We start from the raw sequence: 69,313 nt of genomic DNA, 5'->3' as shown, positions 1-69,313 counted from the left end.
CTATGCTACTTACCATGGCTTTAAGCTTTATCAAATGGACGTGAAAAGTGCCTTCCTCAATGGACCAATCAAGGAAGAGGTCTATGTTGAGCAACCTCCCGGCTTTGAAGACAGTAAGTATCCTAACCATGTCTATAAGCTCTCTAAGGCGCTTTATGGGCTCAAGCAAGCCCCAAGAGCATGGTATGAATGCCTTAGAGATTTCCTTATTGCTAATGGCTTCAAAGTCGGTAAAGCCGATCCTACTCTATTCACAAAAACTCTTGAAAATGATTTGTTTGTATGCCAAATTTATGTTAATGATATCATATTTGGGTCTACTAACGAATCTACTTGTGAGGAATTTAGTAGGATCATGACACAGAAGCTCGAGATGTCAATGATGGGGGAGTTGAAGTATTTCCTAGGATTTCAAGTAAAGCAACTCCAAGAGGGCACCTTCATTAGCCAAACGAAGTACACTCAAGACATTTTAAACAAGTTTGGAATGAAGGATGCCAAGCCCATCAAGACACCCATGGGAACCAATGGGCATCTCGACCTCGACACGGGAGGTAAGTCCGTGGATCAAAAGGTATACCGGTCGATGATAGGTTCTTTGCTATATTTATGTGCATCTCGACCGGATATTATGCTTTCCGTATGCATGTGTGCAAGATTCCAGGCCGACCCTAAGGAAGCTCACCTTACGGCCGTAAAACGAATCTTGAGATATTTGGCTTATACTCCTAAGTTTGGGCTTTGGTATCCTAGGGGATCCACTTTTGATTTAATTGGTTATTCGGATGCCGATTGGGCGGGGTGTAAAATCAATAGGAAGAGCACATCGGGGACTTGCCAGTTCTTGGGAAGATCCTTGGTGTCTTGGGCTTCAAAGAAGCAAAATTCGGTCGCTCTTTCCACCGCCGAAGCCGAGTATATTGCCGCAGGCCATTGTTGCGCGCAATTGCTTTGGATGAGGCAAACCCTGCGGGACTACGGTTACAAATTAACCAAAGTCCCTCTGCTGTGTGATAATGAGAGTGCAATCAAAATGGCCGACAATCCCGTCGAGCATAGCCGCACTAAGCACATAGCCATTCGGTATCACTTTTTGAGGGATCACCAACAAAAGGGAGATATCGAGATTTCTTACATTAATACTAAAGATCAATTAGCCGATATCTTTACCAAGCCTCTTGATGAACAATCTTTTAACAAACTTAGGCATGAGCTCAATATTCTTGATTCTAGGAACTTCTTTTGCTAGATTGCACGCATAGCTCATTTGTATACCTTTGATCATACCTCTTTCATATGCTATGACTAATGTGTTTTCAAGTCTATTTCAAACCAAGTCATAGATATATTGAAAGGAAATTGGAGTCTTCGGCGAAGACAAAGGCTTCCACTACGTAACTCATCCTTCGCTGTCGCTCCAAGAGACTCTCCATTCTTGGGGGAGAAAAGCTGAGCATCAAACAAAAGGACCGGACTTCGTCTTTGGTATAATCTTAACTCATTTATTTATGACCAAAGGAGAAGATAGCACTTCGAGGGCTCTAATGATTCCGTTTTTGGCGATTCATGCCAAAAAGGGGGAGAAATGAGCCCAAAGCAAAAGGACCGCACCACCACCAATTTCAAAAATTAAGTGTTGAATATTTTCAAATTGGTACCCTATTGTGTTCAAAAGGGGGAGAAAGTAGTATTTCAAAATGATACATCAAAACCCTCTTGAACACTAAGAGGAGAATCTCTTTTAGGGGGAGTTTTGTTTAGTCAAAGGAAAAGCATTTGAAACAGGGGGAGAAAATTTCAAATCTTGAAAATGCTTTGCAAAATTCTTATTCACTACCTTTGACTATTTGCAAAAGAACTTTGAAAAGGATTTACAAAAGAATTTGCAAAAACAAAACATGTGGTGCAAGCGTGGTCCAAAATGTTATATAAGAATGAAACAATCCATGCATATCCTGTAAGTATTCATATTGGCTCAATTCCAAGCAACCTTTACACTTACATTATGCAAACTAGTTCAAATATGCACTTCTCTATTTGCTTTGGTTTGTGTTGGCATCAATCACCAAAAAGGGGGAGATTGAAAGGGAATTAGGCTTACACCTAGTCCCTAATTAATTTTGGTGGTTGAATTGCCCAACACAAACAATTGGACTAACTAGTTTGCCCAAGTGTATAGATTATACAGGTGTAAAAGGTTCACACTCAGCCAATAAAGAGACCAAGTTTTGGATTCAACAAAGGAGCAAAGTGGGAACCGAAGGCCCTCTGGTCTGGGAGCACCGGACTGTCTGGTGCACCAGAGAACTCCAACGCAAACTCGCCACCTTCGGGAATTTCCGGAGGCGACTCCGCTATAATTCACCGGACTGTCCGGTGTACACCGGACAGTGTCCGGTGCGCCACGGAGGAGCGGCCTCAGGAACTCGCCAGCTTCGGGAAACTCCAACGGCTAGTCCGCTAAAATTCACCGGACTGTCCGGTGTGCACCGGACTGTCCGGTGCAACTCCGGAGCAACGGCTAGTCGGCGCCAACGGCTACCTGCGGCGCATTAAATGCGCGCGCAGCGCGCGCAGAAGTCAGGCGCGCCCATACTGGCACACCGGACAGCAAACAGTACCTGTCCGGTGTGCACCGGACACCCAGGCGGGCCCACAAGACAGAAGCTCAAACGGTCAGAATCCAACGGCAGTGATGACGTGGTAGGGGGCACCGGACTGTCCGGTGTGCACCGGACTGTCCGGTGCGCCATCGAGCAGACAGCCTCCCAACGACCACATTTGGTGGTTGGGGCTATAAATACCCAACCACCCCACCATTCATTGCATCCAAGTTTTCTACTTCCCAACTACTACAAGAGCTCTAGCATTCAATTCTAGACACATCAAAGAGATCAAATCCTCTCCAAATTCCACACAACGCCATAGTGACTAGAGAGAGTGATTTGCTTGTGTTCTTTCGAGCTCTTGCGCTTGGATTGCTTTCTTCCTTCTTGATTCTTTCATTGCGATCAAACTCACTTGTAAATTGAGGCAAGAGACACCAAACTTGTGGTGGTCCTTGTGGGAACTTTGTGTTCCAAGTGATTGAGAAGAGAAAGCTCACTCGATCCGTGGATCGTTTGAGAGAGGGAAGGGTTGAAAGAGACCCGGCCTTTGTGGCCTCCTCAACGGGGAGTAGGTTTGCAAGAACCGAACCTCGGTAAAACAAATCTCCGTGTCTCACTTGCTTATTCGCTTGGGATTTGTTTTGCGCCCTCTCTCGCGGACTCGTTTCTTTATTACTAACGCTAACCCCGGTTTGTAGTTGTGTTTATATTTGTAAATTTCAGTTTCGCCCTATTCACCCCCCCTCTAGGCGACTTTCAGAGCACACTTCCATTTGTGCTAGATGTAGAGATGTTAACATTGATGCTATACATGATCACATGACTTTAATTAAACAACAAAATGATCATATAGCAAAATTAGATTCTAAAATTGCCGAGCATAACTTAGAGAATGAGAAATTTAAATTTGCTAGAAGTATGCTCTATAATGGGAGACGCCCCGGCATCAAGGATGGCATTGGCTTCCAAAGGGGAGACAATGTCAAACTTAGTGCCCCTCCTAAAAGATTGTCTAATTTTGTAAAGGGCAAGGCTCCCATGCCTCAGGATAACGAGGGTTACATTTTGTACCCTGCAGGTTATCCCGAGAGCAAGATTAGGAGAATTCACTCTAGGAAGTCTCACTCTGGCCCGAATCATGCTTTTATGTACAAGGGTGAGACATCTAGCTCTAGGCAACCAACCCGTGCTAAGTTGCCTAAGAAGAAAACTCCTAGTGCATCAAATGATCATGACATTTCATTCAAAACTTTTGATGCATCTTATGTTTTAACTAACAAATCCGGCAAAGTAGTTGCCAAATATGTTGGGGGCAAGCACAAGGGGTCAAAGACTTGTGTTTGGGTACCCAAAGTTCTTGTGTCTAATGCTAAAGGAGCCAAAACCATTTGGGTACCTAAAGTCAAGAACTAAACTTGTTTTGTAGGTTTATGCATCCGGGGGCTCAAGTTGGATACTCGACAGCGGGTGCACAAACCACATGACAGGGGAGAAGAAGATGTTCTCCTCCTATGAGAAAAACCAAGATCCCCAACGAGCTATCACATTCGGGGATGGAAATCAAGGTTTGGTCAAAGGTCTTGGTAAAATAGCTATATCTCCTGACAATTCTATTTCAAATGTTTTTCTTGTAGATTCATTAGATTACAATTTGCTTTCCGTATCTCAATTATGCAAAATGGGCTACAACTGTCTATTTACTGATATAGGTGTCACTGTCTTTAGAAGAAGTGATGATTCAATAGCATTTAAGGGAGTGTTAGAGGGTCAGCTATACTTGGTAGATTTTGATAGAGCTGAACTCGACACTTGCTTAATTGCTAAGACTAACATGGGCTGGCTCTGGCATCGCCGACTAGCACATGTTGGAATGAAGAATCTTCATAAGTTTCTAAAGGGAGAACACATTTTAGGACTAACAAATGTTCATTTTGAGAAAGACAGGGTTTGTAGCGCATGCCAAGCAGGAAAGCAAGTTGGTGCTCATCATCCACACAAGAACATCATGACGACCGACAGGCCGCTTGAGCTACTCCACATGGATCTATTCGGCCCGATTGCTTACATAAGCATCGGCGGGAGTAAGTATTGTCTTGTAATAGTGGATGATTATTCTCGCTTCACTTGGGTATTCTTTTTGCAGGAAAAATCTCAAACCCAAGAGACCTTAAAGGGATTTTTGAGACGGGCTCAAAATGAGTTCGGCTTAAGGATCAAGAAAATTAGAAGCGACAATGGGACGGAGTTCAAGAACTCTCAAATCGAAGGCTTCCTTGAGGAGGAGGGCATCAAGCATGAGTTCTCTTCTCCCTACACACCTCAACAAAATGGTGTAGTGGAGAGGAAGAATCGAACTCTATTGGATATGGCAAGGACCATGCTTGATGAGTACAAGACTTCGGATCGGTTTTGGGCCGAGGCGGTCAACACCGCCTGCTACGCCATCAACCGGTTATATCTTCACCGAATCCTCAAGAAGACATCGTATGAGCTCCTAACCGGTAAAAAGCCCAACATTTCATATTTTAGAGTCTTTGGTAGCAAATGCTTTATTCTTGTTAAAAGAGGTAGAAAATCTAAATTTGCTCCTAAGACTGTAGAAGGCTTTTTACTAGGATATGACTCAAACACAAGGGCATATAGAGTCTTTAACAAGTCCTCAGGACTTGTTGAAGTTTCTTGTGACGTTGTGTTTGATGAGACTAACGGCTCTCAAGTAGAGCAAGTTGATCTTGATGAGATAGGTATTGAAGAGGCTCCGTGCATCGCGCTAAGGAACATGTCCATTGGGGATGTGTGTCCTAAGGAATCCGAAGAGCTTCCAAATGCACAAGATCAACCATCCTCCTCCACGCAAGCATCTCCACCAACTCAAAATGAGGATGAGGCTCAAGTTGATGAAGTAGAAGATCAAGCAAATGAGCCACCTCAAGATGACGACAATGATCAAGGGGGAGATGCAAATGATCAAGACAAGGAGGATGAAGAACAAAGACCGCCACACCCAAGAGTCCACCAAGCAATCCAACGAGATCACCCCATCGACACCATCCTCGGCGACATTCATAAGGGGGTAACAACTAGATCTCGTGTTGCACATTTTTGTGAACATTACTCTTTTGTTTCCTCTATTGAGCCACACAGGGTAGAGGAAGCACTCCAAGATTCGGATTGGGTGGTGGCGATGCAAGAGGAGCTCAACAACTTCACTAGGAATGAGGTATGGCATTTAGTTCCACGTCCTAATCAAAATGTTGTAGGAACCAAATGGGTCTTCCGCAACAAGCAAGATGAGCATGGTGTGGTGACAAGGAACAAAGCTCGACTTGTGGCCAAGGGATACTCCCAAGTCGAATGTTTGGATTTCGGTGAAACCTATGCACCCGTAGCTAGGCTTGAGTCAATTCGTATATTATTGGCCTATGCTACTTACCATGGCTTTAAGCTTTATCAAATGGACGTGAAAAGTGCCTTCCTCAATGGACCAATCAAGGAAGAGGTCTATGTTGAGCAACCTCCCGACTTTGAAGATAGTGAGTATCCTAACCAAGTCTATAGGCTCTCTAAGGCGCTTTATGGGCTCAAGCAAGCCCCGAGAGCGTGGTATGAATGCCTTAGAGATTTCCTTATTGCTAATAGCTTCAAAGTCGGCAAGGCCGATCCTACACTCTTTACTAAAACTCTTGAAAATGACTTGTTTGTATGCCAAATTTATGTTGATGATATTATATTTGGGTCTACTAACGAGTCTACATGTGAAGAGTTTAGTAGGATCATGACACAAAAGTTCGAGATGTCTATGATGGGGGAGTTGAAGTATTTCTTAGGATTCCAAGTGAAGCAACTCCAAGAGGGCACCTTCATTAGCCAAACGAAGTACACTCAAGACATTCTAAACAAGTTTGGGATGAAGGATGCCAAGCCCATCAAGACACCCATGGGAACCAATGGGCATCTCGACCTCGACACGGGAGGTAAGTCCGTGGATCAAAAGGTATACCGGTCGATGATAGGTTCTTTACTCTATTTATGTGCATCTCGACCGGATATTATGCTCTCCGTATGCATGTGTGCAAGATTCCAAGCCGACCCTAAGGAAGCTCACCTTACGGCCGTAAAACGAATCTTGAGATATTTGGCTTATACTCCTAAGTTTGGGCTTTGGTATCCTAGGGGATCCACATTTGATTTAATTGGTTATTCGGATGCCGATTGGGCGGGGTGTAAAATCAATAGAAAGAGCACATCGGGAACTTGCCAGTTCTTGGGAAGATCCTTGGTGTCTTGGGCTTCAAAGAAGCAAAATTCGGTCGCTCTTTCCACCGCCGAAGCCGAGTACATTGCCGCAGGCCATTGTTGCGCACAACTACTTTGGATGAGGCAAACCCTGCGGGACTACGGTTACAAATTAACCAAAGTCCCTTTGCTATGTGATAATGAGAGTGCAATCAAGATGGCGGATAATCCCGTCGAGCATAGCCGCACTAAACACATAGCCATTCGGTATCATTTTCTTAGGGATCACCAAGAAAAGGGAGATATCGAGATTTCTTACATTAACACTAAAGATCAATTAGCCGATATCTTTACCAAGCCACTTGATGAACAAACTTTTAACAAACTTAGGCATGAGCTAAACATTCTTGATTCTAGGAATTTCTTTTGTTAACTTGCACTCATAGCTCATTTTGTATACCCTTGATCATGTCTCTTTCATATGCTATGACTAATGTATTCTCAAGTCTATTTCAAACCAAGTCATAGGTGTACTGAAAGGAATTGGAGTCTTCGGCGAAGACAAAGGCTTCCACTCCGTAACTCATCTTTCGCCATCGCTCCAAACCACTCTCAATCTTTGGGGGAGAGAGCAAAAGGACTTCGTCCTTGGTATAATCTTAACTCATTTATTTATGACCAAAGGGGAAGAAAGTATGTAAAAGGGCTCTAATGATTCCGTTTTTGGCGATTCATGCCAAAGGGGGAGAAAAGTATGAGCCCAAAGCAAAAGGACCGCACCACCACCAATTTCAAAAACTAACTTCGTGTTTCCAAGAATATTATCAATTAGTATCCTATTGTGTTCAAAAGGGGGAGAAAGTAGTATTTCAAAAATGATATATCAAAACTCTCTTGAACACTAAGAGGAGGATCTTATTTAGGGGGAGTTTTGTTTAGTCAAAGGAAAAGCATTTGAAACAGGGGGAGAAAATTTCAAATCTTGAAAATGCTTTGCAAAATCTTATTCATTTACCTTTGACTATTTGCAAAAGAACTTTGAAAAAGATTTACAAAAGAGTTTGCAAAAACAAAACATGTGGTGCAAGCGTGGTCCAAAATATTAAGAATAAAAGAAACAATCCATGCATATCTTGTAAGTATTTATATTGGCTCAATTCCAAGCAACCTTTGCACTTACATTATGCAAACTAGTTCAATTATGCACTTCTATTCTTGCTTTGGTTTGTGTTGGCATCAATCACCAAAAAGGGGGAGATTGAAAGGGAATTAGGCTTACACCTAGTCCCTAATTAATTTTGGTGGTTGAATTGCCCAACACAAATAATTGGACTAACTAGTTTGCTCAAGTGTATAGATTATACAGGTGTAAAAGGTTCACACTCTGCCAATAAAAAGATCAAGTTATGGATTCAACAAAGGAGCAAAGAGGCAACCGAAGGCACCTCTGGTCTGGGGCACCGGACAGTGTCCGGTGCACCACCGGACAGTGTCCGGTGCACCAGAGGACTCCAACTCGAACTCGCCACCTTCGGGAATTTTCAAAGGTGACTCCGCTATAAATCACCGGACTGTCCGGTGTACACCGGACAGTGTCCAGTGCTCCAACGGGACGCGGCCTCAGGAACTCGCCAGCCTCGGGAAAACGCAGCGGCTGCTCCGCTATAATTCACCGGACATGTCCGGTGTACACCGGACTGTCCGGTGTACCAGCGGAGCAACGGCTATATCGGCGCCAACGGCTACCTGCGCCGCATTAAATGCGCGCGCTGCACGCGCAGAAGGCAGTCGCGCCCATACTGGCGCACCGGACAATGAACAGGACATGTCCGGTGTGCACCGGACATCCAGGCGGGCCCAGAAGTCAGAAGCTCCAACGGTCAGAATCCAACGGCATTGGTGACGTGGCTGGGGCACCGGACATGTCCGGTGTGCACCGGACTGTCCGGTGCGCCATCGAACAGACAGCCTCCACCAACGGTCAAGTTTGGTGGTTGGGGCTATAAATACCCCAACCAACCCCACATTCAAGATATCCAAGTTTTCCACTTCTCAACCACTTACAAGAGCTAGGCATTCAATTCTAGACACACCAAAGAGATCAAATCCTCTCCAAACTCCACACAAGGCTTTAGTGATTAGCGAGAGAGATTTGTCGTGTTCTTTTGAGCTCTTGCGCTTGGATTGCTTCTTTTCTTTCTCACTTGTTCTTGTGATCAAACACTCACTTGTAATCAAGGCAAGAGGCACCAATTGTGTGGTGGCCCTTGCGGGGAAGTTTTGTTCCTGGCTTTGATTTGAGAAGAGAAGCTCACTCGGTCCGAGGGACCGTTTGAGAGAGGGAAGGGTTGAAAGAGACCCGGCCTTTGTGGCCTCCTCAACGGGGAGTAGGTTTGCAAGAACCGAACCTCGGTAAAACAAATCCGCGTGTCACACTCTTCATTTGCTTGCGATTTGTTTTGCGCCCTCTCTCGCGGACTCGTTTATATTTCTAACGCTAACCCGGCTTGTAGTTGTGTTTATATTTGTAAATTTCAGTTTCGCCCTATTCACCCCCCTCTAGGCGACTATCACCAATGAATTCATCGGCTTGTTTTTTCCTTTTTTCTCTTCTCACTACCTTATGGATATTTTCTCAATCTTTATGACATAATATAACAAATCACTGTAAATTTAAACAATAGTAAATATAACAGATAATTACTATATTACTAAGGAGTAAAAAATACTTAATTAAAATATTTAATATACAAACCTGATTACCTGAATATGTAGAACAACTGAATATGTGCAGATCTCGTGGAGTCAGAGAGCAGGCAGCAGCCGGCAGGGGTAGGCCGCAGGCGGACGATTGCCCTGCTCTCACGTTTGCAGTTTAATTCTCTAAAGCTCATCACTGTGTTCCAAACTTCCAAATATGATTAAATGAAGATAAAGAACAAGATGTACTAAGGAATAAATAATAAAATAAATCAAATGATTGATGATTCCAAACTTCAAATGATGGATCGGTCTGCTGATGCACATCCGCCTCGGCTCCACGCACTGCATGGTGGCCAGCAACCCGGAGGTGGCCAGCGAGCTCATCCGCGGCCACGAGGGCAGCATCTCGGAGCGGCCGCTCACGGCGGTGGGCGCAGATGGACGGCCAAAGAGACGAATCGCAGAGGGATTGGGACCAAATTTTTTCAGTAGTTCAGAGAGTAGCCCGTAGCCGTCAACCACAACGTACCTGCTGGTTGCTTGGCGAAGATGAGAAGACCGATCGTCGTTCTTGTTCACCGTATCACACTCATAGCAGCCGACAGAAATTAGTTTAACAATAATAAGTCAATAAATTGTAGAGAGTATAGCAGATACTGGGTTGCATGTTTGGACAATTGGGTTGGTCAGCTAATAAAGTAAATACTATTTGGGCTAGTGTTATACTTAAGTATATACGTGAGGGGGCCCTGGGCAGCCGCCCGGCTCGACAAACCCCAGGTCCGGCCTGCTCGTGGCACTAGCGCTCACCTCTGGTTCCAGCGCCAGGCAAGTCCTTCGCCGCCTTTTCGCACTTTGCGATGCGCTATCGCTGCTCGAATATGATGACGACCAGAGCACCTCTGCCTTCAAGATGCTCCTACTACGTTGCAGCAGTGGTGGCATAGGGGGAAGGTCGCTGGTTGGGGGAAGCAGCGGCGGGTGGGGATGGTGGTGGAGCGTTGGAGGGGGCAACGACAGGTACAATGTCGATGGCCTATGATGTGATTGCGGGTGGCGGATTTAGGCGTGATTGATCACTGAGGGATATCTAAATAAGCTAGACCATTGAATTTGATAAAAGTAAGAGAAAAAAGAGATTTAGATTGATCCTGTCCATTGGTTTCAAAGGCAGGGCGGTTCTAGGTGTATTTTCTTGGGTGGATGTTGCAAACTTTCAAGTGATGCTTTATATAGGGATATATAGATATATGTTTATCTTACTATTTATGTTACTTTTGTTTAATTATTTATAATTGTTGATCATTCAATGGGTGTCCAACCTCTAGTGGGTTGGGTGTCCAATGGTGTCGGGGACCATAATTAGGGGTACCCTCAAGGCTCCTAAATCTCAGCTGGTAACCCCCATCAGCACGAAGCTGTAAAGGCCTGATGGGTGCGATTAAGTCAAGGATCGGTCCATTCAAGGGACGCGATCGCGCCTCACCCGAGCCCAGCCTCGGGCAAGGGCAGCCGACCCCGAAGGGTTTACGTCTCGCCCGAGGACCCCCTACGGCGACGAACGCACCTTCGGCTCGCCCGAGGCCCAGTCTTCACCAAGAAGCAACCTTGGCCAAATCGCCACGCCAACCGACCAAATCGCAAGGGCATTTAATGCAAAGGTGGCCTGACACCTTTATCCTGACGCGCATCCTCCAGTTGACAGAGCCGAAGTGACCGTAGTCACTTCGCCGCTCCACTGACCAGTTTGACAAGAGGACAGCGCCGCCTGCGCCGCTTCGACTGTTGTGCCGCACAGAGTGAGGCTGACGACAGCCAAGCCCAGCCCCAGGCGCTATGGGAAACTCCGCTTCGCCCGACCCTAGGGCTCGGACTCGGGCTCAGCCCCAGAAGACGACGAACTCCGCTTCGCCCGACCCCAGGGCTCGGACTCGGGCTCAACCCCGGAAGACGACGAACTCCGCTTCGCCCGACCCCAGGGCTCGGACTCGGGCTCAGCCCCGGAAGATGACGAACCCCGCTTCGCCTGACCCCAGGGCTCGGACTCGGGCTCAGCCCCGGAAGACGACGAACCCCGCTTCGCCCGACCCCAGGGCTCGGACTCGGGCTCAGCCCCGGAAGACGACGAACTCTGCTTCGCCCGACCCCAGGGCTCGGACTCGGGCTCAGCCCCGGAAGACGACGAACCCTGCTTTGCCCGACCCCAGGGCTCGGACTCGGGCTCAGCCCCGGAAGACGACGAACTCCACTTCGCCCGACCCCAGGGCTCGGACTCGGGCTCAGCCCCGGAAGACGACGAACTCCGCTTCGCCCGACTCCAGGGCTCGGACTCGGGCTCAGCCCCGGAAGACGACGAACTCCGCTTCGCCCGACCCCAGGGCTCGGACTCGGGCTCAGCCCCGGAAGACGACGAACTCCGCTTCGCCCGACCCCAGGGCTCGGACTCGGGCTCAGCCCCGGAAGACGACGAACTCCGCTTCGCCCGACCCCAGGGCTCGGACTCGGGCTCAGCCCCGGAAGACGACGAACCCCGCTTCGCCCGACCCCAGGGCTCGGACTCGGGCTCAGCCCCGAAGGACGACGAACTCCGCTTCGCTCGACCCCAGGGCTCGGACTCAGCCCTGGCATCAGCCGACGGTCTCCGCCTCGCCCGACCCAGGGGCTCGGACTCGACCTCGGCCTTGGAAGACAGACTCGACCTCGACCTCGGAGGAGCCTCCACCTCGCTCAACCCAGGGCACTGACCGACCACGTCAACAGGAGGCGCCATCATTACCCTGCCCCAAGCTGACTCAGGCTACGGGGAACATGAAAGTCGCCTAGAGGGGGGGTGAATAGGGCGAAACTGAAATTCAAAAATAATCACAACTACAAGTCGGGTTAGCGTTAGAAATATAATTGAGTCCGCGAGAGAGGGCGCAAAACAAATCGCAAGCGAATAATGAAGTGAGACACGCGGATTTGTTTTACCGAGGTTCGGTTCTCTCAAACCTACTCCCCGTTGAGGAGGCCACAAAGGCCGGGTCTCTTTCAACCCTTACCCTCTCTCAAACGGTCCCTCGGACCGAGTGAGCTTTCTCTTCTCAATCACTTGGAACACAAAGTTCCCACAAGGACCACCACAAGATTGGTGTCTCTTGCCTCAATTACAAGTGAGTTTGATCGCAATGAAAGAATCAAGAAAGAAGAAAGCAATCCAAGCGCAAGAGCTCGAAAGAACACAAGCAAATCTCTCTCTCTAATCACTAGGGTGTTGTGTGGAATTTGGAGAGGATTTGATCTCTTTGGTGTGTCTAGAATTGAATGCTAGAGCTCTTGTAAGTAGTTGGGAAGTGGAAAACTTGGATCACTTGAATGTGGGGGTGGTTGGGGTATTTATAGCCCCAACCACCAAACTTGACCGTTGGTGTAGGCTGTCTGTTCGATGGCGCACCGGACATGTCCGGTGCCCCAGCCACGTCACCAATGCCGTTGGATTCCGACCGTTGGAGTCCTGACTTCTGGGCCCGCCTTGATGTCCGGTGGCGCACCGTACATGAACTGTTCACTGTCCGATGTGCCAGTATGGGCATGCCTGACTTCTGTGCGCGCTGCGCGCGCATTTAATGCGTCGCAGGTAGCCGTTGGCGCCGAAATAGCCGTTGCTCCGGAGTTGCACCGGACAGTCCGGTGTACACCGGACATGTCCGGTGAATTATAGTGGACGAGCCGCGACGATTTCCCGAGGCTGGCGAGTTCCGGAGGCCGCTCTTCCTTGGAGCACCGGACACTGTCCGGTGTACACCGGACAGTCCGGTGAGTTATAGCGCGAGTGCCTCTGGAAATTCCCGAAGGTGGCGAGTTCGAGTTGGAGTCCTCTGGTGCACCGGACACTGTCCGGTGGTGCACCGGACACTGTCCGGTGTACACCGGACAGTCCGGTGCCCCAAACCAGATTTGCCTTCGGTTATCCCTTTGCTCCTTTGTTGAATCCAATATTTGATCTTTTTATTGGCTAAGTGTGAACCTTTTACACCTATACAAGTTATACACTAAAGCAAACTAGTTAGTCCAGTTATTTGTGTTGGGCAATTCAACCACCAAAATCAATTAGGAAAATAGGTGTAAGCCTAATTCCCTTTCAATCTCCCCCTTTTTGGTGATTGATGCCAACACAAACCAAAGCAAATATAGAAGTGCATAATTGAACTAGTTTGCATAATGTAAGTGCAAAGGTTGCTTGGAATTTGAGCCAATATTAATACTTACAAGATATGCATGGATTGTTTCTTTCTTATTTAACATTTTGGACCACGCTTGCACCACATGTTTTGTTTTTGCAAAAACTATTTTGTAAATCCTTTTCAAAGTTCTTTTGCAAAAAGTCAAAGGTAAATGAATAAGATTTTGCAAGCATTTTCAAGATTTGAAATTTTCTCCCCCTATTTGAAATGCTTTTCCTTTGACTAAACAAAACTCCCCCTAAATGAGATCCTCCTCTTAGTGTTCAAGAGGGTTTTGATATATCATTTTAGAAATACTACTTTCTCCCCCTTTTGAACACAATAGTATACCAATTGATAATATTCTTGAAAACACAAAATTTTTGAAATTGGTGGTGGTGCGGTACTTTTGCTTTGGGCTTTTACTCTCTCCCCCTTTGGCATGAATCGCCAAAAACGGAATCATTAGAGCCCTTAAAGTAATTTCTTCCCCTTTGGTTATAAACAAATGAGTTAAGATTATACCAAAGACGAAGTCCTTTTGATTTCTCCCCCAAAGATGGAGAGTGGCAGGGAGCAACGGCGAAGGATGAGTTACGGAGTGGAAGCCTTTGTCTTTGCCGAAGACTCCAATTCCCTTTCAATGCACCTATGACTTGGTTTGAAATAGACTTGAAAACACATTAGTCATAGCATATGAAAGAGATATGATCAAAGGTATATAAATGAGCTATGTGTGCAATTTAGCAAAAGAAATTGCGCGAATCAAGAATATTGAGCTCATGCCTAAGTTTGTTAAAAGTTTGTTCATCAAGAGGCTTGGTGAAGATATCGGCTAATTGATCTTTAGTGTTAATATAAGAAATCTCGATATCTCCCTTATGTTGGTGATCCCTTAAAAAGTGATACCGAATGACTATGTTTTTAGTGTGGCTATGCTCGACGGGATTATCCGCCGTCTTAATTGCACTCTCATTATCACATAGCAAAGGGACCTTGGTTAATTTGTAACCGTAGTCCCGCAGGGTTTGCCTCATCCAAAGCAATTGCGCGCAACAATGGCCTGCGGCAATGTACTCGGCTTCGGCGGTAGAAAGAGCGACCGAATTTTGCTTCTTTGAAGCCCAAGACACCAAGGATCTTCCCAAGAACTGGCAAGTCCCCGATGTGCTCTTTCTATTGATTTTGCACCCCGCCCAATCGGCATCCGAATAACCAATCAAATCGAAAGTGGATCCCCTAGGGTACCAAAGCCCAAACTTAGGAGTATAAGCCAAATATCTCAAGATTCGTTTTACGGCCGTAAGGTGAGCTTCCTTAGGGTCGGCTTGGAATCTTGCACACATGCATACGGAAAGCATAATATCCGGTCGAGATGCACATAAATAGAGTAAAGAACCTATCATCGACCGGCATACCTTTTGATCCACGGACTTACCTCCCGTGTTGAGGTCGAGATGCCCATTAGTTCCCATGGGTGTCTTGATGGGCTTGGCATCCTTCATCCCAAACTTGTTTAGAATGTCTTGAGTATACTTCGTTTGGCTAATGAAGGTGCCCTCTTGGAGTTGCTTCACTTGAAAACCTAAGAAGTACTTCAACTCCCCCATCATAGACATCTCGAACTTTTGTGTCATGATCCTACTAAACTCTTCACATGTAGATTCGTTAGTAGATCCAAATATAATATCATCAACATAAATTTGGCATACAAACAAATCATTCTCAAGTGTTTTGGTAAAGAGTGTAGGATCGGCCTTTCCGACTTTGAAGCCATTAGCAATAAGGAAATCTCTAAGGCATTCATACCATGCTCTTGGGGCTTGCTTGAGCCCATAAAGCGCCTTAGAGAGCTTATAGACATGGTTAGGGTACTCACTGTCTTCAAAGCCGGGAGGTTGCTCAACATAGACCTCTTCCTTGATTGGTCCATTGAGGAAGGCACTTTTCACGTCCATTTGATAAAGCTTAAAGCCATGGTAAGTAGCATAGGCCAATAAAATGCGAATTGACTCAAGCCTAGCTACGGGTGCATAGGTTTCACCGAAATCCAAACCTTCGACTTGGGAGTATCCTTTGGCCACAAGTCGAGCTTTGTTCCTTGTCACCACACCATGCTCATCTTGCTTGTTGCGGAAGACCCATTTGGTTCCTACAACATTTTGATTAGGACGTGGAACTAAATGCCATACCTCATTCCTAGTGAAGTTGTTGAGCTCCTCTTGCATTGCCACCACCCAATCCGAATCTTGGAGTGCTTCCTCTACCCTGTGTGGCTCAATAGAGGAAACAAAAGAGTAATGCTCACAAAAATGTGCAACACGAGATCTAGTAGTTACCCCCTTATGAATGTCGTCGAGGATGGTGTCGACGGGGTGATCTCGTTGGATTGCTTGGTGGACTCTTGGGTGTGGCGGCCTCGGTTCTTCATCCTCCTTGTCTTGATTATTTGCATCTCCCCCTTGATCTATGCCGTCATCTTGAGGTGGCTCATTTGATTGATCTTCTTCTTCATCAACTTGAGCTTCATCCTCATCTTGAGTTGGTGGAGATGCTTGCGTGGAGGAGGACGGTTGATCTTGTGCATTTGGTGGCTCTTCGGATTCCTTAGGACACACATCCCCAATGGACATGTTCCTTAGCGCGATGCATGGAGCTTCTTCATTACCTATCTCATCAAGATCAACTTGCTCTACTTGAGAGCCGTTAGTCTCATCAAACACAACGTCACAAGAAACTTCAACTAGTCCAGTGGACTTGTTAAAGACTCTATATGCCCTTGTGTTTGAATCATATCCTAGTAAAAAGCCTTCTACAGTTTTAGGAGCAAATTTTGATTTTCTACTTCTTTTAACAAGAATAAAGCATTTGCTACCAAAAACTTTAAAATATGAAATATTGGGCTTTTTACCGGTTAGGAGTTCGTATGATGTCTTCTTGAGGATTCGGTGTAGATATAACCGGTTGATGGCGTAGCAAGCGGTGTTGACCGCCTCGGCCCAAAACCGATCCGAAGTCTTGTACTCATCAAACATGGTTCTTGCCATGTCCAATAGAGTTCGGTTCTTCCTCTCCACTACACCATTTTGTTGAGGGGTGTAGGGAGAAGAGAACTCATGCTTGATGCCCTCCTCCTCAAGGAAGCCTTCGATTTGAGAGTTCTTGAACTCCGTCCCGTTGTCGCTTCTTATTTTCTTGATCCTTAAGCCGAACTCATTTTGAGCCCGTCTCAAGAATCCCTTTAAGGTTTCTTGGGTTTGAGATTTTTCCTGTAAAAAGAATACCCAAGTGAAGCGAGAATAATCATCCACTATTACAAGACAATACTTACTCCTGCCGATGCTTATGTAAGCAATCGGGCCGAATAGATCCATGTGGAGTAGTTCAAGCGGCCTGTCGGTCGTCATGATGTTCTTGTGTGGATGATGGGCACCAACTTGCTTTCCTACCTGGCATGCGCTACAAATCCTGTCTTTCTCAAAATGAACATTGGTTAGTCCTAAAATGTGCTCTCCCTTTAGAAGCTTATGAAGATTCTTCATCCCAACATGGGCTAGTCGGCGGCGCCAGAGCCAACCCATGTTAGTCTTAGCAATTAAGCATGTGTCGAGTTCAGCTCTATCAAAATCTACTAAGTATAGCTGACCTTCCAACACACCCTTAAATGCTATTGAATCATCACTTCTTCTAAAGACAGTGACACCTACATCAGTAAAGAGACAGTTGTAGCCCATTTGACATAATTGGGATACGGAAAGCAAATTATAATCTAATGAATCTATAAGAAAAACATTGGAAATAGAATGGTCAGGAGATATAGCTATTTTACCAAGACCTTTGACCAAACCTTGATTTCCATCCCCGAATGTGATAGCTCGTTGGGGATCTTGATTTTTCTCATAGGAGGAGAACATTTTCTTTTCCCCTGTCATGTGGTTTGTGCACCCGCTGTCGATGATCCAACTTGAGCCCCCGGATGCATAAACCTACAAAACAATTTTAGTTCTTGACTTTAGGTACCCAAATGGTTTTGGGTCCTTTGGCATTAGACACTAGAACTTTGGGTACCCAAACACAAGTCTTTGACCCCTTGTGCTTGCCCCCAACATATTTGGCAACTACTTTGTCGGATTTGTTAGTCAACACATAAGATGCATCAAAAGTTTTAAATGAAAGGCTATGTTCATTTGATGCACTAGGAGTTTTCTTTCTAGGCAACTTGGCACGGGTTGGTTGCCTAGAGCTAGATGTCTCACCCTTATACATAAAAGCATAATTAGGGCCAGAGTGAGACTTCCTAGAATGAGTTCTCCTAATTTTGCTCTCAGGATAGCCGGCAGGGTACAAAATGTAACCCTCGTTATCCTGAGGCATGGGAGCCTTGCCCTTAACAAAGTTAGACAAGTTCTTAGGAGGGGCATTAAGTTTGACATTGTCTCCCCTTTGGAAGCCAATGCCATCCTTGATGCCAGGGCGTCTCCCATTATAGAGCATACTTCTAGCAAATTTAAACTTTTCATTTTCTAAGTTATGCTCGGCAATTTTAGCATCTAATTTTGCTATATGATCATTTTGTTGTTTAATTAAAACCATGTGATCATGAATAGCATTGATATCAACATCTCTACATCTAGTACAAATAGAAACATGCTCAACATTAGATGTAGAGGTTTTGCAAGATTTTAGTTCTACAACCTTAGCATGTAACATATCATTCTTAGTTCTAAGGTCGGAAATAGCAGCATTGCAAACATCAAAATCTTTAGCCTTAGCAAGTAATTTTTCATTTTCAATCCTAAGGCTAGCAAGAGAAATGTTCAATTCTTCAATTCTAGCAAGTAAATCATCATCATTATTTCTAGAATTGGTAGTTGAAACATTGCAAACATGAGAATCAACCTTAGCTAACAAATTAGCATTTTCATTTCTAAGGTTGTCTATTGTCTCATGGCAAGTGCTTAGCTCACTAGATAATTTTTCACATTTCTCAATTTCTAGGGCATAAGCATTTTTAACCTTAACATGTTTCTTATTTTCCTTAATTAGGAAGTCCTCTTGAGAATCCAAAAGGTCATCCTTTTCATGAATAGCACTAATTAATTCATTTAATTTTTCCTTTTGTTCCATGTTAAGGTTGGCAAAAAGGGTACGCAAATTATCTTCCTCATCACTAGCATTAACATCACTAGAGGACTCATATCTAGTGGAGGATTTAGATTTAACCTTCTTACTTTTGCCGTCCTTTGCCATGAGGCACTTGTGGCCGACGTTGGGGAAGAGGAGTACCTTGGTGACGGCGATGTTGGCGGCGTCCTCGTTGTCGGAGGAGTCGGTGGAGCTCTCGTCGGAGTCCCACTCGCGGCACACGTGGGCATCGCCGCCCCTCTTCTTGTGGTACCTCTTCTTTTCTCTCCTCTTGCCCTTCTTGTCATTATCCCTGTCACTGTCACTTGATAATGGACATTTAGCAATAAAGTGATCGGGCTTACCACACTTGTAGCAAACCTTCTTGGAACGGGATTTGTAATCCTTCCCCTTCCGTTGCTTGAGGATTTGACGAAAGCTTTTGATGATTAAAGCCATCTCCTCATTGTCGAGCTTGGAGGTGTCAATTGGTTGTCTACTCGGTGTAGACTCCTCCTCCTTCTCCTCCGTCGCCTTAAATGCCACCGGTTGTGCTTCGGACGTGGAGGGTTCGTCAAGCTTGTTGATCTTCTTTGATCCTTTAATCATACATTCAAAGCTCACAAAATTCCCGATAACTTCCTCGGGGGTCATTGATGTATATCTAGGATTACCACGAATTAATTGAACTTGAGTGGGGTTAAGGAAGATGAGTGATCTAAGAATAACCTTAACCACCTCGTGGTCATCCCATTTCTTGCTCCCGAGGTTGCGCACTTGGTTCACCAAGGTTTTGAGCCGGTTGTACATATCTTGTGGCTCCTCCCCTTGGCGAAGACGGAAGCGACCGAGCTCCCCCTCGATCGTCTCCCGCTTGGTAATCTTGGTGAGTTCATCACCCTCGTGCGTGGTCTTGAGTAAGTCCCAAATCTCCTTTGCATTCTTCAACCCTTGCACTTTGTTGTATTCCTCCTTGCTTAGAGAGGCAAGGAGTATGGTTGTAGCTTGAGAGTTGAAGTGCTCGATTTGGGCCACTTCGTCCTCATCATAGTCTTCATCCCCTACGAATGGTACCTGTGCACCAAACTCAACAACATCCCATATGCTTTTGTGGAGTGAGGTTAGATGAAATCGCATTAAATCACTCCACCTAGCGTAATCTTCACCATCAAAAGTTGGTGGTTTGCCTAATGGGATGGAAAGTAAAGGTGTGTGTTTAGAAATGCGAGGGTAGCGTAGGGGGATCTTACTATACTTCTTGCGCTCTTGGCGCTTAGAAGTGACGGATGCCGCGTCGGAGTCGGAGGTGGATGGCGATGAAGAATCGGTCTCGTAGTAGACCACTTTCCTCATCCTCTTTTTCTTGTCACCACTCCGACGCGTCTTGTGAGAAGAGGATTTCTCCTTCTTCTTCTCCTTTTGGTGTGAAGAAGACTTCTTCTCCTTCCCTTTGGAGGAGTTCTTCTTCTCCTTCCTCTTGGTGCGGGACTCTTCCGATGAAGTGCTCCCATGGCTTGTAGTGGGCTTTTCGCCGGTCTCCATTTCCTTCTTGGCGTGATCTCCCGACATCACTTCGAGCGGTTAGGCTCTAATGAAGCACCGGGCTCTGATACCAATTGAAAGTCGCCTAGAGGGGGGGGGGTGAATAGGGCGAAACTGAAATTCAAAAATAATCACAACTACAAGCCGGGTTAGCGTTAGAAATATAATTGAGTCCGCGAGAGAGGGCGCAAAACAAATCGCAAGCGAATAATGAAGTGAGACACGCGGATTTGTTTTACCGAGGTTCGGTTCTCTCAAACCTACTCCCCGTTGAGGAGGCCACAAAGGCCGGGTCTCTTTCAACCCTTACCCTCTCTCAAACGGTCCCTCGGACCGAGTGAGCTTTCTCTTCTCAATCACTTGGAACACAAAGTTCCCACAAGGACCACCACAAGATTGGTGTCTCTTGCCTCAATTACAAGTGAGTTTGATCGCAATGAAAGAATCAAGAAAGAAGAAAGCAATCCAAGCGCAAGAGCTCGAAAGAACACAAGCAAATCTCTCTCTCTAATCACTAGGGTGTTGTGTGGAATTTGGAGAGGATTTGATCTCTTTGGTGTGTCTAGAATTGAATGCTAGAGCTCTTGTAAGTAGTTGGGAAGTGGAAAACTTGGATCACTTGAATGTGGGGGTGGTTGGGGTATTTATAGCCCCAACCACCAAACTTGACCGTTGGTGGAGGCTGTCTGTTCGATGGCGCACCGGACAGTCCGGTGCACACCGGACATGTCCGGTGCCCCAGCCACGTCACCAATGCCGTTGGATTCCGACCGTTGGAGTCCTGACTTCTGGGCCCGCCTTGATGTCTGGTGGTGCACCGTACATGAACTGTTCACTGTCCGATGTGCCAGTATGGGCATGCCTGACTTCTGTGCGCGCTGCGCGCGCATTTAATGCGTCGCAGGTAGCCGTTGGCGCCGAAATAGCCGTTGCTCCGGAGTTGCACCGGACAGTCCGGTGTACACCGGACATGTCCGATGAATTATAGTGGACGAGCCGCGACGATTTCCCGAGGCTGGCGAGTTCCGGAGGCCGCTCTTCCTTGGAGCACCGGACACTGTCCGGTGTACACCGGACAGTCCGGTGAGTTATAGCGCGAGTGCCTCTGGAAATTCCCGAAGGTGGCGAGTTCGAGTTGGAGTCCTCTGGTGCACCGGACACTGTCCGGTGGTGCACCGGACACTGTCCGGTGTACACCGGACAGTCCGGTGCCCCAGACCAGAGGTGCCTTCGGTTATCCCTTTGCTCCTTTGTTGAATCCAATATTTGATCTTTTTATTGGCTAAGTGTGAACCTTTTACACCTGTACAAGTTATACACTAAAGCAAACTAGTTAGTCCAGTTATTTGTGTTGGGCAATTCAACCACCAAAATCAATTAGGAAAATAGGTGTAAGCCTAATTCCCTTTCAGAACAAGACCGGCGTCCCATCTGGCTCGCTCCACTATACGAGTAATGATGGCGCCCCGCACGCTCCATGACGACGGCGGCTCTCAGCCCCCTTACGGAAGCAAGAGGACGTCAGCAAGGACTCGACAGCCCCGACAGCTGTCCTTCCACCAGGCTCCGGCACTCCTCTGACGGCCACGACATCACACGAACCGGGTGCCAAAACCTCCCCGGCTGCCACGATGGCATGTACTTAGGGCACTAGCTCTCCTCCGCTAGACACGTTAGCACACTGCTACACCCCCATTGTACACCTGGATCCTTTCCTTACGCCTATAAAAGGAAGATCCAGGGCCCTCTTACGAGGGTTGGCCGCGCGGGGAAGGACGGCGCTCGCGTGAGGCCGCTCGCTCCCTCCCGCGTGGACGCTTGTAACCCCCTACTGCAAGCGCACCCGACCTGGGCGCGGCACAAACACGAAGGCCGCGGGATTTCACCTCTCACGCCCGTCTCCCTCCGGCTTCTTCCCCCCTTCGCGCTCCGTCTCGCGCCGACCCATCTGGGTTGGGGCACGCGGCGATAATTTACTCGTCGACCCAGGGACCCCCCGGGTTCGAAACGCCGACAGTTGGCGCGCCAGGTAGGGGCCTGCTGTGTGTTGACAAACAGCTTCCCGTCAAGCTCCAGATGGGCAGTCTCCAGCAACCTTTCTAGCCCGGGACGGTGCTCCGTTTCAGGAGTCTTGAGTTCATGTCCCTCGACGGCAGCTGCGACATGATACTCCTTCCCCCGCCGCGCGATAGCGACAATGGCGGCCGACAGCCCGCCCGCCGGCGGCAGAATCGACGACGTCTTCCCCGCGTGGTGGAAGAACAACATTCGAGCTCGCCCCGTCCCCTCCCCCGTCGACGGAGGAGGAGGCGGGGCAACCAAGGCCAAGCAGGAGGCGGCACCTCGTCGACTGTCGAGCGAGTCGACGGCGCCGGCGCCCCAACGGGGGGCACGTCGGGCATCGACCTCGCGTCTGAGACGAAGACGAGCGTCGTCTCCCCGCAACACGCCAACCCCAAGCTAACGGACGATGCCAGCACGCTCGTGAAGGACTTGCCGGGCGTCACCCTTGTACCTAAGACAACGGTGCAGTCAGTCCCTGACGTGACTTCGTCACCGCCCGTCGACCAAGAGGTACCAACCGATTTCCATCTCACACTTTTTGGATTCAGCCTCGACCCGCCAAGCGACTTCGCTTTGGTGGACGCTCCCGTAGAGGCGAGTCCAAACCCTCTGGGGTATCGTATGCGGTCACCCTGGGACTGACTGACGGTCATCTCGACCTACGGGCCCTCGGGGCCCGAGGAAGATGACGAGCCCGACTTCTGTTGGGATTTCTCCGGACTTGGTAACCCCAGTGTCATGCGGGACTTTATGACCGCGTGTGACTACTGCCTTTCCGACTGTTCCGACGGTAGCCGCAGCCTCGACGTCGAGGACTGCGGCCCAAGTCGTGAATGTTTCCACGTCGATCTAGAGGGTCCCGACGAAGGCAACCATCTTGGTATGCCGGAGAACGGTGATCTCCCTAGGCATGTGCCTCGCGTTGACATCCTTCGGGAGCTAGCTGTGGTCCCCGTCCCAGCGGGGGGTCATGACCCACAGCTCGAGCAAATCCGCGAGGTGCAGGCCAGGCTCGACGAGGGAGCAGGAACGCTTGAGCCGATCCGCCGGGGCATCGGGCAGGAATGGGCGGGCCAACCTCCGGCCGGAGAATTGTGTCAGCTCCCCCAGGGCTTCCAGCACCGCATCGCCGACGATGTCAGGGTAAGGCCGCCACCCACTTCCAGTGGGGTCGGCCAGAACCTGGCCGCAGCGGCAATGCTTCTCTGCGCGATGCCGGAGCCATCAACCACCGAGGGGCGGCGTATCCAGGGAGAGTTCAAGAATCTCCTGGAGGACACCGCGGTCCGACGGGCTGAAAGCTCTGCCTCCCGAAGGCAGGGGTAGTGGGGTACCCCCTCGGAACATCACGCTGCGACTTCCTGATTCATGCGGGAAGCCTCGGTCCACACCGGACGCACACGCAACACAGCGCCTGCGGCCCCGGGTCGCCTCGGCAACGAGCACCATCACCGCAACCGTCGGGCCCACCTCGACGAGAGGGTGCGCCGAGGCTACCACCCCAGGCGTGGGGGACGCTACGACAGCGGGGAGGATCGGAGTCCCTCGCCCGAACCACCCGGTCCGCAGGATTTCAGCCGCGCCATACGACGGTTCCGAACCCCGACTACTATCACAAAGTACTCGGGGGAGACGAGACCGGAACTGTGGCTCGCGGACTACCGGCTGGCCTACCAACTAGGTGGAACGAACGATGACAACCTCATCATCCGTAACCTCCCTCTGTTCCTCTCCGACACCGCTCGGGCTTGGTTGGAGCACCTGCCTCCGGGGCAGATCTCCAACTAGGACGACCTGGTCCAAGCCTTCGCCGGCAATTTCCAGGACACGTATGTGCGCCCTGGAAACTCCTGGGATCTTCGAAGCTGCCGACAGCAGCCGGGAGAGTCTCTCCGGGACTATATCCGACGTTTCTCGAAGCAGCGCACCGAGCTGCCCAACATCACCGATTCGGATGTCATCGGCGCGTTCCTCGCCGGCACCACCTGCCGCGACCTGGTGAGCAAGCTAGGTCGCAAGACCCCCACCAGGGCGAGCGAGCTGATGGACATCGCCACCAAGTTCGCCTCTGGCCAGGAGGCGGTTGAGGCTATCTTCCGGAAGGACAAGCAGCCCTAGGGCCGCCCACCGGAAGATGTCCCCGAGGCGTCAACTCAGCGCGGCGCCAAGAAGAAAGGCAAGAAGAAGTCGCAAGCGAAACGCGATGCCGCCGACGCGGACCTTGTCGCCGCCGCCGAGTACAAGAACCCTCGGAAACCTCCCGGAGGTGCCAACCTCTTCGACAAGATGCTCAAGGAGTCGTGCCCCTATCATCAGGGGCCCGTCAAGCACATCCTTGAGGAGTGTGCCATGCTTCGGCGCCACTTTCAGAAGGTCGGGTCGCCCGCGGAGGGTGGCAGGGCTCGCGACGACGATAAGAAGAAAGATCACCAGGCAGGAGAGTTCCCCGAGGTCCGCAACTGCTTCATGATCTACGGTGGGCAAGTGGCGAACGCCTCGGCTCGGCACCGCAAGCAAGAGCGTCGGGAGGTCTGTTCGGTAAAGGTGGCAGCGCCAGTCTACCTAGACTGGTCCGACAAGCCCATCACCTTCGACCAAGACGACCACCCCGACCGCGTGCCGAGCCCGGGAAAATATCCGCTCGTTGTCGACCCCATCATCGGCGACGTCAGGCTCACCAAGGTCCTCATGGACGGAGGCAGCAGCCTCAACATCATCTACGCCGAGACCCTCAGGCTCCTGTGTGTTGATCTGTCCTCAGTCCGGGCAGGCACTGCGCCTTTCCACGGGATCATCCCCGGGAAGCGCGTCCAGCCCCTCGGACAACTGGATCTTCCCGTCTGCTTTGGGACGCCCTCCAACTTCCGAAGGGAGACCCTCACGTTCGAGGTGGTCAGGTTCCGAGGAACCTACCACGCAGTACTGGGGAGGCCATGCTACGCAAAGTTCATGGCCGTCCCCAACTACACCTACCTCAAGCTCAAGATGTCGGGCCCTAACGGGGTCATCACCGTCGGCCCCACATACCGACACGCGTACGAATGCGACGTGGAGTGCGTGGAGTACGCCGAGGCCCTCGCCGAATCTGAGGCCCTTATCGCCGACCTGGAGAGCCTCTCTAAGGAGGCGCCAGACGTGAAGCGCCACGCCGGCAACTTCGAGCCAGCGGAGACGGTTAAATCCGTCCCTCTCGACCCCAGCAGCGACGCCTCCAAGCAGATCCGGATCGGCTCCGAGCTCGATCCCAAATAGGAAGCAGTGCTCGTCGACTTTCTCCGCGCAAACACCGACGTTTTCGCGTGGAGTCCCTCGGACATGCCTGGCATACCGAGGGATGTCGCCAAGCACTCGCTGGATATCCGAGCTGGAGCCTGACCCGTGAAGCAGCCTCTGCGGCCGATTCGACGAAGAAAAGCGCAGAGCCATAGGCGAGGAGATCCACAAGCTAATGGCGGCAGGGTTCATCAAAGAGGTATTCCATCCCGAATGGCTTGCCAACCCTGTGCTTGTGAGAAAGAAAGGAGGGAAATGGCGTATGTGTCTAAACAAAGCATGTCTGAAAGTTCCCTACCCTCTGCCTCGCATCGATCAAATCGTGGATTCCACTGCTGGGTGCGAAACCCCGTCTTTCCTCGATGCCTACTCGGGGTATCACCAAATAAGGATGAAAGAGTCCGACTAGCTCGCGACTTCTTTCATCACACCCTTCAACATGTACTGCTATGTTACCATGCCGTTCGGTTTGAGAAATGCGGGTGCAACGTACCAACGGTGCATGCACCATGTGTTCGGCGAACACATTGGCCGAATGGTCGAGGCCTACGTCGATGACATCGTAGTCAAGACGAGGAAAGCCTCCGACCTCTTTTCCGACCTTGAAGTGACATTCCGATGTCTCAAGGCGAAAGACGTGAAGCTCAATCCCGAGAAGTGTGTCTTCGGGGTTCCCCGAGGCATGCTCTTGGGGTTCATCATCTCCGAGCGGGGCATCGAGGCCAACCCGGAGAAGATCGCGGCCATCACCAGCATGGGGCTCATCAAGGACTTGAAAGGCGTACAGAGAGTCACGGGATGTCTCGCGGCTCTGAGCCGTTTCATCTCGCGCCTCGGCGAAAGAGGCCTGCCTCTGTACCGCCTCTTAAGGAAGGCCGAGTGCTTCACTTGGACCCCTGAGGCCAAGGAAGCCCTCGGGAACCTGAAGGCGCTCCTCACGAACGCGCCCATCTTGGTGCCCCCCGCTGCCGGAGAAGCCCTCTTGATCTACGTCGCCGCGACCACTCAGGTGGTTAGCGCCGCGATTGTGGTCGAGAGACGAGAAGAGGGGCATGCATTGCCCGTCCAAAGGCCAGTCTACTTTATCAGTGAGGTACTGTCCAAGATCAAGATCCGCTACCCACAAATTCAGAAGCTGCTGTACGCGGTGATCCTAACGCGGCGGAAGTTGCGACACTACTTCGAGTCTCATCCGGTAACTGTGGTGTCATCCTTCCCCCTGGGGGAGATCATCCAGTGCCGAGAGGCCTCGGGTAGAATTGCAAAGTGGGCGGTGGAAATCATGGGCGAAACGATCTCGTTCGCCCCTCGGAAGGCCATCAAGTCCCAGGTCTTGGCGGACTTCGTGGCTGAATGGGTCGACACCCAACTCCCAACAGCTCCGATCCAACCGGAACTCTGGACCATGTTCTTCGACGGGTCGCTGATGAAGACAGGAGCAGGCGCAGGCCTGCTCTTCATCTCACCCCTCGGGAAGCACCTACGCTACATGCTGCGCCTCCACTTCCCAACATCCAACAATGTGGCCGAGTACGAGGCTCTGGTCAACGGGTTACGCATCGCCATCGAGCTAGGGGTCCGACGCCTCGACGCTCGCGGTGACTCGCAGCTCGTCATCGACCAAGTCATGAAGAACTCCCACTGCCGCGACCTGAAGATGGAAGCCTACTGCGATGAGGTTCGGCGCCTGGAAGACAAGTTCTACGGGCTCGAGCTCAACCACGTCGCCCGACGCTACAACGAGACTGCGGACGAGCTGGCTAAAATAGCCTCGGGGCGAACAACGGTTCCCCCGGACGTCTTCTCCCGAGACCTGCACCAACCCTCTGTCAAGACCGACGACACGCCTGAGCCCGAGAAGGCCTCGGCCCTGCCCGAGGCACCCTGGCTCAGTCCGAGGTACCCTCGGCTCGGCCCGAGGCACCCTCGGCTCGGCCCCCGAAGGTGAGGCACTGCGCGTCGAGGAGGAGCGGAGCGGGGTCACGCCTAATCGAAACTGGCAGACCCCGTACCTGCAATATCTCCACCGAGGAGAGCTACCCCTCGACCGAGCCGAAGCTCGGCGGTTGGTGCAGCGCGCCAAGTCGTTTGTCTTGCTGGGAGACGAGAAGGAGCTCTACCAACGCAACCCCTCGGGCATCCTCCAGCGATGCATTTCCATCGCCGAAGGCTAGGAGCTCCTACAAGAGATACACTCGGGGGCTTGCGGCCATCACGCAGAACCTCGAGCCCTTGTTGGAAACGCCTTCCGACAAGGTTTCTACTGGCCGACGGTGGTGGCCGACGCCACTAGAATTGTCCGCACCTGCGAAGGGTGTCATTTCTACGCAAGGCAGACCCACCTGCCCGCTCAAGCCCTGCAGACCATACCCATCACCTGGTCGTTTGCTGTGTGGGGTCTGGACCTAGTCGGCCCCTTGCAGAAGGCACCCGGGGGCTACACGCACTTGTTGGTCGCCATCGACAAATTCTCCAAGTGGATCGAGGTCCGACCCCTAAACAGCATCAGGTCCGAACAGGCGGTGGCGTTCTTCACCAACATCATCCATCGCTTTGGGGTCCCGAACTCCATCATCACTGACAACGGCACCCAGTTCACCGGCAGAAAGTTCCTGGACTTCTGCGAGGATCACCACATCCGGGTGGACTGGGCCGCCGTGGCCCACCCCATGACGAATGGGCAGGCAGAACGTGCCAACGACATGATTCTGCAAGGACTCAAGCCGCGGATCTACAACGACCTCAACAAGTTCGGCAAGCGATGGATGAAGGAACTCCCCTCGGTGGTCTGGAGTCTGAGGACAACGCCGAGCCGGGCCACGGGCTTCACACCGTTCTTTCTAGTCTATGGGGCCGAGGCCATCTTGCCCATAGACTTAGAATACGGTTCCCCGAGGGCGAGGGCCTACGCCGACCAAAGCAATCAAGCTAATCGAGAAGACTCACTGGACCAGTTGGATGAGGCTCGGGACATGGCCTTACTACACTCGACGTGGTACCAGCAGTCCCTACCACGCTACCACGCTCGAGGGGTTCGGTCCCGAGACCTCCAGGTGGGCGACCTGGTGCTTCGGCTGCGGCAAGACGCCGGAGGGCGGCACACGCTCACGCCTCCCTGGGAAGGGTCGTTCGTCGTCGCCAAGGTTCTGAAGCCCGGAACGTACAAGCTGGCCAACAGCCAAGGCGAGGTCTACAGCAACGCTTGGAACATCCAACAGCTACGTCGCTTCTACCCTTAAGATGCTTTCAAGTTGTTCGTATGCCTCGTTCCCACGCAAAGTTTAGTCATCAAGGAAGGGCCAGCCTTGCCTCGGCAAAGCCCGACCCTCCCTCGGGGGCTAAAAGGGGGGAACCCCCTCTGCGTCAAAATTTTCCTCGAAAAAATTTCTTTTCTGCCAGAGTGTCTTTCGTGCTTTTCGACTACTTCGAAAGTGGATCCTGAAAACGACGGAGTACACGTAAGCAGCCAAGGCTGACCGAGCCGAGGGATTCCTACGCCTCCGGGATACGGATACCTCACTCATCACCTTCTGCGATAAGTAACTCGCGCTCGGATAGGTGATTCCGCGGACCGAACAAGTCTTCACGCTCGAAAGCTCCTCTGCTGAAACGATTTTTTGGGCCTTCTCGACTGCGTCGGTGACAGAACCCTATGGACGAGTAAGAGTGCGCGTAAGCGGCAAGGCCGACCGAGCCGAGGGATTTCTACGCCTCCGGGATACGGATACCTCACTCATCACCTTCCGTGAAAAGTAACTCTCGCTCGCACAAACAATTCTGTTACCAACAAATAAGTCCAGATACTCGAAACAAAGGGAAAAGAAACGCAGCTTTACAACACGACGATGGTGAGTTTGGGCCTCGGCGGCCGCAGAAAACACACACTACAAGATAATTCGATCCTGCAGGCTCGGATCTTGACAATTGAAGGGAGCAGCAGCACCCTCGGCGTCAACTACACCTTCGGCGAGGTCCGACCTAGCCTCGGACGGCGACGCGGTCGGAGGATCTCCACCACGAAGGATGGCATCAGCACCACGCCCGGGCCATCGCCGCCAGGGGCTTCTCCAGGAATCCGGCTCGAGCAGACGGCTCGGTCGGTCACCCCGAAGCCTCAGCCAGCTGTCCCCCGAGGACATCGGCTCGGTTTGTGGCCTCGGCAATTCAACTCCGGCGTCGGTTCCGCCAGTGGACGACCCAGCCAGGCTCTGGCCGAGCAAGTCTTCTTTCCGAGCCAACTCGGCCTCTGTCCGTGCTCACACCGCTACCTTCGGCTTCGGCTCATTGAAGAGCAGCCGAGGGTTCATTTGACTAAGCAAGAGAAGCCTCGGACAGCAAGGCCGACCGAGCCGAGGGACTCCTACACCTCCGGGATACGGATACCTCACTCGTCACCTTTGCACGAGGCAACTCACGCTTGGTGAAGCGGTTCAGATAGCCGACAGGCGAGTCTTAGTGCTCGAAATGAGGAAAAAACACGACTCCATGGCGAAAATACATACATGTTCAGGCCCCAACAACCACAATGAACAAGACACCGACACTCAAGGTGCCATTACAAACGGAACTCCGGTTCCACCTCCGCGGGTACGAACAACCCCACACGATTGGGGGGCCTGCAGAGCAACAGAAGGCCGACGGATGGCCCACCGTCGCCCGCTCCAGCAGCAGCGACATCGACCCCCGCTACGGGTGGCCGAACTGCAGCAGCGATGGCCTCAGGGCGGACGCCGCTGCAACCTTGCCCTCGCCCACGCCGACGCTCGAGGGGCGAGGACAAGTACAAAGAGCCGGAGGCCCGAAGCGCGGATGGTGGCGGTGATCCCGTCGGCGACAGGGACTTCTCGAGCCGCCTCCACCTCGGCACCGACGACAGGAGCCGTCAGCCCACCGGCAGATCCCCACTCGGATCCTCCCGGACGAGCGGAGCACCGACCTCCGCGCGGAGGCGTCGTACCGGTGCAAAGGCAGGACAGCCCCAGAACACGAACGCCGCCCTAGCAGCGCGCGACGTCTTGGGCGGTCGTCCCGTGCGCGCGGCGCGACAACCGCCCTTGCGGCGGGAGGGGGCACTGGGAGCCAAGCCGGCGAGCCCAAAGCGCTGAAGCTGACGACGCCCGCCGTCGACCAGCCCCGTGTTGTCAAAGTCCGCCCCTCTCGTAGGGCCAGTGAGCGCCCTCTCCCTTGAATGCTGAAGGGGAGGCTGACCCACGAACCCGCGCGGGAGGTAGGGCTCCGGCTCAGCCCGGCCTCCGCCCCAGCAAGGATGATGAACATCCTTGAACCGGAGGGCGGGACCAAGATCGCAGCCCGACTTGCTTCTCCCCACCCAGGGACTAGCGGTCACCGTCTTGGGTGACCGCCGGCGAGGGGATGCGGCCGGGCTGCATGATGAAAATCCTTGAAGTCGAACGATGGCTGAAAGGTACCAACTTCCACGAAGTTGCGTTCCTCCAACAACAAGGCGGAAGGATTGCGGGTGTTCCCCATCCGGGGGCACGGAAGGTGGAAAGACACGATCCATAAGGGAGCGCGAAGACATGGTCGCCTTTCAAGGGGGTCACCCTCCTTTTAAAGGCAACTCTCCCTACTCGCGTCCCCAGCCGTCGCGGGCTGAGTCTTCTCCAACACGCTCCAAGGTCCTCCCCCTACGGCGCGGGGGCTGGGTCCCACGCGTCATGCAGGCTGGCCCAGAGCAGAAGAAGCCAAACTGCCGTGCGCGGTGCATGCAACTGCCCAGCGGTTACGAGCATTCCTCCACTTTCGCCCAGACCGGTGGGTGAAAGGGCGGACAGCCATGCAGTCGGCATGCAACCGCGCCAAGTGGGCGCACCCCTTCGACTCCAACGCGCCCAGCATGGAGGCCCAGGCCCACACGTCACGCAACCGGCGCGCCAGTTGCTACGTGCGAACAACTGCACCGCCACTCGCACCACTATCGCGCCTCCTCGACTGCGGAACCAGTACCGCGACTCGAGGCAACCCTGTGTATGACCCAACAGCGCCAGCCAGGCGCATCGATCACGGGCCAGTCAGCCGCGGGAGAAGGCGCGACGGTCGATGCGGCCAAAAATGGGCCAGCAGTAATGGCGGTGGCAGGCGGGCAGAAGCAGCGGTCACGTCGTCAGCCAAGCTCACGTCACCTCGTGGGACAGCGAGAGAACCCTCTCTCACGGTGTGAAGACGACGCATCCGTGTTCCGTTCCTCGAACGGCCCGCGCACGCGGAACGACTGCCCCGCGAACCACTTGCCCTGTCGCATTAACTCCGCGGCGGGACAGGCGGCGCCTTTGGTAGGAGAAGCGAGCGACGCTTCACCTTCGCCATAATGACCGCGTCAAAAAAGATATGCCACGTCATTCGATTTCATATCCTTTTCTTTTTCCTCTTTCTCTCTCTTACAACAGGGACCGGGAAAGGGGGATACCCCAAAAGGGATCCTTCTCCGTGAAGGAAACAGGCCCCGAGCCTCCCTACTGATCAGAGGTTCAAAGGCTGGCCCCTCGGAGGGGTTTAACAGCCGCCTCAGAGCGCTTGGGATCCGCGCCCACTACTGGTCAGAGGTTCGAAGGCCGTCCCCTCGGAAGGGTTCAACGGCCGCCTTAGGCCACTCGGGCTCCGCGCCCACTACTGATCAGGGGTTCGTAGGCTGGCCCTCGAAGGGTTCACAACCGCCTCAGACACAGAGCGAGGGATGACCCTGGGTACGTTCGATACATAACCGAGGCTCGGGCTACGCTCTCGAGGTACCCTAGGACATTTCCGAGACCAGCGGGAACGATCTTGTAACAGAATCCCATCAGAGGGAGGCATCGAGCCCTCGGACCCCGTCGAAAGGGGACCGGGTCCGGCAGATCACCCGCAGGTACTTTTGGAGCGCGCCTCTGGGCCTCTAGCTGACCCCTAACAAATGGGGAACGGGCGTCCACTCGGATTACCCGTCAGCAGCTCACTGGAGACACCATGTTCGGCGCCCTCCAAGGGCAACATGGCGCTTTTCCCCCCTCCTCCTTGCGGAAAGGCGACGCAGGGGCGTATGTAAAAAAGTCGAGTCTGTCCTTGACCGTCCTCTCGCCCTGTGCAGAGGCTCGGGGGCTGCTCTCGCAAACCCGGCTCCGGCCAAACCGTTGACAGCGTCAACATACCGGCCCGAGAACTTGGGACCCGACCGTGCACCCGGGCTACGACCAGCTCGCATGAGGGAACAACCAGACCAGCCGAAGCATTGCGTGAGGCATTAAAACCTCGAAGGAGTCAAACCACTCCTCCGAGGCCTCGGGGGCTACACCCGGCGGGTGCGCTCGCGCGCACCCACCGGAGCAAAACGCAACCGAGAAAGGCTGGTCCCCTTGCAAAAAAGTGCGACAAAAGCCTCCAAGCGAGTATTAACACTCCCTTCGAGCCTCGAGGGCTACTGTCGGGGAACGTAATTAGGGGTACCCTCAAGGCTCCTAAATCTCAGCTGGTAACCCCCATCAGCACGAAGCTGCAAAGGCCTGATGAGTGCGACTAAGTCAAGGATCGGTCCATTCAAGGGACGCGATCGCGCCTCGCCCGAGCCCAGCCTCGGGCAAGGGCAGCCGACCCCGAAGGGTTTACGTCTCGCCCGAGGACCCCCTACGGCGACGAACGCACCTTCGGCTCGCCCGAGGCCCAGTCTTCACCAAGAAGCAACCTTGGCCAAATCGTCACGCCAACCGACCAAATCGCAGGGGCATTTAATGCAAAGGTGGCCTGACACCTTTATCCTGACGCGCGTCCTCCAGTTGACAGAGCCGAAGTGACCGTAGTCACTTTGCCGCTCCACTGACCAGTCTGACAAGAGGACAGCGCCGCCTGCGCCGCTTTGACTGCTGTGCCACACAGAGTGAGGCTGACGGCAGCCAAGCCCGGCCCCAGGCGCTATGGGAAACTCCGCTTCGCCCGACCCCAGGGCTCGGACTCGGGCTTAGCCCCGGAAGACGACGAACTCCGCTTCGCCCGACCCCAGGGCTCGGACTCGGGCTCAGCCCCGGAAGACGACGAACTCCGCTTCGCCCGACCCCAGGGCTCGGACTCGGGCTCAGCCCCGGAAGACGACGAACTCCGCTTTGTCCGACCCCAGGGCTCGGACTCGGGCTCAGCACCGGAAGACGACGAACTCCGCTTCGCCCGACCCCAGGGCTCGGACTCGGGCTCAGCCCCGGAAGACGACGAACCCCGCTTCGCCCGACCCCAGGGCTCGGACTCGGGCTCAGCCCCGGAAGACGACGAACTCCGCTTCGCCCGACCCCAGGGCTCGGACTCGGGCTCAACCCCGGAAGACGACGAACTTCGCTTCGCCCGACCCCAGGGCTCGGACTCGGGCTCAGCCCCGGAAGACGACGAACTCCGCTTCGCCCGACCCCAGGGCTCGGACTCGGGCTCAGCCCCGGAAGACGACGAACCCCGCTTCGCCCGACCATAGGGCTCGGACTCGGGCTCAGCCCCGAAGGACGACGAACTCCGCTTCGCCCGACCCCAGGGCTCGGACTCAGCCCTGACATCAGCCGACGGTCTCCGCCTCGCCCGACCCAGGGGCTCGGACTCGACCTCGGCCTTGGAAGACAGACTCGACCTCGACCTCGGAGGAGCCTCCACCTCGCTCAACCCAGAGCACGGACCGACCACGTCAACAGGAGGCGCCATCATTACCCTGCCCCAAGCTGACTCAGGCTACGGGGAACAAGACCGGCGTCCCATCTGGCTCGCTCCATCGTACGAGTAATGATGGCGCCCCGCACGCTCCATGACGACGACGGCTCTCAGCCCCCTTACGGAAGCAAGAGGACGTCAGCAAGGACTCGACAGCCCCGACAGCTGTCCTTCCGCCAGGCCCCGACACTCCTCCGACGACCACGGCATCACACGAACCGGGTGCCAAAACCTCTCCGGCTGCCATGATGACATGTACTTAGGGCGCTAGCTCTCCTCCGCTAGACACGTTAGCACACTGCTACACCCCTATTGTACACCTGGATCCTTTCCTTACGCCTATAAAAGGAAGATCCAGGGCCCTCTTACGAGGGTTGGCCGCGCGGGGAAGGACGGGACGGCGCTCGCGTGAGGCCGCTCGCTCCCTCCCGCGTGGACGCTTGTAACCCCCTACTGCAAGCGCACCCGACCTGGGCGCGGGACAAACACGAAGGCCGCGAGATTTCACCTCTCACGCCCGTCTCCCTCCGACTTCTTCCCCCCTTCGCGCTCCGTCTCGCGCCGACTCATCTGGGCTGGGGCACGCGGCGATAATTTACTCGTCGACCCAGGGACCCCCGGGTTCGAAACACTGACAAATGGATACAGTTGCATTGCAGACATCAAAATTCATATTAGGATTTGCTCATTTTTATTTCAATCTATATAGATTGGAGGAGATTGGATGATCCCCTAACTTTCCGCAATTCCGTCTCCATATAGCATAGAAATAATCAATACATATGGCATAGAAATAACAGAACAAAAATTTATGGTGCGGATATCCTTGATGTACCATGTGTCAAAGCCGCACAGTCGCACTAGATCCAAAGAGGTCGCTGGTGGCAGCGGGCTCGGGCCTCGGGGGGCACGGCGGCTTCGAGGGGCGGCATGTCACATGTGCGTAAAAAAAACCTCGATAACATTTGGAAGTCCTGCTCCCTAATTCAGCACTGACAAATTACCAATAAGCCATAAGCGGCAGCAAAGTTTTGCCAGGCTCTAGAAATTCCACGTAGCAGATAAACTTCAGAAGATCACAGCAAAAAAAAAAACAGGAGTGAATATAACATGTTTCTTCTATTTGATTCATGACAAATATCAATTTCCAGTTCTGGTCCAAACATTTGATAACACGGTAAGTTACATAACTTTAATCGTTCCCGACATTTTTTTTCTCTCGTTTCACTGACAAAACCAGACAGCTCAACTTTCTCCAGAGGATCGATCATGTTACATTGTTGCTTCAGCTCAGTAGTTCTGAACACAACAGCCACTGCCCAGAGGATTAAGCCCGGATGCCAATCCCCCTAGAGGTCCAAAGCAGAACTGCTCAGAGCTCGCATGCGTCTGGGTTTGCAAGCACAACAACCTCCTATAGAAATCGTCAGGGAGATCGGTGCAAAGATATTTTCCAGCACAACCTAATTCTTCGTACCAGCAGTGCAAAGATATTTCAACAAGTACTCATTAGAAGAGCAAGTATCTGCCAAATCCTGATGTAGTCTTGTTATAGACTTCTGCAATGATTTCAGAGAAGGAAGCAAAGTTCTGGAGTTCTGTTGAATATAGTGGCCATGAACCTTACATAGCTCCTGTATGATAAAAAGAAAAGAATGAGACTGATATATATATATGGTATTATTCACCAAACTATCGGTATAATCGTGGGAAGAAAATGAAAATGAAGATGATACCTGAGACCACAGGAGGATAAATTCCAGATGGGGACAACTTTCCAAGAGACTAGCGAAAGTATCAATCAATCTTTGGAGATACTTGTAAGGAATTGCCGAACAAATTGCTCTCACATCGGCTGGATCAACTGCGAATATGCACTTCTTAATCAATAAATCCTCATTTAACCGAAGGCTAAGTATAAGGGCTCTTTGTTGTTGGTTTTCTGCAAGAGCTTCCTCTACTTTCTACAAATACCAAGCACATAAATTAGAAAATTAATTAGAGTAAGTTCAATAGGTAATACACAACAAGGGCATGAAGTCAATACCTCAGGCGTAACGTCGATGTCGAGGTCCGTTGGATCAAAAATAAATGATTCATCAACTGAGTACAATAAAACACCATCAGTGGTCGCTGCAGCAAACGATCTTCCAGTTGGAGCAAACTTAACACATTTTGTCCGAGCCATGGGTCTTCCACGATTTGCCATTGATCCAGGTAAACCAAGCCCTAAGTTTCCTCTAGTATGTCGATCAATTCCTTCTTCAACATCACTGTCTTCATCGTCAATAAGATCTAGTGCACCACCATCTGTCATCTTCTTTGAGTTCAGAAAATCAAGAACTCCATCCAATGAGAGATTGCGAGTGATCTGGAACCTACGCAACAGCACCTGCTCAAAGAAACACATTAAAACAAGGGTGATTACTTGTCTTACAACGCACACCCCCATATGCTCACCATTCAAAGATGCCAACCCACAATGAATGTCATTTCATGGATCATGTAGTTTCAGTGGTGGTACATAATGGAATTTCTCTAGATAAAATGAAAGATCTCCAGCATTATTTCAGACCAAGATATGTTTACAAGCAAAAAAACATCAAGATCACGTGGTTCCGTATTTTAGACTAAATGTATGTTCACCATAGCAAATATAGAAAAGTCAGACTATTACAGCTTCAGATTTGGGTTCCTAACTAGCTGTTGATTTCACTCAGTTCATGGCACGATGACAACATGTAAATATTTCAAAAGTTAAGCAGAGAGACAGAACATTGGTTAGAGAAAAGTAGTAAATGATATCCAGAAAGTATCCAGAGAGTATTCAAAATGCAGGATCAAAACTGTAGAGTGAAGACACACTCATAGCTGTTGGTAAAACTATGCTTCAATGTACAAATACAATCATGCCAAGAAAGATTTACTGACCTGTTCTCCAACATCATACATGCAAATATATTTGGTGTTTCCTCCAGCTAAAATAGAACTTCCATCAGCAGAATAGCACAATGTTGTGAAGTACTTTCCTATACTTGTATTAGCTGCAGATCTCCTATCTGTCATGAGGCGACCCCCAGCAATATCCCTGCGTCCCTCAATGGTATACATCAACAAACCATCAGATGGATCCCAGAAATGAATTAGGCCATCTAAAGTACTGCATGCTATCTGCCTTCCATCAGGTCGATAAGCTAAAGTAAGAACATCGTGTGAGTGCTGAAAAGTTTCCACTGCACCCTTGCTCTCAAAGACATCCCAGAGGCGAACAGTTTTGTCCCATGATGATGAAGCCAGAATAGCCTACCAAACAAAGCCCAGTTATTGCTTTGATGAACTTACATAACATACAGAACAGAAAATACTGAAATGTAACAAAATGTTCCTGCAGAATCATAAAGTAGTGACTTTTGTAACTAATTGCAGTTCTAAAAAGAAAGTCATACAAAGTATATCAGAGCATTCTCTTACATTAATTGGTGAAAACATTAGACCATGCACTGGTCCTTCATGACCACTGAGTACATCCAACAATCGACCAGTTTTCATTGACCAAACAAATATCTGCATGAAAAAGTTTTGGTTGTCAAGGAAGCTTGATGTGAAGCACAAGACATGAAAATTTGAGGGAATAAAAGGTTGCTGCATACACACACCTCAAACGAATCAAGTGTTCCAGCACATATGACTTCTCCACTCTGGTCTGCGGTTAAAGAAACAAACTGCCTAGGTGAAGGGGTGGTAAATGTCCTGAAGTTGCGATAGCGAAACAAATCCCATGCTCGAATAGTCCCATCAAGGGAGGCACTTAGAAGAGAATGGTTATTGGCCATAAAATGAACCGCAGTTACAGCATTTGTATGCTCCGAAAATGTTATGAAACAGAACCCAGATGAAACTGTCCAGACCTGCAACACATCAGCTACATTATCAAACTTGCTGTGCAGGACATTAACACTAACTACATAGATTTCTTAAATATTTTAGCAAAATTAATCGCCAAAAACTGATAGTTCATATAAGGTACTACTCTTTCGTTTGAATAAATGTGGTATGAGTAAGCAGCTCAATGAGACAAGGACAGAGAGAAGCAAAGTTTCTCTAGCTAGCCGCGTCATGTAGGGTGGTTAGCCCCTCGGGCGCCTTTTTGGCATCTCATTGGCTAACCTTCTTGTACATAATGTTCTTTGTCTTAATTGAGCGCAGAGCACCTGCCTTTTTTTAAAAAAAATTGGCTATCCCACGAAGCAGTAGATAGTATGATCAGTTAAAAAAATCGTCATGACATTCAGTTTCCAATGGATTGAGAAAAAAAAGAGTGCATATCAACAATTCATGTGTGATGAGATTGTGTTCACGCAAATAATGAAGATCATGCTAGCAAAAAAGAAGAGCAGTCATGATTGAGATCATAAACGATATCACTTAGCACACACCTTGACTTTGTTATCATCAGCCCCAGTGGCCAATATCTGAGAATCTGGTGAGTATGCGATGCAATTCACATCAAAGTAGTGTCCCTGCTGTTTCAAAATGTAGCTCTCTGACCGCCACTCCCACACCAGAAGCTGCCCAAGTTTGGCACATCCAAAGACAAGCCAACTCCCCGAACTGTTGAAAATAGCAGTGGTGATCTTCTCCCTTGATATTGACAACAGATGGAGGCACACAAAGTCTGGCATCTGGTACAGCCCAAATACTCCACTAGAGAATCCAACCACCACCATGTCGAGTTCTCGGTGGTAATCACATGCTGTTAACTTAGCCGGTGACTGCATGAAGAAATGCTTTTCCCGCAGCTCCCATTTTGCCAAATGCAGCATAGTGTCTAGTCCCTCTAATTCTCCCAAAATCTTCCTTTTCCTGCTCCCACCATCCAGTTCCATGGCATCGACGACATTTTGTTTTGACCCCTGCTCTGGCGTCCCTGGTGATGGCGGAGGTGAAGTATCATTTTCCTCATTTCCTTCCACCAAATCCCATGTAAAGATAGCTCCATCCTTGGAGACTGTATAAACCCCCTTGACTCTCCTTGTCTTCTTGTCCGTGGCAAAGAAGGCACCCACGACAGCCGCGCGATGGCCAAGGAAGAGGAAAGGCTTGCCTCCTAGTCCCTTCTTGACAGGCAAGAGCCGAGCTGTTAAGTCCTTGCAGGACGCGAGGAGGAACGCAGAGTCCGGTGACCAATCGAATGCTGTCACGCCAGCGGCGAAGCCCGGGAAAGTGCGGAGGAGGTGGAAGGGGAAGAACTCCCTGCGAAACCCCGGGGAGCGCCAGATCTGCACGACCTTCCCGACGGCCACCGCGATGAGCTGACCGTCGGGGCTGAAGCGGACGGCTGATGGCGCGCCCTTGAAGGAAACGCGGTGGAGTACGGCGCGGCGGCGGAGGTTGGCGTAGAGCGCGCGGCCATTGTCATCGGCTGCGAGGAGGAAGTCGCCCGAGGGGGAAGTGGCGAGGCGGGTGACGTTGGATGAGGACTCGAACGGAAGCGTGAGAGACGAGGAGGCAGTGAGGTCAGTGGAGGCCACGCGATTCCCAACAGCGGAGAGGAGAACGGGTGAGTCTCCCGCGAACACGGCGTCGCCGCCGCGGTACGGCGCGCCGAGGAGGTTCTGGAAGCGGTAGTTCATGGCGGGAGAAGAGTGAGGGGGGAGCCAGTCGGGTTGGCGGCAGCCTAGGGTTTGGGGGGGCTGGCTCGACGACGAGGACAGGGTTTTCAGTTTGGGTTTTAGTTGGTTTTGAGTGGGGTGTGGCTTTTCTGATGGGCCCAGCTGTTTTCGTCGGCCTGGGAAAATTTGGCCCAATTTGGCACTTGGCACCTAGTAGGCCTTTTATTTTGCAACAATTTCATTCTATTCTACTCTCTACTCCTAAAAAGACGAAACGGGAATCGTCCACAACGACATGTGGGTCTTGCTCCGATCATCTGCTGGCCGCGCCCTCCTCCGGTTCGCCATGCAGGCACTCCCGGTCTCCACATCCTGCCTGCCTCATATCGCCTATTCTGTTTCCTCTCAACCACCGCCGTCGCGCCTATTAAAAGGTCTCCATTAGGGTTTGATTGGGATCGGAGAGATTTTAACTTAGAGTTTAAAACTCATCAATCCCCCTCAATCTATAGAAAATATGAAAATCTATATGGATTATGGTAGAACCAAACAGGTAGCCGAAAGTTCTCCCTTCGTGTATGCATAAAGGATACAATGAATAGAGGAAAACATGTAAAAACATTCAGGGAGATAAAAATAATGACATCAAGACATCGATTGAGAGACTTTGTCACTTTGACACCATATGATGATATGAGAGCATTCGTCCATGCTTGACAAACAGCAGCGTTACAAGAACATCATCTCATCCTCGTTTCCACATTCACGGGCTTATCTACACGCTTATTCAAAAGACACTCGATGATGCCGGCGCCAGACCTGCGGCCTGGGCGCAGCTCCGCGTCCTCCGGCCCGCCTTTTACTCCTCGTCCATGCCGTCCTCGTCCTCCTCCATGATCCTCATCTTCTTGACGGCCTGCGCAGCGTCGCTCCTGGTGGAGCTGGTGGGGACCTGGATCAGGATGTCCGACTTCATCCCCGTCTCAGCGTTCACCAGACCGCCGCTCCGGTCCACCCTGTAGACCAGTTCGTCCTTACCGGGCGCGGCGTCGATGTAGACCGTGCAGTTCTCGTCGATCTCCTCCTGGATCAGCATCTTCGACAGCTGCGTCACCACCCTCTTCTCGATCCACCTCCTTATTGGCCGCGCGCCGTACACCTGTTGTTGAAGCCACACAAGAGAGAGAGAGAGAGTCAGCATCATCAGGTGTCACCGACGAATTCAGATGGATCAAAACATGGATGCTCACATACCGGATCGTAAGAGAGAGACAAGATGATGTCCAATGCGGCGTCGGTCACAGCCAGAGCGATGCCCCTTTCGGCAAGACGGACGGCCACATCCTTCATCTGAAGGCGAGCGACCTTCCTCAGCTGCTCGTGGGACAGAGGATCGAAGATCACGATCTCGTCGAGACGGTTCAGCAGCTCAGGGCGGAAGTGCCTCCTCACCTGCACACAGCAAAAACGATCCGATTGAGCATCACACATTCACACTGCAGAGGAACAATGTCGAACGACGATTCAGAACGTTATCGCAATGCATACCTCCTGCATGACCAGATCGCGAGCGACCTTCATGGAGTTCTTGCCCACCATCCCAGCGAGGAGGTGCTCGGCGCCGAGGTTCGATGTCATGATGATCACGGTGTTCCTGAAGTCCACCGTCCTGCCTTGCCCATCCGTCAGCCTGCCGTCGTCGAGGACCTGGAGCAGGGTGTTGAACACGGCGACATGGGCCTTCTCGACCTCGTCGAACAGGATCACGCTGTACGGCCTCCTCCTCACTTGTTCAGTCAGCTGCCCACCCTCTTCATGGCCGACGTAGCTTCAGTCACAGGTCCGGCTCATGTCAGAACAAGAGTTCATCGCAATTCGCTGTTAAAAATACGAAGATGCATGCATTTTCTGCTACTTACCCAGGTGGTGCTCCGATGAGGCGAGCAACCGAGTGCTGCTCCATGTACTCCGACATGTCGATGCGGACAAGAAGGTTCTCGTCGTCGAACAGCTGTTCGGCTAGGGCCTTGGCCAGCTCAGTTTTCCCCACGCCAGTCGGACCCAGGAAGAGGAACGAGCCAGTGGGCTGTTGTGGCCTGCCAAGACCGGCCCTCGACCTCAGCACCGCCTCTGCGACGGCGCTCACAGCCTCTGTCTGGCCGACCACCCTCTGGTGAAGCCTGTCAGCCAGGCCGACCAGCCTCTCCTTGTCGTTCTGGCCAAGCCGGGTCACTGGAATACCCGTCCAACGGCTCACCACCTGCCCATAGAACGAAACACCATTTCAGCACGCTGCACGACTACGCTACTAGGAGACGATCGGCAATTCGGCATTGCTCTGCAAATTTTTTGTGGCGGTGAACAAGAACAATAACATACCTCTGCAATTTGTTCAGGGCCGACGGTTTCGGTGAGCATCAGGTTCTCCCCTGTTTCGCTCTCCAGCTTGGAGATCGCGGCGTCGATTTCCTGGAGGGCGCCGTACTTGAGATCGGCCACACGGGCCAGGTCCATCCGGCGCTCGGCCTCCTGCAGGGTGAACTGGAGCTCCTCGCGGCGCTGCTTCAGCTTCCTGATCTCATCGATTCTCTCCTTCTCCTTCCTGTACTTCATGGTCAGGGGCTGCAGCTTGTCCCTCAGATCGTCCAATTCCTTCCTGACCTGAAGGATGGGATGGCCACAGTTAAGCGACGTTAGTATCAAAACAGGAACATCAGACAAGAGGACTTGTTTGAAGAAAATTCAGTGCTCGAGACACGCACCTCAATCAGCCGGGCTTTACTGGCCTTGTCCTTCTCCTTCTCGAGCGCGTGGAGCTCGACCTCAAGCTGGATTCTCTTCCTCTCCAGGTTATCAATCTCCTCCGGCTGGCTGTCGAGCTGCACCCTCACATTGGCGCAGGCCTCGTCCACCAGGTCTATGGCTTTGTCAGGCAGGTGCCGACCCATGATGTACCTCGCGGAGAGCTGTGCCGCGACCACGAGGGCGCGGTCCTGGATCCTCACGCCATGGTGCCCCTCGTACTTCTCCTTGAGTCCCCTCAGAATGCTGACGGTATCGGGCACGCTCGGCTCCGCGACGAACACCTGCTGGAACCGCCGCTCGAACGCTGCGTCCTTCTCCACGTACTTGCGGTACTCCTCCAGCGTGGTGGCGCCGATGCACCTGAGCTGTCCCCTCGCCAGCATTGGCTTGAACAGGTTGGCCGCGTCCATGGAACCCTCCGTCCTGCCCGCGCCCAGGACGAGGTGTATCTCGTCGATGAAGAGAATGACCTTCCCCTCGGCCTCTTCCACCTCCTTGAGCACGGCCTTGAGCCGCTCCTCGAACTCGCCGCGGTACTTGGCGCCCGCGACAAGCGCGCCCATGTCGAGCGCGATGAGGCGGACGTCGAGGAGGTTACTGGGCACGTCGCCGCGAACGATGCGCTGCGCGAGGCCCTCCACGACGGCCGTCTTGCCAACGCCGGGCTCGCCGATGAGGACGGGGTTGTTCTTAGTGCGGCGCGAGAGGATGCGCACCACGCGGCGGATCTCCTCGTCGCGGCCGATGACGGGATCAAGCTTCCCGGCCTGCTCGACGAGGTCCCGGCCGTATGTCTTGAGCGCCTGGAAGTTAGTGTCCCCCGACGCGGACTCCACGCGGCGCCCCTCCCCGCCGCGGAGCTTCTCAAGCTCGGCGCGCACCCGCGCCGCGGACACGCCGGCCTCCTTGAGGCAGTCGGAGATCTGCGAGTCCTCGAGCAGGCCGAGCAGCAGCTGGTCGACGGCGAGGTGAGAGTCCCCGCGTTTTTTCTGCGCGGACTGCGCCCGGCGGATGACCTTGATCAGTGCCGTGGACGCCGGGACGGAGTCCGGCGGCGGGGACTGCGACGGCAGCTTCTTGAGCGAGTTGTTCAGCACGCGCTCGAACGAGTCCCCGGCCGCTCCGTCGCCCCCCGACGCCCCCGTGATGGCCTGCCGCAGGATGCCGCCCTTGTCCGCAGCCAGCACTGCGGCCAGGTGCAGCGGCGTGAGCTGCGCGTGGCCGGCCTCCACCGCAATCTCGTGCGCCCCCACGATCGCCTCGTTCGTCTTGTGGGTGAAGTTGTCCGGATTCATGGCTGCTTCTCTTTGCTACTCCTCAATCCTCACAATCTACTACAACAAGTGGGCACGGAATCTCTCTCTTTGTTTCTGATGATGAGATGATCCCACCAGGTGCTTGTGGAATGGGTTTGCTTCGGCTAGTTTTTCTGGTTGAACTGTGTGCTTCGGAAGCGGAGGGGATGCGCATAAGAAGGCGGAGTGGAGTGTTCGCCGGGAGTCTAGAAGGCCGTGGAAACGAGAGGAAACAAGCGACGGGACAGGTGACGAAGCGGCGAGAGGGCGCCAGAGGGTTCTATGACATGTGGGCCGTAATAATCATGGACCGTTGGATTGTTGACGAAGTGCTCCCGATGTGTGAAACATGGCGCGGCTGTTCGGTGTCGGCCATGGTGGCGTTCCAGTAGTCTCTGGAATGTGGGGTAGGGATCTCTGTAAGCCGTCTGTGCCATGGGCCCACGAGCCATCCACGAAACCAGATTTGTGGCATCTAGATTCTAGCACGTGACAGCTCTGAACTGGAGTAGTCATGCAACGATGAGGTGTCAATGCTCCAGACTGGTAGCGCACGGTGAATCGAACGGTTCAGACTGCGCTCAGTACGAGCGTCAAATCTGAGCCGTTTCCCTCGCATCGTTATCACATCACATCCTGCCCGGCAGCCCGGGTGCACACCCAGGCTCCTCACCTCACCACCGCGGCCGCCTGCCCAAAGCAGCCCACCACTCGGGCGCAGCAATTCGTCGAGCATCCGCCGCGCTCGACGGCCACCGGCCCACCAGGGCACCATGGCGTCCGCCACGCGTGCTCTGGGGGCGCTCCTCCACAGGGCCTCGTCTCTGTCTTCCTCCGCTCCCGCTCTCCGGGGAGCCTCGCTCCTCCGCGGTAACCCGCTCGTGCTCGCGTGCTCTCCTCCGCACCGATCTAGTCCTATTGGACTGTTGCAATGTTTCGTGTTTTGACGGTTTTCTGGTGCCGTAAGGGGACGGGCCTATTGGAAGCGCCGGACTGTTCCGGAGGCATGCGGCGAGGCGGCGGATTTCGTCGTTCCAGCCGCTCTGCATGGGAAGACGCTCCTGCAAAATCGCTGGAAGGAAGGTGATGTTCTCTTGCCATGATGCACAATGTCACATTAACGAAGTTCGGGACGGCTGGCTGTGCATATTCTGGTTGGCAAAGCCGTGGAAATATCCCGTGCAATCAATCATGTTGTGCATGCGTGCAATCAAGCAATCAAATTCCCAATGAAAATCCAATAGTAACTGCTAGTTTACATTTAACTCCTTCCGCGTGAAACCAGCAACATTGTACTTATTTTTATATTTAATCCCATTTCATATGAAACCGTTAGATCTAGATTGGATTCCTGGATGATTTGATTGCATGCTTGCACCAAATGTGTGATTACAGTGGATATATCCCCGGCAAAGCCTCCATTTGGAATAATAGAAATGGATGCAACAACAAATATCATTGTGTTTCGAATTTTCGGTTCTCTTGAGGATCTGAGCTAGCTTTTGCTGCTAAGTAGTTGTTCGCTTCGGATTAAAGCCGACTGTTTAGACTGCTGCAGCTGTAATCTATAGAGACAAAAACATTGTAGAAACAGTAGAAGCCGGTACGGATTAAAACCAAGCGAATAAGCTCGGTCCATTAGCGTAATTGAGAATGGAAAAACTGAAAACAGAAAGTAGCTTTAGTTTCTTGTTTATAAAATGTAGTTAGCTTTAACGTCTCAATATGTATCCTCAGAGCAACTCCAACAGCCTTACTAAATTGAACAAAATCAGTAAAAAAAAGAAAAGCCTGGTTAAAAACGCATCCAACAGGCTAGCTTTCTACCTCTCTTCTCCATCCGGCTCGTCATCTACTCCCCTCGCTAGGCATCTTTGCCGAGGGCGTACGGCTCGCCATTTCCTTTTATCGCGCCCAACTGCCCTCCCGCCGTCACGGCAAATTCCAGCTCCCGCGACCGCGACATTGCACCCTCGCCACCGCGACCAGCCCGTGCCTCCACATTCATCCGTCGCCATGTACAAACCTGTACGGCCCCATTCGTTGAACAAGTGAAGAAACTGGATTGTGGAATGCTCCTCTTTCTCAGTGTTCGCCAGGAAGGATAGATCCGGAGGCGCATCGTACGGGTGGAGATTTGGACCAATCCACTGTAGGATTGATGCACCGGCGTTTGCTTCCTCCTACAAGCTTCGAAGGCCTAATGTCAGCAAATCTGTCCCATGCCAATCGAATAAACAGGGATGAATCCTACACAGGTGAGATGCTGGTGGCAATTGCTCATATTTTTTTGGTACTTTTTCAAGACTAGACAGTTTTTTGAACCAAAGCAGATTTTGGAACCGGAAGGCATATGTGGACCAGAACACTTATGTGCAGATTGAAGTGGATTTTTGCCAGACAAATCTCTCTGCTTGCATGATTGAAGTGCATATGTGGCCCAATACACTTATATGCTCTTATTCCTCACTGCCATCTCATTTCTAAAGTTGGAAAGATTGAACTGAACCTTGCTCTGAACTTTTTTCCTTCTTTGTTTTCTTATTGTTGCAGGGAGGCAATCCTTTGGATTTCAAAATGTAGTTGATCTAATTCATGCATATGCTGCCAAAGCTGTTACTGAACAACTAGACCAAAATGAGAACCTTGTATCAGTCAATGCAGATGTCTGCAATTTCTGGGAAAAGGATGTTATGCCGATGCTTTTCTGTAGGAGTTGCAGATTTTTTTTTAAAAAAAAAACTTCAGCCGAAACAGGATGTTATATCGAAACATTGAATTAGCAGTGGATCGTGTTCAGAAAGTTGGGTTCATTGTAGGGATCAGCTTCCAGGGGTTGGTTCGTTGCAGGATCAATTGCCAACCTACCACTGAGTCTAAATTTAGAGTCTGTTGGTTACCCACCCTTCAGGAAGTTCTATATTTTATAAAGCCATCTCCAAAACTCTAAAATTAGCTAGGAATTATAGCTATGCTGTTGGAGTTGCTCTCAGTTCCTTACACCAGTTGTTTCTTTAATTCAGGATGCCCAGAACTTGAAGAAGATGAAGCGCAACAGCAAAATTGGAAAAGAAATTGTTGCGGCGTAGGTGTTGCTGGACACTGTGAACTTGCACTATCATTTTAACAGCTTGGTATTTCATTGATTTCATAATTTGGATTATTTTGAGCATATGGTTAATCCAACATGCTGTCATCTGCTAGTATATGTTGACATAAGATGTTTTACCTTTTTGGCCGTTTAAACTTAAATCATTGGACATCTGTTCCCGTGCTACAGTGTCTATATATTCTCAGTCTGTAGCGTTTCATGTTATTATGTTGTGAAGGTATTGCGGTTGTATTTAGTAATTAGACATTGCCTGCTTAATATCTCTGAAGTGAATGGCACTATCTTACCCAAGTGGTAGGCCTTGTTAAAATGAAAAAAAAGCAACTGACAACAAGACCAAGCATCAGACTATCAGAGTTCTAGTGCCATTCATTTAAATTAATTAATCTGGTCCGTTTCTGGATATCACACAGCATCAAGAAGGGTGGCCCAAACCCTTCATCCAACACAACTTTATCAGCTATACTAGAGAAAGCAAGGGAACTTGATGTCCCTAGAGAAATTTTGGAGCGCAACATCAAAAGGGCATCAGAAAAGGGACAAGATACTTACACAGAAAAGGTTTATGAGGTAAACTTTAGTAGATTCTCATTTTACGATATATGATAAATCATCTCAAAGGCAAAGATACTAATGTTTGCATTCAGAATAAATGGTTGGTTCAGATATGAGTAGGCTTGTATGCTACTCCCTCTGTACAAACTGACCAAGTTTGTAGAAAATTTACTAGTGTTTACAACATCAAATTACTTTCATTAAATTCTCCGTGAAATATATTCATAGTGCATTTCTTGAACTTATAGATTTTAATAGTTTTTTTTTTCTAAAAAACTTTGTTAAAGTTAGAGAAGTTTGACTTTGAAGGGTGGGCCTGGTGCAGCGGTAGAGCCTACCGTCTGTAACCGGAAGGTCCCGGGTTCGAGCCACATCCTCTGCATACTATGCGGGTAAGGCTTGACGCTTAAAGATACCCTTCTCCAGACCCCGCACAGTAGGGATGAAAACGGGACGGGAAATTCCCGTACCGTTCCGTTTCGAATACTGTTTTTTCCCGATCGTTTTCGAATTGTTCAGGAACCGATTAGAAACAGTACGAAAACGATTTAGCTAGTTTTTCGATCGTTTTCGTATTTTTCGTTTCCGAGTCGTGCTAATACCGTTTTTCTACCGTTTTATATAATATAAGATAGATCTAGCATATAATTTATTTAAGTTATAGACTTTTGTTGTGTTCAAGTGAATGAATACGCGAAAAGCAAATGTTATAATTACTCTAACTAATATAAATGATGAAAAAGATTTGTTTGTGTATTTCTAAATCTTAAAAATTAGGCAATACATTACTTTATTATGTTTTTGATAAAACTACAAAATAATTATCTTTCCGACTATAATTTATCGTTTTCGATCGTTTTCGAATAACCGACACTTCCGAACCGTATTTCGACCGTTGGTTTTTGTTTTCGTTTTCGTTCCGACCAAAAAATATGAAAACAAAAACAATTTAGCTGTTTTTTCGATCGTTTTCGACCGTTTTCATCCCTACCGCACAGTGCGGGAAGTCTACGGCACTGGGTACGTCCTTTTTAGAGAAGTTTGACTTGGTAGTTAGTACGAAGCTAAAGTGAAATATAATTTGGAACCGGTACGAGTTACTTAGAGTACATACACTTTTTATGGGGTTTACATAGGTTGTAAGTACATGAAGATTTTTCACAGGTCTATGGTTTTGGTGGAGTGGGTATGGTCGTTGAAGTTCTAACTGACAAAATTACAAGATCAGTTGCTGACATTAGAAACGTGGTGAAAGACTGCGGAGCAAAATTGGCTGATCCTGGATCTGTTACCTTTAGATTCAGACAAGCTCGAGTGGTGAACATAAAAGTTACTGATGCAGATAAGGACCAACTGCTCACCGTTGCGTTAGATGCTGGTGCTGATGACGTCCTTGAACCAAATTTTGATGATGATGACTCTGAAGAAGAAGCAGAAAGGTACATGCTCGTATAATGGTGAATGCATTTTTGTTTGATGCAACATTATTTAGTATAACACCAATGAAGGTGTTAGCCAACAATCAGGCGCAGATCCTCAGCCGAACACACACACACACACTTGAGAGCTGGATTAGTTGAGAAGAGAGAACAGAGAGCACGAACACACACACCGGAGTGCTGCTGCTACTAAACTTGATTATACACAAGTTCTACTCTAGTACAATAGGTGTACACCTAGTACTAAACCCATATCAGTCAGCTTGACAAGAACAGAACATAATGGTTATTAAGGTTGCTCTATGATAATACCAAATTTTATGTCATATCTGGTGCTTTAGTTTCTTGATTACTGCATTTTAATTTAAGAAAACTTTCTTTGGATTCTCCTTGTATCTGAAAGCTGCCTCTTTCTCTCCTAAGGTTCTACAAGATAGTTACTACATCAGAAAACTACCCAGTTTTGCTATCGAAGCTTCAAGAAGAAGGATTGAAGTTTGAAACTGATAATGGCTACGAACTTGTTCCTCTGAACCCAATTGAGGTACACTGTTTTCCCTTTTTACTGTCAATTATGCTGTTTGCACAAGTTGCAAGTTAGGCCCTGTTTGGATCGAAGGAATAAAAAACAAAGGGATGGTAGGAATAGAGTTGGGATGAAGTCAGAAAACAGAGGAATATAAAACACATGAAAAGGATACGAAGTGGTGTTAATAACACAGGCATATAAAAATGTGTCTAAGAAAACATCAGTATGTAAGAAAACAACCTTAATTTATCATTAAATAAATTTATAGAACCAAAATCAATTAAACTGATATGTGGCTATGTGGGGGAATAGCAAATCTTCTTTTAACTAAACAATATCAAAGCTATATTACCCTCTCCGTCCGTTTCTTATCGATTCACCGTTCATCCGCTTTTCTCGCCACTGTTCTGCCAGCCCTGATCCCCGACCTCGTCTTGAAAACCGAAGACATCCGTGAGCTCGCCGGTGCCTTCCACATCCGCTCGGGGCGGGCGTCTTCTAGTTCCAGGATAGCCGTGAGCTTGTTCCCGTGTTCCACATCTGCTCGGGGCCGGCATCCCCTACTTAGCTCTGGGGTACTTGATCCACACCGGCATGACCATTTCCTCTCTGGTACATGCATGTTCCTCGGGCTTCCATGAAAAAAAATCCTACCCTTTCCTTTCCTTTTGTTTTGTGAAGGAATCATATCCTTTCCATGGGAACGACAAGCTTCGTTTCTGTAATCCAAACGGATGATGATGTCATCAAAACATACGAATCACTTTCCGTTGGGATTCTTCTGGGGATCATTCCAACGAGGCCTTAGGATTTAGGGTGCAGCTGTACTTGAACATGGTTGAATTAATGCCAAACCTTAGAAATTGCAGTTTGGCAGTTTATTATTTTATGGGAACATATTCTATGCCATCATTCGTTCGTGTTGGTGCAACCGTGCAATCAATTGATCTGATGCATCCAAATCAAAATCCAACGATGCCTGTTATTTTATATTTAACTCCTTACAGCTGAAACCTATTATCTATTTTACATTTAACCAGTAATTGTTGGATTTTTTTGCGTAAACAAATGACAAGTGAGGGCACGGCCAGGATTATTCTTTATTACGGTGTCAAATATGCAATGTATTCATAATGTAGTTCATTGGCCGTTACCATGTTATCCTTTTGGGTTATATTCTTGCAAAATGTCCATTCTTGTCGTCCCTGGGAATATCATATTATATCACTCTTGTCCGTATTGTTGCTGCAGGTGGACGACGAGGCCGTGGAACTAAACAAGGAACTTGTTTCAAATTTGCTAGAGCTTGATGACGTTGATGCCGTCTATACAGACCAAAAATGAGTGAATTCATGAGCTACAGCTCTCAATTCAAGACGCGCTCGGCCAATGGACTTTGTTCGAGTATATTCACTTTTCATTGATGGGAAAAAAATGTTAGGTCTTTTTATGAAGCCTGGTTGAGCACCATCGGCTCTACCCAAAAACTTAACCTAGTTATCCAGCATCTTTTTGATACTTTGGCATTTCGCAAGCTCATGTCTATACCTTGGTTTCTTCCCAGCCCATCGTGTTGGGATGGTTTGATACATGTTCAGAAAGCAGATGTGAGAAACCATAGTAAAATAATACGTTGATGCTGATCCATTTTTGGGTCTTGTTAAATTGCAATGGAAATGCTATGATTTTGGTAAGCATTGAAATGAAAATGCTTTGGCTCTCTGAATAAATGAATGTGCTCTTCGCTCCTATAAGCTGGAAATAGGAATATAAAATACTTGGAACAAACAATTTTTCTGTCAGTTTCAATATCCACCGGAAGATCTCATCAGATTGGCAGTTATGCGTACCACTTTCACCGAGTGGCCACAAGTTCCATAGTTCCATACTGTAGCATTCAGGTTATCCCCCAACAAGGAAATGCATTTTCAAAAAGTGGTGTATAAAATTTTACTAGTCGGTTGCCCGTGCGTTGCGACGGCTTACAACAATATCCACGTAAACTATTCATCAAAAAAATTCAAGATTTTTTATTGACTGTCTCCGCTATCTTTATAATATATTTTTTTGATTTAGTTAACTGATGTTATTGTTTACTCCATGCAAATATGTCTTGGTACAACACGATCAATGAAGTGAGCGATTAGAAGAGAGTTCACAACGATTGACTAAATGAACAGAGATTATAAAATGACATAATTCCATCATAAAGAGACCAAATAAGAGAAAGTTTGTGAGATCAACTTTCTAAAAAAGTCCTATGAAGTCAAACTTATAAAAAAATAGATCAAAATATGGAGTGATTACTAAAGTCAGGCATCAATAAAAACTGGATGCGCTCCATATAAATTATGCTACTTCGTAGTAATTACTAACGTTTAAAACAAAAAATAACCTTTCATTTTGCTGTTAGTGTGACAAATCATTGCTGCTCAATCCAATTTAGCAACCTCAAACACCATGTAGTCCATTGCGTCAATGTGGTCTCATAAACGACCCAATGCTTACAAGAGCCAAGAACGTCGTGTCGTACTGGGCTGTAGCCTCGGCCCGTAGTGCTGGCCCGGCCCGACACGATTATTTTTTATTTTACAAAAAAACATATATATACCTATATATAATTTATATTCAATATTAAAAACATCTTAGCGTGATGTTCTACTGGTTAGACAGTTTCACCCAGTGTCTCCCACCCTTCTTCCATCAGGGCATGGGTTTGAACCCCACCTCCTGCACCATCTTTTAATATTTTACGTAGACTTAATTAAATAGATCGACGGAATAACGGGCTAGCCCGACACAGTTAGCAGGCCGGCCCGCGTGCATCTAGCTGTGTCGGGCGTCGTTACACTGATTTAATTTAATGGATCGACGGGCTAACGGGCTGACCCGACACAGCTAGCAGACGTGCAGCGGATTAATTTGAAATAAATGTGAGAGGTTGTAAAAAAATGACGCATGACGACCGTTGAAACTGGTGCTTTAAGTATAGTATAGACTAGTCGGTTGCTCGTGCGTTGCGACAGCTTACAACAATATCTACGTAAACTATTCACCAAAAAAGTTTCAAGATTTTTTATTGATTGTCCCCGCTCTCCGTATAATATTATTTTGATTTGGCTAACTGATGTTATTGTTTATTCAATGCAATATGTCTTTATACAATACGACCAATAAAGTAAGCGATTAGAAGAGAGTTCACAACGACTGACTAAACGAACATAGATTATAAAATAATATAATTCCACCATACAGAGACCAAATAAGAGTTTGTGAGCTCAAGTTTCTAAAATAAATCATATAAACTCAAACTTATCAAAAAGATAGATCAAAATACGGAGTGATTGCTAAAGTGAGGCATCAATAAAAATTGGATGTGTTCCATATAAATTATGCTACTTCATAGCAATTACTAACGTTTAAAACCAACAAATAATCTTTCATTTTACTGTTAGTGTGACAAATCATTATTGCTCCATCTAATTCAGCAACCTCAAACATCATGGAATCCATTGCGCCAATGTGGTCTGAGAAACGACCTAATGCTTGCAAGAGCCAAAAACGTCGTGCCATGTTTAGGCTGTAGCCTCGGCACGTAGTGCTGGCCCGGCCCGACACGATTATATTTTTTTATTTTACAAAAAAAACATATAGTATAGATTCCTCCAACAGATCATGCATATGCAAATCAATACTGTATTTTGCATATCCCCTCTCATATGCATTTTACCTCCTAATGCATACCCTATTAGAGACATGCCATTGTGCTAAAGTGCCGTGCGATACCCTATTTTGCATTTTGCCTTCTTTGCTGGATAGTGGATATAGCCTCAGTGCTCAGTGCTCACGATGTCCTGAACTCACTATCACCCCAGTAGAGAAGTACCTTGTAAGAAAAATTGTAGGTTACACAAAACAGCAAGTAACAGGTAGTCTTAAACAACCCCTGTCACTAGAAAATTATCGCCGCCATCCAATCTCAAACCCATGGGATTGATAAACTCCTCTGGTCTATCAAAAATTTCATCAGCACCCGGCCGGTTGGGAGAACATATAACGAGGGTCCAATACAATAGTCCAGATCTCTAATCTAGTTCTGTAGTTTTCTGGTTCACCAACCTAGCGCACTTGATCTACCAACAAAGTATCAGGTAAATGGCACTATTGGTAACTTCACCTATTGCCACGGGTTCTTTCGCCCTGCCGCAAGTGTGGGACTAGTTTTGGCACTCTGCAGGTACAAAACGGCATATAATGTGTTAGGATGGACACAAAAAGAACAATACATTATAACTATACAGCAGGTCGTTCGACTTACGGCCTTCAACTTCTTCAGCTTGCCTCGAACCCTGTTCTTCTGGGGTTTCAGTTTATATATGCGGACCATCCAATGGTGGGTTGTAAATACCTTCATTCAACATCAATATGGGTAAACATAAAGCCAATGTTCAAGTTAGTTAGGCCCGATTTGGGATAGCTCTAGCCCTAGGGAATTTGGTGGACCGGGTCATTAGGTGCTCCAGAAAATTGTGGAGATAGGGCTGTAAGCCTTTAGAAGACATTTAGATAAGTCATTTTATTTATTATTTAAATTTAAAATATTTTTAAAACTATTTAAATTGATATTATAAACTACAGCTCCATACTGGAGCTGGAACCTGGAGCCATCCCAAACACCTCTAAATAGATGGAAAATCAACTGTTGCAAGTTGGAACAGAGAGTAACATCGTAATACCTCCTCAAAATGTGTTAGCTTGAAATGCTTCTTTCCTATTTCATATCCTCTTACTCTGTCAAAGCCTTTTCCATCAGTCTCCACAAACCTAGAGGACACAAAGGAAATAAATGTCAAAAGGGCATATGTGGTGACTGGACGCATCCCAACTAAAATCATTCTTCCAGATTCAGTTTACCAGACCTGTAGTAACAAAGCTTGTACATGAGGCAATTCAGCATAGTTGGAGTGGCTTGAGCATCAACGCGATATTGACCATCCCTCTGCAGATAACATTGCCTCAAAAATCAGAATAAACAAAGATATTTCAACCCCCCCCTCCATTATGGTACCAAAATGGTGTATAGAAGTTGAAAAACTGCACAACTCACAAGATAATCTGGCTCCTTAATGTGAGGGAACACACCACCTCCTATTCGTACCATCCAAAGGAACTTATTGATATCATCGCTAGGGTATCCAACAAGTCCTGTTGAGGAAACATTTGTCAGGATTTGAGGCCAATGGTTCAAGCTACTTTTTTTTTGCTTCTCCTATGTGTCAAAAAGCACAAACCTCCAAAGACAACAAGCACATATTTGACATCTAAAGAATTGAAGATTTCCCAAGCTGCTTTTTCTGGGGACGACATTGCTGTACCAACTGTTGCTATATGAGTGTTGTTCCAGGTGTTATTGTCTACAATCACAGTTCTGTTGGCCATTGCAGTTGTTTGGTAACCATAGTCCCACCAGGAAGCAACCTGCAGTGCAACACCTTAATGTGTAAGTATAAAAGTCAGTCCACAATCAAGAGAAACCAAGGGGTGAGCATACCTTGTCATCAACATCTGTGTTATGGCTCAGCCATGCGTAAGCTTCACGGAAATCATCAAAAACATGCAACCCATCTCGTGAACGAGATGTCAACACAATTGAAGGCGCGGAGTACGCTTCAGCTGCCGCCCATACACAATGGACCTACAAAAATGGAATCATTAACATTAAGATTACCTCTCATTCGATGAAGACATTCATTGTCTTCATTCTGGTAAGACTAACAACAGAGAACTTACCACATAGAAACCACCTAATACGATGAGCAATAAAATACCCATAACAGATAATTCAAAAGGCAGAACCAAAAGCCTATTTTCCTTTTTAGGCTTTACAGGAACACTCTCTGCCACTTCTTTCTCCTTCTTCCGGTTCTTCTTTGATGTTTTTTCCTTTGGAGCTATTTCGTGTTTTTCATTCCTATTTTCATTTTTTGTTGAATTTGTAGAACTCTCTGGGCTACTGTCACCTGACTTTAATTCATAAGAGATTTTGTCAACAAGTGGTTGGATCAGAACAATGATTATTATACAAAGGGGAAAAACTATGTAAGAAGGAACCATACAGAAGTAGGGCTATCATCAAATAATTTTGACAGCTGCAATTTAATGGATCGTGTGAGCACACTGAAAACTTCAGATAGAGCAATCCCAGATAAAATGCACGCAGCAGGAGCAAGGACAAGCATAAGCCGTACCTAGCAAAGCATGGATGCCACAGAAAGTTATAACAAGTAAATAATAAAAAAAAGTGCATGAGATTCTTCCTACCGCAAGGATTCTTACCATTACTCCAGAAAAATAAACTGCAGTGACTAAGTACAAGACCATGAAGGAGCTTGCGTCAGACAGAGGCAAGAAGCATGACTGTGAATCATGTAAATATCGATTAATCAGAACTAAGAGTATTGCCGGTACAGTTTGAATTAACAAAGTATAATTCTTACAATAATCCCAGCAGGAATCAGGAAGGCCAACACATTAATGTCCATAAAATACGAGGGCCAGGTAGGAGGTTGGTGTTCACTGACACTAGCAATGATGGGGATGTACTTGCTTGCATAAGTTCTGTCAGAAAACAAGATTGAAGTTGCAGCGATTAATATGAGAAAAGCAGAACAAACACGCTGAAACAGGACGCCACATGCAAAGCAACACCAGAAAGGTCATTAAGACGTTGCAATGGTGAATTTGGTGATGTACACTTATATTTGTCTAAGATCCTAAGCATCAAATGTCAAGATCATTTCGTCAGATACACTAAAACCTAATAACAGCCAAGTCATCATTAAGTGTTATTTCATGTTTATTAGTTCTCACGTCAGGTCAGCCATGCATGATCAGCAAAACAAAATGTATTTTTATTCTAGAAGAACTTACGGGTCAAGTAGACTCAAACTGCGGCCACTCCAGCCTTTCGTTGGACTAGATGCCACCAATGCAACAAGTATGGCTACTACTGCAAAACAAACAGCTCTGCAGGAAGGATGTTGAAATCAGCATTTGGACATTGAGATGATAAATATTGAGATATTGATATTCAGAGACAAGGTTCTTGCTGGTTTCAATTTTTTGAAGTCCAAAGATATTAACCCTGTGTATTATAAAAGATTGGCAACTTCAGAGACTTACAAGCCAACAGATATGACAAGAGTCATAGCAACTTTGAACAGCCTAGGAGTCAAAAGCCCTTTGATATAATACACAAGAGCAACCACGTGAAGGATTATGAACACCTGCAACACAGGTATCCTGTCATTTTACATTTCTTTAATACAATAGTTGAATAGTACCGATAAGGCCTAGTTACTTATATAGAGATTCTATGTACAGTGTCCAGTGTAGTTGGGCAAATATTGTAAAATGAGGGAATATCATGAGTTTCCAAATTTGGAAGTCCAGCCTCAAGAAGCAAAACATTTGCAAGAGCTGGCAATGATATTGTACTGCGGAATGGAGAAAAATCAAGGAGAGGGTATATAGATACCAGAAATGATGCGAAGTGCTCAGAGGTCATTACTGCATTAAAACCAACCACCGGTACTAATGCTGCCAGAAGCGTTCCAAGTACAACCTACAAAATGATCCATGGATCTGGTAAGTTATAGTTCTGGACAACACTCTGGAAAGAAGATTGCGCCAACCAGAGGAAGCTTATTCACTCACAAGGGGAGCATATGCAATGTAGAGACGCGAAGAATAACGACCAGTTACAATGCACAAGAGGACATGCATTGGGATAAGATTGATAATGAATGTGTAGCCTCCCCAAGAGCAGACCTAGAAAAGCCTAGTAATATGATTACAAAGTACATTCGAAAAACATGGATCAAAATTTAACAAGTTTACCATGTAGAAATATGAGAGAGCATTGAGTGTTGCATAAAAGAGTGATCCCGTGTTCAGCGTCTGTTTATGCATAACAAGTCAGAGTCAGAGCATTGCATAACTCTAAAGAAGCAAATTGGAAAACATATCTTGAGCACTATTACCTTTACATATAGATAAAATGTAAATATCAAGGCAAATATTGCTACAGCTTCATTATCATAGCTGCCTGCAACAGATCTTGAAATATATGAGGGGACCTGTGATGATTCGAGAGCATTCTGATCAATATTATGTTACGAGGAGAGTATGGAAGACTACATACATAGATAATACAATGTACTAAGAAGTGGGAGAGTAGCAACAAATTAACATCTTGGTATTATCTGAATGAAGTGTTACAGTTGGGCAACGTTAACAAAATCCTGTAAGAAAAAAATTGCAGACCAAAGTAACTGAAGAAACTCTGATTGTCAAATACCCAGGTTAAACAAAACACAGATTCAGTGATTCAATACTATTTCTCAATTCCTTTAGAGATATATGTTTAGGAAAAAGAAATCAGCCATCATAAATAGTATTGCAAATTTGTAAAACTTATCTTTGCTACAATGTACATGGACAGTATAAAGCTGAAATGAACTGACAATAAATCTGGTTTGACTGAAGAGAATTTCTATTTCCATTTCATCATGAAAATTGCTAAATATCTATAAACCTCGGAAACATGTTTTGTACCAATTTAGCTTTTCCTTAATTGTGGTCAAAATTGGTATGAGTCATTAGCACAATTTACCATTGCTAAAATGGCTGCTGCCATTAATCCAGCTCCAGTACCTTTCGCTTCCTATAGCAGAATTCAAAGTAAGCACACAATTTGCAAATGGGTAAGAATCACTGGTGGAGCGGCTCAGAGGCAAAGGTGAGCCATCCCCCCTCTCTGCTAACACATTACCATGTAATAATTATTATATAATATAGATACACTAATTAAAGTGGAAAGGTAGGTTGATACTTGATCGAATGCTAATCTTTTTCTTTGATATATGTGATTACCAATTCCATGTAAGACAAGTTAGTAAGAAAACATACTAAAGCAGCGAAAAAAATCTATACATTAATTTGTACTAAAGAATCTAGCCCCCCACCCTTCACTTACTATAGCAGAATTCAAAGTAAGCACACAATTTGCAAATGGGTATTGGGTAAGAATCACTGGCAGAGCGGCTCAGAGGCAAAACTGAGCCATCCCCCCTCTCTGCCAACACATTACCGTGTAATAATTATTCTATAATATAGATACACTAATTAAAGTGGAAAGGTAGGTTGATACTTGATCGAATGCTAATCTTTTCTTCTTTGATATATGCAATTACCAATTCCATGTAAGACAAGATAGTAAGAAAACATACTAAAGCAGCAAAAAAAAATCTATACATCAATTAGCCCCCCCCCCCCCCCCCAATTCCACCCTCTGTCACTGGTAACATTAATGTGAGTTAATGTGAGAGCTCACATTTCCTTGAACAACCAACCTTTGTTAGCAGGTAGGTAGCCCATGATGCATTTGCTGAGAAAATTGGAGCTGTGAACACACAAACTGTCTCCACCGACAATGGGATGTTAAGAGAGTTCAGCAACCTAGTGGACCATTCAAATACTTTAGGCATATTGAATCAGAAGCAATGTAAATGTAAGACGGTAAATTGTGTCCCTTGATGGCATACCACCACATAGTTCCAGCAGTCAATGTCAACCCAGGATACACAGTGCCACCGATCACACGGCCAAGGGGGTACCTAAAGCAGCAGCAGCAGCAACAGCAACGAAATCAGCCGAGTAATTGATTCCTTCCACACAGAAATTGCGCAATACTAAATGGTTGATAGTTTGGAGCTGCCCTTACCATGTCCTATCATCAAACCAGTTCCAGAACTCATAAATTCCATTCTTGGACAGAAACTGTAACAAGAAGAAATTTAGACCAGATGTGACAGATGATCGTTTCAGCCAAAAAGTTATGCCCCTACGTGAGAGTCACTTTCTTTATCCTTCCACTCATTATCTCATAGTAAACTAAATCTAACACACAGCGCACAGCAGAAGAGTTGATTTTCAAAACCCAAAACCCTCCCAACACCGAAACACAGCATGAATATAGGCGCCGTAGTCTCCTACGGAAGCGAGCTCAGTTCCACATATAGCAGAACAGAAGGAAAAAGTTAAATGAATGGATCCGGCAACCAGACCTGAGTGACGCGGAAGTTGAAGTAGGGGTCGAACTCGTGGATCACGCTCTCGTACTTGATTACCTGCGCAGCAACAGGCATAACGCGTGAGCACACACACAATTCGGGGAGCGCTTTGCGAGCGCCGAACTGGATCTGGAAGCTCGGGGGCGAAACGGATCTTACAGAGAAGAGGCGGATCGAGAAGGCGACGACGCCGATGAGGAGAAGCGTGAAGGCGCAGAGCACGCCCCCGAAGGCGTTGCGGAGCCGCCCGCCGCCGCCGGCCGCTGCGGGGGAGACCTCGGGCTCCGCCATTGCGGCCTGCGTCCTTGGGGGTGTGTGTGTGGGTGGAAGTGGAACGCGCGGAAATCCGAGAGCTGGACCCAGGCGGAGACGAAGACCTCGCGATCGTGAACTTGGGTTGGGTGCTCCAGTCCCGTGCTACGACTCGGGATTTATTGAGCTTTTCGCGAGTAAGCCCCTGAGAACGCTTCTATTTGTCGGAACGGGGTTGTTTGATTGAATCCCGCTTCGGCCTACTATAATGCGCAGACACGGTGTGTCGTTGTAAATGTAATACTAGATCGATTTTTTTAGTTTGAATAGTAGGAGTATATTTTATTGAGATAACCAAAATTTTATTCGTGGCCATCGAACAGTCGAAGAGATGAAAATAGAAAACTACACACAATGATAAGGATACCATACCCTAGGGCTAATGTGAAAAATCTAGGCAAGCGACGATCGATACCGTTGGTATTTTCATCCATGGGCCTAGATTTCTCTTTTTTTTTGTCAAGAAAATGACTCCGCCTAATCGGTTCGATGACATGTTTTCCAGCACAGTAGCCAATCAGAAAGCCCCAAACAGCTAGGGACCACAGGAAACACCTTGGTGTACAAAACGGTATGCAATCCAGTGGCGTGGCTTGGTGAGCGCACTTTTTTTAAAAAAAGAAAAAGAAAGGAAAGAAGAACAAGAAGAAAGGTAAGCGTGAGCGGATAAACCCAAATTATATAGTGAACAGATATAGTGAAGGTGTCAATAGAAAAAAAAAATGCTTTCAATGTTTCAAGTTACAGGAAACGGTATTTCCTCGCTTCACCTTGAAATACCGTTTCCAGTACCTTAAAACCTTGTGAAAGCACCATTAGAGATTCAGAGTTTCGTTTCAGGCTTTCAGCCGAAAGCATCCAATCTCTTGCCTTGCAATTACCAACCTATGAGGCTATTAACACAACAAAATGACACAATTCATCCACTCAAAAAACACTCTAGATGACACGACACTCCTGAGAGCAACATATGATTTCTCGAAATTACACCAGCACTTTTTTTTCGAGGCCGAGGGAGAGACAGAAACAAGACATACACCATGGCCATTAACATACAACTGCCCTCATATGGACATGAGACAACATAACTTCGATTAAACGTGAAAATTGAATAATTTTAATGTTACACGCCAAAAGGAAGTTCACTCAGTAAGCTCTCAAACTTCAGCAAAATTTGCTGCTGAATCTTTGGCATGCTGGCATTCTCGAACAAGTAAACAGAAGAAACAGAGAATATTCCGGATGATTGGTTCTCATTGCCATATCAAATGCCAAATATCAAATCCATCACATTGGTTACAATTGATTTTGCTGGTGCAGCAACGCTGCCAGTTGCACGACGGCCAGCATCTCGGCTGGCATTCGTGTTAGCTTTCGGGTCATATGGGCGGGGCAAGGCTCCTAACTGGTTTGATGCACCTACGCTCTTCAAGCCCAGTGACTTTGAAGGCAAGGAAACCATAAATCCACCTTGATTGCTTTGAGCGAAACCCTTGTCCAGCTGCTGCCGGTGCACTGCATCAATAGGCTTTACTCCAACTATCAGACTGTTGCTTAGTTGCATACCATTTTTCTGAAGAGCCTTGCGAGCATCATACGAGCGCTGCAGGACCACATACATGATGGTGAAGTTGTCAGTTTTAAGACTGTCAGATAGCAATCTAGAAACATTTACTATGATGCATGTAAACATCAGAAGTGACAAAATAGTCAAATAAATACAGATTGTAACATCTCAAAATTAAGAGATCTGGAAACAACGATCCGAACAATACATCTAGAATGGTAAAGTTGGTAGTGACCATACAGGATTTCAATATAGAAAATATGTACAACAAATTGACACTATCAACAAAAGAACAAACTGAATATCTGATATCAACAAAAGCTCTGAATAGTTGCTATCTGGAGAAGCCTAATAACTTGACTGTGCCAAGGGAATTCAGAAAGCACATGACATTTCTATTTATTTTCCAGCATCTTAACAAGGATATTTGTAAACCCATCGTCAGCAGACACATAACAATGCATCATTTTATAAGTTCCCTGTGATGCTACCCTGAGGATGATACGCTGAAAACCTACCCAAAAACAAGTTTCCTATATGCTTCATGTTCAAGGGATAACCAAAAACATATACCATCACATTTACACACAAGGCAAGTTTCCTATATGCTTCATGTTCAAGGGATAACCAAAAACATATACCATCACATTTACACACAAGGATATGTTGTGCCGCTAAAATTGGACACTATAATAAACCCGTACAAGAACAGTATTATTCAACCAAATGGGGGAACCCAACTGAGTTTGCTTCAGTTCACTGGCAACTAAACTCGCTGGTAAGCTACAGCGCAGCCTGAGCTAATATGACTACTTTGCGAGACATTGGTACATGAAATTAAATTAAATGGTAAAACAGAAAAAAGGAAGAACAACAATAGTTAAAGTATAATTACCTCGTACAATATGTGGATCCAATTTCCATCTCTTGGGCCAGAGTAATGTCTCAATATTACTCCACATTTCTCGAATTCCCGAAGAACAAGGTTGGTGACTCCAATAGAAAATCTGTAGAAGAAGTGCCAACAGAACCGTATCAATTTATCATACAAGGCACCTACAATTAGGGCTTAGCAAATTGCTGCCGAGGGAGCAAGAAAACGCAAGGAGCGTGTCAAATCATGATGAACATGCACCATAGCACCAGAGTTACCCCTAACCAAATCTACCGTGTTCATATGCTTATCCCGACAAACTTATAAGCTAATAGTCCATGTACAACACGAAGCATAAGCATTATTTTCTCACCCAAATACAGTGATCCACTCCTCCCGTTCGGCCTCCCCACCGTTCGCCACCGGCTCCGTCCTAGCCGGTGCTTGCGCGGGGGACACCGGTGACTGAACCTCCGCTGTCGTGGCAGGAGGTGGGGTGCCAGGGCTCGCAGGCGGCGGCAAAGCGAGTACCTCTTTCCGGGCCGGCTCAACGACCCCATCCATGGGGGATCCTGGTGCCGAGAGGGACACCTTGCCCCGGGACAGGTCCCATGGCGGCGAGCAGCTGGCGGCGGCGCGGGGGGAGGGGGACGACGCGACGGGGAGGAGGTCGGACGCGGTGGGGTCCGGGGAGAAGTCCGCGGAGGCATAGAGGTCGTCGAGGGTGAAGATGGGCGGCGGCGGCGGCGTGGCGGAGGGGGCCGCGGAGGGGGAAGCCCCCGAGGCGAAGCGCGAGACGCCGCGGTGGGACGGGATCGGGGTGGCGAGGTCGCGGAAGAAGGGGGCCTGCCGTGCGCTGCGGCCGCGCCGGGAGTGGGAGGAGGAGGCCATGGGCGGGGTCGGCTGGGGGTTGAGGGTTCGGGCTTCGGAGCTGTCCTTTCCCTCCTGCTGGCCGGCCGCTGCTGCAGCCTGCAGTGTAGTGGAGGGGCGCCGATTCTTTTGCCTGCTCCTTCCTGGTTGCAGACTTGCGGTTGCTCGGCTTTATTGGGCCGCTCTGTGCCTTGTGCGACGCTAGTAATTGGCACGGGCCAGCCCGAGTTCACATCGGCCTACGGAACTTTCTCTTGCGGTCAAACGACTTGTCGCAACTTCTGAATTCTGATCATCGAAAAAAAAAAGTTGTAACTCCTCAAAGTTTTCATTGGAAGGCGTACGAGTATTTCCCAAGCTCTGAAAACTCGTACAGTTCCAAGGAGTACAAACTTTACACGAATCTTCGCGTAGCAGTGTATGATCCACGCAAGTTCTTTGCTCCTCGACACGCAAACCTGAGAAGGTACACGAGTCCCGTCCGGGGCATCTCACATTGGAAGGAAGAATCAGCAGGAACACTTCCATGATAGTTCAGGAAACCTGCGTGCCCCAGCCGTCTTGCAGGAACTAGGAAACTCCCAACAGAAATGCACCTGATTATGCTACGAATGTTTGACGATGAAGGCTACCATGCCTGCTACTGGAGAATTAGACATGCTTGAAGTTTCCGCTTGGCACAAGGTCCAGGTATCCCTCGGAGCATCTTCTCAATAGGAGTCCTAATGGGAGTTGTATTTTGAAATGTACAACTATAACAACAAAAACATGCTCTAATAGAATTATATTTCACAAAAAAAAATATAGAATTCGACCTCTCGTGTCTTAAATATAGGATCTCATATGTTGCATCCTTATACTCATTTCTAACCTTTTATTTCCTAAATAACGTGATCTGTTTTTTAATAACATGATATAAGATTCAACTATAAGAGCCGCAAATGTTTTTACTTAGGCTAGTTTAGAAATTTAAATCTCTTGTAGTTTTTGATTGGGTACTGTATCATCTTAAGGTCTAGTTTAAAACTTAAATCATCTAGGAGTTTAAGGGAATTTTTTTTCACTTGATTCCCTCTAATTTTAAGGGAATTTAAGTTTTTAAACTAATTTCACCATCGAGCACCTCTAGTACCTGAATGGGAAAGAAGAGAGGTGACTGTGGATAACAGGTTGCTGGTGCTTGGGCCGGATGTCTGCCAGCTTTGATGGGTTGAGTGAATGGGACGTGCTGCTTGTGCGCTTGGACCGTATGGGCTGAGCATCAGTATGAGGGCCAGAATAATAACTTTATCTTTAGACTTTTTTTTCTCTTTCGCTTGCATACACAACACAGAAGACACTCGTAGTCGTAGAATAGGATTCCCCGAAAAAAAGAAGTGAAGGTCGATTAATTTAAGCAAACGAATAACAATCCTTTCCACGTTATGTTTGAGCCATCATGTTTTCATGACTCGGAATTGCAGCTCCCATACGCATGCACTACACGTAGCCTAATTGAGCATGGTCGCCTATAGAGATGGCCAAATGGGCGGCACGGCATGGTTAGGGCACGACTTTTAATAGCCGTGCTGTGCCGGCACGGCACTAGTGCCTAAAGTCAGGTCCAAGCATGGCACTAAGCCTGCTTAGCCGTGCCGTGCCGGCCCGTTTAGCCCGTTTAGCCCATATAGCTCGTTTAGCCCATATAGCCCGTTTAGCCCATATAGCCCATTTAGCACTACACCACAGAATTTTAGTCAAATATTCACAAACACAGTTAAAACATACTAAAATAGCTAATATTGAACTGTTTAGTGCAATGGCTGACTCATTAATAACCTATTTAGGTAAAAACTCACCCTTATGAGAAAACCCTAGATAAGAAAAAAGATTACAGCACACAACTAACTAGTCGTGTTTGGATCTAATCATGTATAATCGTGTCTAACCGTGCCTAGGGGCTAATCGTGTCGTGCCCGTGCTGGCCCAGCGTGCCTGATGCTCGGCCCAGGCACGGCACTACCTATAGGCCCGTGCCGGCACGGGCCCGACATCAGCCGTGTCGTGCCGTGCCCAGGCACTACGGGTCGTGCCGTGCTCCGGGCCGGCCCGATTAGCTCGGCACGGCTGGCCATCTATAGTCACCTATACCATCGATCAGTTGCGTTGCACAGCAGCGCATACCACGTTTGGAGCTGAATGCTGCCTTGTGCGTGTATTACGTGTGCGTCCCGATATTTTTTCACATCAATCGCTTACCAAAAAGACTAGTCGTATGGCTATACATTGCTACGTTTTTTATATATAATATAGGATTAATTTTATTTTAATAAAACATAAAATATATATTTTCTATTGATTAGATGAGTATGAATGTGGAGCCAACAACTAAGGTTCAAACACTCACTTATACATAATTTCACCTTATTTTTTACATAAAGCTTAAATATAAAGCTTTCCAAAAGAAGGTCTTGCACCCTTATATCATTTGCCATTTTAGCAAGAGATAATAACATTGGATTGTTTCAATGATATTTTTGCCGTCTCTCTAAAGGATATTATAAAGAACCACCTTAAACAATTGTTGGGGCTTTGGTGGTTGCAATACATTTCTGTCAAATAAAACAAAACTTTTCAAACTGATCCGAGCATGCCATGTCAAATAAAGCAACACTGCAGGTCCCATGCACCCTTGAAGTGGAGCACCAAATTCACTGAATGTTTTTAGCATGGTAATCACGTGGTGCTATGAAATCTTGGAACCATTGCCTATAAGCACAAGAAGATTCTTTTCAATTTCTGATTCAATCATAGTCTCAACAGCCTTCAACATTCCAACCTTTATTAAAGATGCAAGTCTTGCAAACACATTTTCATACATTGTTCATTTTCTGCAAACAAGAGATATGCAATTTGATTCATGGGAATTCTTGTCAAATTTCATAAGCAATTGTGGCATCAAACATGCTCAGATATCTTGGCCAGAATGGAAGATAAGTTGTTAGCTAGAGTTGAAGTATTTTCACAGGCACCAAGAAGACCAATCTATCTATAGAACCTACTATTTCAAAAGAGCAGGTAAGATTTATGTAGTCTGCTGCAACAAATATAATTGCAATTGCGGTAGTGAATGTAAAAATAAGATCTGGTGATCCTATGGAAATTATCTCTGCTATTTGAGGGACAAGTATTTTACTAAACCCAATTATATTTGCCTCAAATTCAGATAGGGATATGCATGCCATGAGAGCTTGAGTTGTGTTTGCCGATTAAATGTCAATGTACATGAATTCTAGCAGAGAAAAGAATGATCCCATCTTCCGTTCAGCTGGTCTTTGAGAACCTTCTTCAGATTACGACCATAGAAGTAGCTCTCCAAGACTCAATGAAGGTTGCCGTAATTCCACAAATACATGGCATGCATCCTCATGGGCGTCGTCGCCGCCATAAACACATGCAACTCAATTCCCCGCTCCATCAATTTAGAAACGAGCAAGCAAGTAGTCGATCGCTCACCCCATATGCACCAATCTGACTCCCAAGCTCCATTCACATTAGTAGCGCCAGCACTCCACCTATAGATACCAATCGAGACCTCCCCATCCTAAGTAGATCGATTGATCGTCAGAGTCAGAGAGTTGGTGGTACGGGTACCTTAACTACCATGGAACGATGGAGCACGATGTAGAGCGAATAGCGCCTCCCTACGCGGAATGGCACCCATGCCACGCCGCTCGACTACAGCCTCCTCCTCGTCGGTGCCACAGCGAGAGGGCCCGTGGCCACAGCCACCGACCACCATGTCTACGCGTCCCCGTCCGACCTCAACGTGTCATGGCAAGCAGTCGGACGTCAGCACCATACTAACGACACGGGTCTCTGAAGAGCCCGCCACCTCGAGAGATTTGAGCCCTGCTGCTGGTGGTGGTAACCATTTTCGTTGCGCTGATGCGGAGAGCCAGAGGCCAGAAATTTATAGCGACGACAGTCGTGGCAGACACGCTATCAGAGGTTGCGGCATGACAGGTCACTCGACGTGGAGTTCACGGGGCCTATCCTCCATCGCTCGGCATGGAGTTTGTGGGGACTTATCCTCACGACGCGCTCCGAGTTGCGGCAAAGGACGGAGGAATGCATGTGGCGTGCAGAGGCGGCGTGTGGCTTGTAGGAGTTCGTTTTAGAGATGCGGGGAAGCACGATGCCATGGTCACTGGAGGGGGACAACGCACGAAAACCATGACACACGAAACTCTCCTATTATAGTAGTAGAGAAGAGATTATATGAGTACGAGTTGATTCTAAAGAAATGTAGGGTTTTTTGAACAATATTGACGCAGGACGACCATTGAAACTGGTGCTTTAATATAGTAGAGATAGAGAAATCTATTTGTTTGGTGACAACGTGGGGAAACTCACTTCTTTTTATAATAGTACAAGTCCTAGGCAACAATTGTTGGGTTAGGCACTTGGGTTAGAAATTGTTAGTATAGGCCCGTTGGGTCCAATTGGACAACATTTTCTGGTGTAGCCCATTTCCAAATGAGGAGGAGGGTGAACCCAGTCGGTAGACGTGAGGCGGATCAACCAAGGAGGAGGTCATTGGCCATCACCGTCTTTTAGCATGGGATAGTTTTGAAAGGGAAATGGGCTTAATCATTTCCTATAATCGATTTTGGTGGTTGACGTCCATCACAAACCACGTGGACTAACTAGTTTGCCTAGATATCTTTTATCTCAGGTGCATAAGGTTCAACACAAACCAAGAAAGAAACTCAGTTGGTGACTCGATTTAATTTGGACCAAAGGACTTGAGAGTGTGCTATAAATGGCGCACCAGACAGTGTCTGGTGCACCAGGCCGAGCAGCACTCGAACAGCTCACTCTCAGGTTTCTCTGGGGCGCGCTCCGCTATAATTCACCGGACTGTCCGGTGTGCACCGGACATGTCCGGTGAGCCAACGGAGCAACGGTAATCTGGCGTCAATGGTCGACTGCAGTGAACAGTAAAAGTGAACAGTGCTCAGGCAAATGTCAGGCGACGAAGTCAGAACGCACCGGACATGTCCGGTGTGCTACCGGACTGTCTGGTGCCGCTAGAGGACAGAGGGTTCCAACGGTCGACCGCTCCAAACCCCAACAGGCGCGCTGACGTGGCGCCCACCGGACAATGAACAGTACATGTCCGGTGTGCCCATCGCTAGCAAAAACAGCCAACGTCTAGAAAGTGGTTGGAGGCTATAAATACCCCCCAACCACCTCCTTCAATGGCATCCAAGTTTTATGAAGTTCCTATCAATACAAGAGCAATAGGATTCACTCCAAGACACAATCCAAAGATCAAATCCTCTCCAAGTCTCAAAATCAACTCAACCACTTAGTGACTTAAGAGAGAGAGTTTTGTGTTCATTCGTTGCTCTTGTTGCTTGGATTGCTTTCTCCTTCCCCATTCTTATTCTCATAAGTGCTTTGTAAAGCTAGCAAGAGACACCTAAGTATGTGGTGATCCTCGCGGTGTCTTAGTTACCCAAGTGATAAAGGAGAAAGCTCATCCGGTCTAAGTGACCGTTTGAGAGAGGGAAATGGTTGAAATAGACCTGGCCTCTGTGGCCTCCTCAACAGAGACTAGGTTCTTTGGAACCGAACCTCGGTAAAACAAATCACCATATTCTCTCGTATTGATCTTCGCTTGATTTGTTTGCCCTGTTTCCTCTCTCTAAAGTTTCCTTGCTAATATTGATTTGAGTTTGCTCCCAAACGTCATCTGCATTAATTGAGCAACTCATAGCAAGGGAAATAATCTTCCGC

At 48.5% G+C, this 69,313-nt stretch overlaps 5 protein-coding genes across 9 annotated transcripts; 1 reads left to right on the top strand and 4 right to left on the bottom strand.

Moving 5' to 3' along the window:
• Positions 1–35,512: 35,512 nt before the first annotated feature.
• Positions 35,513–40,173, bottom strand: LOC100191510 (periodic tryptophan protein 2). Of its 2 annotated transcripts, none has more exons than NM_001136942.2 (7): positions 38,863–40,107; positions 38,083–38,334; positions 37,898–37,990; positions 37,358–37,729; positions 36,474–36,818; positions 36,163–36,390; positions 35,513–36,060 (listed from the first exon to the last, which is right to left on the bottom strand). In NM_001136942.2, the coding sequence occupies exons 1-7, from the start codon at positions 40,057–40,059 to the stop codon at positions 35,890–35,892; spliced, it is 2,658 nt and encodes an 885-aa protein (NP_001130414.2). In that variant the 5' UTR covers positions 40,060–40,107; the 3' UTR covers positions 35,513–35,889. The 2 variants fall into 2 exon arrangements, 1 of the variants encoding a protein (NP_001130414.2); XR_004849911.1 differs by having other exon boundaries at positions 35,527–36,060; positions 36,163–36,290; positions 38,863–40,173.
• A 444-nt stretch (positions 40,174–40,617) lies between these two features.
• LOC541780 (heat-shock protein 101) lies at positions 40,618–44,283 on the bottom strand. The gene is made up of 6 exons (NM_001111465.2): positions 42,801–44,283; positions 42,418–42,699; positions 41,958–42,298; positions 41,587–41,866; positions 41,293–41,490; positions 40,618–41,197 (listed from the first exon to the last, which is right to left on the bottom strand). Exons 1-6 carry the CDS (start codon positions 44,136–44,138, stop codon positions 40,898–40,900), a joined length of 2,739 nt encoding a protein of 912 aa, NP_001104935.2. The 5' UTR covers positions 44,139–44,283; the 3' UTR covers positions 40,618–40,897.
• Positions 44,284–44,822: 539 nt separating this feature from the next.
• LOC100273797 (putative transcriptional regulatory protein) lies at positions 44,823–51,482 on the top strand. 3 transcript variants are annotated; one of them, NM_001359621.1, is made up of 7 exons: positions 44,823–45,008; positions 45,106–45,221; positions 47,162–47,223; positions 47,664–47,820; positions 48,970–49,244; positions 49,668–49,788; positions 51,025–51,473. In NM_001359621.1, exons 1-7 carry the CDS (start codon positions 44,912–44,914, stop codon positions 51,115–51,117), a joined length of 921 nt encoding a protein of 306 aa, NP_001346550.1. In that variant the 5' UTR covers positions 44,823–44,911; the 3' UTR covers positions 51,118–51,473. The 3 variants fall into 3 exon arrangements, 2 of the variants coding, with proteins under 2 accessions (NP_001346550.1, XP_008647563.1); XM_008649341.2 differs by having other exon boundaries at positions 44,871–45,008; positions 45,106–46,396; positions 51,025–51,482; NR_158550.1 differs by lacking the exons at positions 44,823–45,008; positions 45,106–45,221 and adding an exon at positions 45,981–46,396 and having other exon boundaries at positions 46,472–47,272; positions 51,025–51,470.
• A 2,116-nt stretch (positions 51,483–53,598) lies between these two features.
• On the bottom strand, positions 53,599–60,653 carry LOC100217123 (Dolichyl-diphosphooligosaccharide--protein glycosyltransferase subunit STT3A). Of its 2 annotated transcripts, none has more exons than XM_008649240.4 (23): positions 60,066–60,653; positions 59,901–59,963; positions 59,558–59,613; positions 59,379–59,450; positions 59,187–59,292; positions 58,448–58,498; positions 57,816–57,911; positions 57,673–57,732; positions 57,490–57,603; positions 57,311–57,397; positions 56,956–57,059; positions 56,704–56,799; positions 56,271–56,391; positions 56,110–56,190; positions 55,890–56,021; positions 55,564–55,797; positions 55,325–55,468; positions 55,065–55,251; positions 54,881–54,978; positions 54,693–54,772; positions 54,510–54,597; positions 54,092–54,181; positions 53,599–54,004 (listed from the first exon to the last, which is right to left on the bottom strand). In XM_008649240.4, exons 1-23 carry the CDS (start codon positions 60,195–60,197, stop codon positions 53,951–53,953), a joined length of 2,346 nt encoding a protein of 781 aa, XP_008647462.1. In that variant the 5' UTR covers positions 60,198–60,653; the 3' UTR covers positions 53,599–53,950. The 2 variants fall into 2 exon arrangements, with proteins under 2 accessions (XP_008647462.1, NP_001346552.1); NM_001359623.1 differs by having other exon boundaries at positions 53,770–54,004; positions 55,149–55,251; positions 60,066–60,298.
• Positions 60,654–61,177: 524 nt separating this feature from the next.
• LOC100194358 (uncharacterized) lies at positions 61,178–63,524 on the bottom strand. The gene is made up of 3 exons (NM_001139393.1): positions 63,033–63,524; positions 62,681–62,792; positions 61,178–61,821 (listed from the first exon to the last, which is right to left on the bottom strand). Exons 1-3 carry the CDS (start codon positions 63,221–63,223, stop codon positions 61,483–61,485), a joined length of 642 nt encoding a protein of 213 aa, NP_001132865.1. The 5' UTR covers positions 63,224–63,524; the 3' UTR covers positions 61,178–61,482.
• Positions 63,525–69,313: the final 5,789 nt, after the last annotated feature.

The sequence above is a fragment of the Zea mays genome, chromosome 6, assembly GCF_902167145.1.
Source record: "Zea mays cultivar B73 chromosome 6, Zm-B73-REFERENCE-NAM-5.0, whole genome shotgun sequence".
Lineage (NCBI taxonomy): Eukaryota > Viridiplantae > Streptophyta > Magnoliopsida > Poales > Poaceae > Zea > Zea mays.
The sequence above is the reverse complement of the archived record's forward strand: the minus strand, read 5'-3'. Positions and strand labels throughout refer to the sequence as shown.

Bases quoted from the DNA above. Each gene is read 5' to 3' on its own strand.
- LOC100191510 (NM_001136942.2), bottom strand. From the start codon at position 40,059: ATGAACTACCGCTTCCAGAACCTCCTCGGCGCGCCGTACCGCGGCGGC. The intron at 37,991-38,082 runs GTGTGTGTATGC...TTTTTCATGCAG, and splicing joins GAACACTTGATTCGTTTGAG to ATATTTGTTTGGTCAATGAA. The intron at 36,819-37,357 runs GTCAGTAAATCT...TTCTTTGAGCAG, and splicing joins TGTATGATGTTGGAGAACAG to GTGCTGTTGCGTAGGTTCCA.
- LOC541780 (NM_001111465.2), bottom strand. From the start codon at position 44,138: ATGAATCCGGACAACTTCACCCACAAGACGAACGAGGCGATCGTGGGG. The intron at 42,700-42,800 runs GTGCGTGTCTCG...CCCATCCTTCAG, and splicing joins GTAAAGCCCGGCTGATTGAG to GTCAGGAAGGAATTGGACGA. The intron at 41,867-41,957 runs GTAAGTAGCAGA...CTGTGACTGAAG, and splicing joins CTCATCGGAGCACCACCTGG to CTACGTCGGCCATGAAGAGG.
- LOC100273797 (NM_001359621.1), top strand. From the start codon at position 44,912: ATGGCGTCCGCCACGCGTGCTCTGGGGGCGCTCCTCCACAGGGCCTCG. The intron at 45,222-47,161 runs GTGATGTTCTCT...TCTTTAATTCAG, and splicing joins GCAAAATCGCTGGAAGGAAG to GATGCCCAGAACTTGAAGAA. The intron at 47,224-47,663 runs GTAGGTGTTGCT...GATATCACACAG, and splicing joins GGAAAAGAAATTGTTGCGGC to CATCAAGAAGGGTGGCCCAA.
- LOC100217123 (XM_008649240.4), bottom strand. From the start codon at position 60,197: ATGGCGGAGCCCGAGGTCTCCCCCGCAGCGGCCGGCGGCGGCGGGCGG. The intron at 57,604-57,672 runs GTAAACTTGTTA...AGGCTTTTCTAG, and splicing joins CTCTCTCATATTTCTACATG to GTCTGCTCTTGGGGAGGCTA. The intron at 54,773-54,880 runs GTGAGTTGTGCA...TGTTATCTGCAG, and splicing joins TTAAGGAGCCAGATTATCTT to AGGGATGGTCAATATCGCGT.
- LOC100194358 (NM_001139393.1), bottom strand. From the start codon at position 63,223: ATGGATGGGGTCGTTGAGCCGGCCCGGAAAGAGGTACTCGCTTTGCCG. The intron at 62,793-63,032 runs GTGAGAAAATAA...CTTCTTCTACAG, and splicing joins GAGTGGATCACTGTATTTGG to ATTTTCTATTGGAGTCACCA. The intron at 61,822-62,680 runs GTAATTATACTT...GTGGTCCTGCAG, and splicing joins GGATCCACATATTGTACGAG to CGCTCGTATGATGCTCGCAA.